The 60,948-nt window shown below is 39.7% G+C and overlaps 3 protein-coding genes across 3 annotated transcripts in view; 1 reads left to right on the top strand and 2 right to left on the bottom strand.

Moving 5' to 3' along the window:
• The first annotated feature begins 1,007 nt into the window (after positions 1-1,007).
• unm_sa1614 (un-named sa1614) lies at positions 1,008-22,459 on the top strand. The gene is made up of 28 exons (XM_084543762.1): positions 1,008-1,226; positions 6,119-6,191; positions 6,441-6,586; positions 7,281-7,355; positions 7,464-7,513; positions 7,679-7,808; positions 7,969-8,054; positions 8,167-8,242; positions 8,953-9,033; positions 9,112-9,209; positions 10,534-10,603; positions 11,186-11,273; positions 11,510-11,558; positions 12,026-12,198; positions 12,344-12,477; positions 13,220-13,311; positions 13,401-13,587; positions 14,096-14,181; positions 14,270-14,385; positions 14,587-14,654; positions 14,782-14,889; positions 15,153-15,435; positions 16,157-16,321; positions 16,420-16,483; positions 17,405-17,448; positions 18,577-18,731; positions 19,727-19,852; positions 20,063-22,459. Exons 1-28 carry the CDS (start codon positions 1,101-1,103, stop codon positions 20,135-20,137), a joined length of 3,024 nt encoding a protein of 1,007 aa, XP_084399888.1. The 5' UTR covers positions 1,008-1,100; the 3' UTR covers positions 20,138-22,459.
• A 3,175-nt stretch (positions 22,460-25,634) lies between these two features.
• Positions 25,635-44,050, bottom strand: st3gal8 (ST3 beta-galactoside alpha-2,3-sialyltransferase 8). Its single transcript, XM_084543763.1, has 9 exons — positions 43,937-44,050; positions 30,988-31,319; positions 30,479-30,653; positions 30,256-30,391; positions 28,617-28,810; positions 28,351-28,530; positions 28,221-28,266; positions 27,723-27,842; positions 25,635-27,453 (listed from the first exon to the last, which is right to left on the bottom strand). Exons 2-9 carry the CDS (start codon positions 31,118-31,120, stop codon positions 27,286-27,288), a joined length of 1,152 nt encoding a protein of 383 aa, XP_084399889.1. The 5' UTR covers positions 31,121-31,319; positions 43,937-44,050; the 3' UTR covers positions 25,635-27,285.
• A 4,959-nt stretch (positions 44,051-49,009) lies between these two features.
• LOC311487331 (protein SSUH2 homolog) overlaps positions 49,010-60,948 on the bottom strand; it is a 15,593-nt gene continuing 3,654 nt past the window's right edge. Inside the window, exons 3-12 of the mRNA XM_084543579.1 lie at positions 60,834-60,909; positions 60,610-60,739; positions 58,973-59,033; positions 57,786-57,907; positions 56,607-56,669; positions 56,443-56,522; positions 55,783-55,875; positions 55,085-55,190; positions 54,749-54,856; positions 49,010-53,586 (exon numbers count right to left, since the gene is read on the bottom strand). Coding sequence (XP_084399705.1) covers positions 53,449-53,586; positions 54,749-54,856; positions 55,085-55,190; positions 55,783-55,875; positions 56,443-56,522; positions 56,607-56,669; positions 57,786-57,907; positions 58,973-59,033; positions 60,610-60,739; positions 60,834-60,909 — 977 coding nt within the window. The 3' untranslated portion in view covers positions 49,010-53,448. The remainder of the gene's footprint in view (positions 53,587-54,748; positions 54,857-55,084; positions 55,191-55,782; positions 55,876-56,442; positions 56,523-56,606; positions 56,670-57,785; positions 57,908-58,972; positions 59,034-60,609; positions 60,740-60,833; positions 60,910-60,948) is intronic.

Below are 60,948 nucleotides of genomic sequence, written 5' to 3'. Positions count from 1 at the left end.
CAGTCTTTCAGGCTCCAACGTTGTATTTAAAGCTAAAATGTTAAACTTAATATGTTGAACACAAGAACACAGGTCTTTTAGCATGCCAGCATGTTGGTGTTAGCTTTTATCTGCTGTAGATTTTTTATTTCTTTCAATGGAAAAAAAAAAAACCCGTCTCAATTAAAGCATACGTAGGGCTATTCAGATTAAGGTGCTTATAGTGGCTCATTCTATTTCCATGTTTTTATTTTTCTTGTCTTTTTCTTGTTTATATATTAATAAAACCTGGTCTGGTCTTTTTTTCCCAACGTCAAACCTCTTAAACTCACTACAAATATATTTTTCAATTGAATCAAACTGATCCTGGTGCATTTGAGCGAGTCTCTGTCCTCGGTCAGCAGTGCGCGCCGCCGCGGCAGAGGGCTCCGCCGCTGTGCACCGTGAACGCGCCTTTCCATGCGGTTTGAATAAAGAACAGAAAAAAAAAAATCAGCTGGTGTTGAAAAGACATGCAGCCGTGGCCGGAGCGGAGAGCAGAGACAGGTTTTATTGTCTCGTCTGAGCCCGGTCCTGGTGTCCGCAGGCTCCGGTTCTCCTCTCTGCTGCTCCACTCTTTGTCAGCCGGTTCCCACACGGACGGAGACCCGGGTGGGTTTGTGGGTTTTCCCTGAATGAAGCAGCTCCACCGGAGGAAGAGGAGGAGGACTCGTTAGTTTTAAAACGCTAGCGAAGCTGCAGCGTTTTAATTGTAGTTTTTTTTATTATTATTATTGTGGAGTCAGCGCTGTTTGGTTTTTATTTCCTGCTGGACTGATTTAGCTTTTGTTTGGAGGAAAAAGGTTTGGACACTGACGGAGGAATCAGATCTTTAATTACCTCTTCATCAGCAGGTTAATGATAATTCTTCTGCATGGGACTGTGATTGGATTACTCCACCTCAACACAGCGGTTTTTTTTATATATATACATATATTACAATTAATTATTTATTATTTTATTGTTACTCTGCGTTGCGTCCTGCGTCCTCGGGTCTATTGTGTGGATTTGATCTTCCAGTGCCGGACTCTTTCTTAGACTGTCCCGGTCCGGTCCAGTGCTGTCCCGGGTTGAGCAGCACCATGCCAGAGTGTGTGTCGGCGTGTGAGTTCGTGCAGGAGGTTCAGGAGGACTGGAGCTCCCCGACCACCTCCTCATTCACCTCCAAGATGATGAGCTGCAGGAACACCGTCTACCTGCTAGAGGAGGTCAGTGCTGGCTGGTTGTGGTGATAGACTCAGAACACAGTTTATCCAGCTTATCTTCAACAGGACTCGTGTACCTGATGAATGAGACGAACCTACAAATGGTGAAGTCATTATTTAGGCTCGATGCACCAGGCATGGCCGAATGTAACTGCTGTGGGGCCCTGGGAAAATAAGCTGCTGTGGCCCCCATTCGCTCCGAATACCTGCCCCCCTCTATGCTGTTGTCAGTGTTTCTAACCCAGCCTCCTACAGATTACATTAACAGTAGGCCCAGTATTCTGCTACATTAAATGATTGGAGATCTCTTGCACCTGCCAGCATGGAGCAAATTGCTTTATTATTATCATTTTTATTGGGGCATTGAGTCCATGGATGTCACATAAAGGCCAGCTCACCTCTGCAAACCTGACACCACCTGTGTGGATGTGCAGAGGCTTTGATAAACATTAACAAAGACACAAAATGTCACTTCCAATTGAGAGCTGAGGTCGTGACGTCGTGTCCAAGGGAGCCTCTGTTCAGGGTAATCCCTCAGTTAGCATTTCTGTGCACTACTCTTCACTGCTGCTAAAACCATGCACCATGCGGACTAGTCCATCAGACACTGGTTCTTGCATTTTACTGTTCTTTATTTGCTCTTACGCATATGCACAAAAATGTCTTATCTTACAAACTGACATTCAATGCAGCAGTTAATCAGTGATAATTTTCTTGACAGACAACAGAGCAGAGTTTACACAAAGAAACTGCTACACACGAGGACTGAATGATTTGGGGAAAATGTCTGAAATTATTTTGTGACGGATCACGATTTGATTTGCCACAGGATTTTTAGGGTCAAGCATCTGTTTGATTAATTTTCGCTCTTTAATAGATTTAAAACCATCAAATATAAAGATAGGCTAAACATGCATCCTGTTTATCACACATTCTGCACGTTGTATTACGTTAGCATTGCAGAAGGAGTCGTGTGCTAAAGGTTGTCGTCTCTGAAGTCTGATAACTTCCACATTACCGATCTGAACGTCGATGTTGTCTGCTTGGGTCTCAGGTTGTGTACCCGAAAGACCTCTAGTGCAACATGTAGACTGATAATCTTAGAGATAAGATGATTTTAGATGAGAACATGGCATTGAAGTTGGTCTGGAGTCTCTCTGTTGGGAACTGATTACGCTCAGACAAAGATCTGCCAATCAGATTGCTTGGTCGGCTATATGTGGTGATGGACAGACGAGTAACAGCGACGTAGTCATATGTGTCATCTGAGTGCCCTGGAGTTGAATTAGTTTACAACTAAATGCCTCTGATTATCCAATTAATGCTGAAATATGTCTTTTTCCACTATGAAATACATATGAAGTGTTACCAGAATCATATTGTAAGGCTAGAAAACGTGTAGAAAACTACACCAATCACAAGTTTTTGCAATAAAGTATTAAATACTAGATGATACAAACTAAACTGGTAAGGGGAAAAGAGGTTCTTGAGGTTCTTCAGGCAGTCTGAGGCAGAGAAAAACACACTGCACTTCAAAACACTGATTGGTCCATTAAAAACTCACCACTGCTGTCTTCTAATGATTTTCAGTATTAAACATTTCTAGTAAGGGTTAAATTAGGAGCTTTACTTTTTTGTCAAAGTCGCACATGCAGTGTTTTTGTAGGCCATACTAAACCCTGAGACATTTTGACACGTGTGGCTTTGCGTTGCAGAAGGAGTTAGTATTAAAGGAGTGTGGTTCTACCACCTGAGGCTCAGGGGGGAACAAATGTCATCTCCGAAGCCCAATAACTTCCACATTGTTCCTTTGTCTATTTCCAGCTGTTACCTCAGACTCTTCAACTCATTCATGCACTTACTGTATCTCTTCTGTCAAGGCTTGACATTCAGCCTGAAAATGTTTGGGGGATTCTTTAAAGGCTGACGTGTTACTGACAACATCCACAACGACGATGGCGCTAAAAAGACTTTCCTGTCAACACTGAATTAATTTAGTAGAACAAGATGCCGCCAATTCTGTCTTTGTTCCTCTTTTTCAACACTTGTTTCTTATTTCTGTCTCTCCTGGAAACTCTCCACGTCTCCTGATGTTTACCCTGAGTGGGGCAAACATGTGCTGGTTATTAGGAGATCATATTTTCTTATTGAGCAGATATCACATTTTTACACCACCACTCTCAATCTGATTGATAATTCGTAAAAATGAGGCTACTGTGTATTTAGTCACAGAGGTGGATGTTAAACGGATTAAAATGAAATTAATTACGAAAAAGTTCTATATGTTTGAGTTCTGATTGTTAATGTAGAAGCTCTTTTACAACCCACACAAGGTCCATCACAGTATTAGATAATTTTTGCATAAAGTACAGTATATGTTTATATTATACCATATTAACTAACTCCTGCCTGTTTAAACATATATCTCTGCCTGAAGCTGCTGCAGCTTTTAACAGATTAAAGAGAAAGTTGATCAAATGCTTTAATTTTAGCCCCAAATTTTCTTGACTGTCAGAACTGTGGTCAGTAAGACTTTTTTTGTGTCGGGTCAAATTTCTTCTGAATCTGAATCGTATTTATTCCCGAGTATGTTCACACACACAAGGACTTCATAAGAACAACATAAAATATACAAAGAATATATAAACAGCTCTAATAAAAAAAAGTCTATTTAAATAAGGAAGTAACTTTTAAATAGAAAAAGAATTGTGCATTAACAAAGTGCGATCAATCAACCATTCATTTAACCTCTGTGTAGTCGTGAAGTGTCTCTGCTGCTGTGTGACGTCTGTGTGTTTGGACGCTTTGAACCCCCCCTCTGTGTAGTCACTGACCTGAAGACTGGCCTGAAAAACAGACTCAAACTGCCCCCCTGCCCACGCCGTGTACCCCCAACAGAGTCAGCATACGTTACCACGGCAACACATTAATCCTCATTACCGTCCGCTGCTATTGTTATTTAATGGTAATGAGGAGGAGCCTGAGAAGTTATGAATTAATCTGTGGCCTGCGCACTGGTGCTGCATTCAAGTGAGGATGTAAAGTGGTAAATTACAGCTTTTATGAGAAAATGTTTCGTGCATCAGACATCGTTGTTTGTGTTGCTTTGTGACTGAATGCAGTCAGACTGTGTGATCTGTGTTTCTGCCTTCATGATGAAGATTTGTTCAGTTCAAACTTCCTTTATCGATCAGTTGTGGGTAAAAACATAGCAATTAATCAACTGCTGTGTTTGTATCCACAGTGTCGTCAATACGGTTTTAAAAGTCATAATAATAAGTATCTGGATTCATGCATTCGGTCTCATTTCAGGTCTCATTTCATTTGTTGGTAATTTAGTTGTGAGTTGCCAGTTAAGGCCGTGCTATGACCTGGATCAAGGTCTGCAGCATAATGTGGAGACAGAACTGGAGGAATGTGAGTTGTGTGAATATAGTTAAGGCCGTGACAAACCAAGCCAACGGTCGACCTGTAACCACTGTCAGGCTGTCGGGGAGTGTCTGCGGCCCTAGTTTCTGCAGTGTCTGACTCATCGTTGGCTCTAATTGGACTTCTGTTGGCAGTTTTTCATCTCATCTGAATGTTCAAATTCATGAATACATCATCTAGACAAAAAAATAAACTGTAAACAGCTGATCAGCATGATTCAGCAGAGGTCAGCTCTGTACGACAGTTTGTCTCCCTAGCTTCCTAGCCTCCCAGCTAATAGCAGCTCTTCCTGTTTCCTCTTGTGAATGGTGAATACAGACTACTGCCACCTGCTGGTATGAAGAGTTATTTGCTTTTGTGCAGGTGCAGAATGTATGTACCAGCTGGTTGCTGGGCTGTAGTCTTTGTGTTGTGTTCAGAAGCAAATTTCTAATCACAGGCGACATGAGGTAATCTGATTTCGTAGTCCTTTGATGTCGGTTTGATGTGTCTTTTTAACTTTGAGTGATGTGATTAAATTCTCTTCTGTTCAGATCCATGTGAAAAGCTGTAAAGTTGTTTTGCTGTTTGTTTCCCTTTCACTCCATTTTATTATTTTTTTTAGGATGCAAACACAACAATTTATCAATTTACAATTATCTTTTCTGATGGTAAAAAACAACAACAAGGCATACAAGGATTGGAGGAATAACTTTTTCACAACAGACATTCATCATTCGATATAATGTTCATAATATGACACTCCTAATGTTTCTTATATCACTTATTGCTCTTCCTATTACGACAAGTCAGTTGGTCTGCTGTGAAAAAGGTCTATTGCCTTTAATTCATATTATCTAGATGATCTGATTCTCTCAGTTTAAGCAACATTAGCCTCAGTTAGGCCTCAGTTACAACTGGGAGAACTGGATTTGGGTGAAATCTGATAAATTTGATCTGATGTTAAAAAGTCTGGAAGAGCCAGCGAAACGTATTGTGGATGTTTCACATGAGCCAAAGTTTGCTTTAGAGGGAATTAATACTGAAATTGTTTTGATCTAGTTCTATTATTGAAGTCAGGGATTGTGATTTAAGAGACAAAAAAAAAATGTCGACTGTGGTTATACAAAAGAGATTACTTCATTGCCTTTTCTCCCACATGACATGAACTCAGCACACGTCCTGAGACACACAAATGATAAAGACGGAGACAGACAGAAAAATCTCTGAGGAAAGACAAATCTATATCTTCTCATCTTTCCAAACCCTGAGTCAGACTGAAGCTTCAGTTTGAGCTTGAGCTGCTTCCTGTGGAGATTTGGTCTGACGAGTTGATGGTTTACACACACAGGAATGTAGCTGTCTGTTGTCTGAACAAAGCTCGTCCTCCGTGTGTGTGTTGAGTCAGCAGGTGAAATACTGCTACACAAACCATACACACTGCAGACACACAGACTAATCAGCAATGTGTGTGTGTGTTCGTTTAGGCTCTGGACAGTGACAGGTTGGTGCTGCAGAAGATGAAGAAAGCTGCAAAAGCCAAATACACAGCAGGCCAAGGTACACACTTACACACACTTAAATTGATTCATATGCATTTCCTATCCCTGACTTAATTGTAACCTTTACCTTACAACCAGGACTTAAGAGGTTTTAACCTTCAAAAAGTTGTAGTGCCCAAAAACATGACCCCACAAGGACAATGTGCCCCCACAATGATAGTATTCTGCAAGAGTTTGGCCCCTACAACTTAAAAAAAACAAACAACACACAACGCTGCTCCCTGTACTGACACCTTTTCTCTTTCAGACCATGTGTCTTACCTGGAGCAGTACATTAACTCCATGGAGAAGCTGTCAGTCAACTGTCACTCAAACGGGGAGACGGAGGTTGGCTCCGCCTTCTGCCGCCTGGCCGACTTTTCCAAAGAACTCGTCTCTCCCATGAAGAACCTGGTGAGTGACGGCACGACATCACACAGGTCAAAGGTCACGACACCTGTGTCTTGGTCACTTTTTTTTTTTTTTACTGAGAAATCTGATTTACAATCCTGTAACCCTGCTTAAATGATCATACCATTAAAAAAATCCTTTTCCATTAGTGTGTATTCCAACCTCCACTGAGAAACACTATAACTATAAAACATTGGTCATTTAAAACTTCAGGTGGGAAAACGTTTAGTTTAATTTATCAATTTTGAAGTGTATATTAAAAAGTTAATTAAAAAGTTAAGTTAATGGATATACATCTGAGTTTTAAAGCTGAGTTCAAAACTTGAACAGGAAACCTTTTTATTTATGCTTAAACACTCCACTCCATCTCATAATCATATTATTAAAAGAGTTCATCATCCATTCCATACTCCATTGGGAAAACCTTGGATTTAAAGTCATCTGAGTCTTTGTGTCGTGGAAGATACCACACGTCAGACGTTATCCTTTTATTGTACCTTTATTTTTGTTGTTAGTGGAAGATATCTACAATCAGAAGTGCAACATTGTGTTAATAAAGATTGTATTTGTGATATTTGAATACAAGAAATCATCTCTCATCTCTTTTATTATTGCCTATTTTGAGCAATAATGATAATTGTATCATAATATCGGATAATTTTAACTGTGTCCTGTGCTTGTGTTTGTGTGTGTGCAGTTAAAGAGCATGCTCCACAACATCAACTTCTTCTTGGACTCTCTGGTTAAAGGAGACCTGAGGGAGGTGAAGGGGGTGAGGACTTTGTTTTTATTCACTATTGCCTCCACCAGTCATATAAACTGTGATGTGTGAGGTTATTAATCAGGTCAGTCAGGTTCTCAAAACTCTGTTCCTCCGCAGGATCTGAAAAAGCCTTTTGAAAGAACATGGAGGGATTACGAGAGCAGATTGTGAGTATTAATCACACTGAATGATCTGAAAATTGTTTACTTGCACTCTGGGATGTTATATTTTTATATATTATCTCGTCTGTGTCTTTATGCATTTAGATGTCAAATGACAGCTGCTTAAACGCTTTATCTTAGTAAATAAAGTATTTAAATGTGTGTGTGCAGTAAGCAGGTGGAGAAGGAGAAGAGGGAGTTGGCTCGTCAGTATGGGATGGTGAGGACCGAGGTGAGCGGAGGAGAGATCGCAGAGGAGCTTGAGAAGGAGAGACGCTCCTTCCAACTGAGCATGTGCGAGGTCAGTGACTCCACCTCCTCTTGCGCCGTCCTTCCTCCACGTATTCTTCCCTTTCACCTGTGTCTCCTCAGCTTCCCCTCCTCTTCCTCCTCCCCGCAAAAGCCTGCACTGACATAAATGGTCTTTCTTCTCTGTGTGCAAATGAAATCCTCTCTCCCAGTATCTGATCAAGGTCAACGAGATAAAGACGAAGAGAGGAGTCGACCTGCTGCAGAACCTCATCAAACACTACCACAGCCACAACAAGTAGGAACTAACAAGCACACACAGGGGCAAAGCTGCATAGACTGAACTGACTGTATTTATCGGTGCATGGCTGTATTTACCATGTGTGTTTTATGTGTGTGTTTGTGTGTAGTTTCCTGCAGGAGTGTGTCTCCACCACTCAGAGGCTGACACAATACATGGAGGAGTTGAATGGAGTCTTGACCACAGTAAGACAAGATCAATCTGCAGAATTTGACAGAGGTAGAATAGTTACAAATAAATTATAACAAAGTCTGAAGTGCTGAAGAGTGTTAAGAGTGACCAACACTCAGCGGGAGGAGTTATAAAGTCTGAAGAAATGACCTCCTGTGATGTTCTGTGGTGCATTTCAGTAGGATGAGTCTGTTAAAGGTACTCCTTAGACTGGCCAGTGTGTTGTGGAGTGAGTGAGATGAGTTGTCCAGGATGGTCTTCACTCTTGTCAAACATCCTCCTCCCTGACACTGTGTTCAAAGAGTCCATCTCCAACCCTACAACATCGCTGGCTTGCGGATCAGTTTGTTGAGTCTGTTAGCGTCCGCCACTCTCAGCCTGCAATTTGAACAAATTAGCTCCTAATAACCATGTAAACACTTGACTGGATGGTTTCTCTCTGGTTGGAATGAATCTTTTATTTCTGAGAATGTTTGCTCCACGTGGGGTAGACATCAGGTGATGATTTTCCAGGAGGGAAAGAAACATGGAGGTAGAAAAACAACCAGCTATTGAAACAAGTATTTGACAAGAATCCATGAAAAGAATCACATTAGAGTAGATCAGCCCCAAGTCTCTACACATGTTGCCTTAATTTCAAAATACAGTAAGAGCACGCTGCTATTAATTTAAAGATGAAGTAAAATGATTACAGCGTTCAGGCGAGTTGTTTGTGTGTCTGCAGGTGAAGCAGCGTCAGGAGGAGGAGAAGAGGCAGCTGTGTGCCCTCAGAGATCAGCTGAGACCGGTCGTCCACACAGAGCAGGTCAGAGACACAAGCCCTGACACCGCCCAGCATTACATTACTGTTCCACGGTTAATGAATGTGTTTGTTTGTGTGTAGGACTCTGTACCTAAGCAGGTGTACAGTATGCATCAGCTGCTGGGAGACAAACAGTACGGGACAGAGAGAACAGGATTCCTCTACAAGAAGAGTGACGGGTAAGCACAAACTAAACTAAACTACATGACTTGTTTGAGTTTACTCCGATACTCTACTCACTGTGTAAAGGTACTTGAGTATTTCCAGTTTGTCAGCTTTACAGCTTTTTGTCACACACCTGCAGTTTTTGACAGCTTTAGTTGCAATTGTCTCTATAGATGAAGTTTTAAATACAAACATAATGATGAGATGATAAAGGCGCACTATTATAGATTATTACCTTACCAAAAGAACATAAAATTGCCGAATATATCTCCACCATGACTTTCTGCAGCAGTGAAATGCATAAATTCATCAGCAGTAATATCCCTTTTGATGGATAACTTATCCTCGTTGTATATTATTTTTAAAAACATCCCGTTAGTACCATCTGAATCTGAATACTCCTTGCACCACTTATCAACAGTGCAAGGTTTCTTGCACTGGTTTCTTTCGCATCACCTTCTTTTGATGATTCGTCTTTGTTTAGCTCTCAGCAAGAATATCTGTTAGATCATTTGTTTCTTGCAGACAAAGTTTAAATTTAAATTGTACTTGTGTGAGCTATGAAGCTTATTGGTTTTGGAACAAGGAGAGGATATTTGTTCCTCGAGTTTGTCCTCAAGGCTGTGCTTCTCTCCTGGTTTGGTGCAGTGTTGCTAGTTCTTACTGTGTGTTGATGAAAAGGAGGTCAGTGTCGCCAGATCGGGCAGTTTACGGCCAGTTGAGCAGTTTTGAATTTTATTATCCAGATAAAAATAGAGTTGGGCAGGTGAACAAGAAGTTTGGGGTGGTTTAGTATCTTTTTGGCTTTTTTTTCAAATTACCTTTTAATGCTCATTTGACACAAAACCAAAGTGCTTTTACTTTTCCCAAGACAGTGTTTGAATGTAACTGTAACGTATGTGTATGACTTTATTTTGTCTAGATGTGAGGAGGTTTTGCAGACGCAGTTTGTTGTTCAACTACATTCTTTTTTTTCTTTTTTTTACAATAGGCTACACTAGTGTAAGCAATCTGGGTGCTTAAGGTACTCAACAAAATATCAATCTTATATTTTGAGCAGTTTTGTGTGTGTTTTGGCTGGAAACCCTCAGCTATATCTGACAGCACTGGAGGATGTGCTCCCTTAAAGTCTAAACTCAGGGAACAGAAAACTTCTGTTGACAGACTGTAAGAACACTGACTGAAGCTAACCTCCAAGATGTGCCAAACTGTCGTCTTCTGTAGTTCGAAGCTGAAATTTGTCCTCACAAAGATAGATATATAAGTCTGCACACACTAAAACACTCATCAATAACAGTCAGTGTAGTGTAACTAAAACTGTGTCTGTTTGTTTTTCAGGTTGAGGAAAATGTGGCAGAAGAGGAAATGTTCTGTCCATAACTGTTATCTGACCATCGCACACGCTACTGTGAGTGTGTTTGTGTGTGTGTGTGTGCGAGTAGCCGACCTCTAACCCTTAACATCAAAGTAGTAGTCCTTTAGATTTTCATAAAATCCACAACTCCAACTACATTCAAGATGCATGAAGAGAGGAAAAGGTCTAGAGAGTTTTTTTTAAAAAAATCCAGAAACACTCTAAAATGTTGTGACCGTAATGTTTTAAATTAGGTTTAATCTGTAATCTACATTGGGGACAAAAAGAAGTGTGCATCCATGGAGATTTTATGGATGAGACCTTTATTAAAAAATGTTCCTCATTAGTTTGAAATAGTTTTAGCATCTTATGAAGTGCTGTTAATCACAAGTGTCTTATAAGAACTCACAAAGCACCACTAATTGAAAAATGTTCAATAATGTCTCAGGTGTATAAACATTTTAGAAACGAAAACTTACTTGGCCTTAATCACATCTGCACTTAATAAAAATACAGACAAAGAGACAAAACATGTTTTTCTTTAATTTTCTTGTGATCTCTGGTTTATACTTTGGTTTGTACTCTTAAGCTACAAGGTGATGTGCATATAAAGACTTGATTAATTCTCTCTCTCAGCCTAATAAACCTCCAACCAGACTCAACCTGCTCACCTGTCAGGTCAAACCCAGCGTGGAGGACAAGAAATGCTTCGACCTCATCTCTCGTAATACACACACACACACACACACACACACACACACTCTCAAACTGATAACAAAATGGAAGCTAAACACTTTATACAATACGAATCAGCATAAATAAAATGTGTAAAAGAAATGTGAGTGCATTTTATTGCTATTCTAGATTAAAGTGACATATTTAAACTACAGTTACATTTAATAGAGCTTAATATGAAAACAGTTGATTCAAATAATGTATAACAGACACTTTCCCTTCCAGATAACCGGACTTATCACTTCCTGGCTGAGGACGAAGCTGAGTGTGTGGCGTGAGTCATAAATAAACTTTAACCGGACTGTTTGTTAAAGGGTCGCCCCACCATTTGCACATCTGAATCTGTTTGCGGCTCTTTGAGAGTGCTTGTGCATAATTAATAAAGTTTTACGAAGCATATTTTGTTTCTAGAGGTAACGATAATATGCGATAATATGAATGTCCTCAGCTGATGTCCTTTGAGTCTGTGTTGGTCTGATCTGGGGACTACAATATGTGTAGTGATTTTACTAATAGGATATAGGATATAGGATAACTCCTGAAAATGAGCTCTCAGTGGTTGTGTTGCATTGTGGTAAATGTAGGGACCTAGTTTTGATAAAGAAGAGGAAGATGGCTCCCGTTCTGCAATGCTAAATTAACAGAGTGTTATTTTTATATAGTCTGACATATGTATTGTGTTGTATATTGAAGTTATCATAAAATGAAAATGATGCATTAAAATGTGTTGTGTGTGTCCAGCTGGATCTCTGTGCTCAGTAACAGTAAACAGGAAGCTCTGAGCATGGCTTTGGATGGAGGACAGAGAGGAGGAGGTGGAGCTGAGAGCAGTGTGGAGGATCTGACCCGGGCCATCACTGATGACATCCGGCGGATGCCGGGAAACAACAACTGCTGTGACTGTGGAGCCCCAGGTAATGTCTATGAACACTAATACCATGTATATGATCCACTGTCTCTAATATACTGTGTATATCAAAGTGGTCAAAGGTCACAGTTTGTTTCTTGGAAAGCTTTTAATGTGCAGGAAATGTTCAGGTGAACTCTCTCTCTCTGTAGATCCTGGTTGGCTCTCAACAAACCTTGGTATCCTGACCTGTATCGAGTGTTCAGGGATCCACAGGGAGATGGGGGTCCACGTCTCCAGGATCCAGTCTCTGAGCCTCGACAGTCTGGGGACCTCAGACTTGCTGGTAGGATGGATTGCTTGCAAACCAATCCATCAAACAATCTATAAAATAGTCACCTGGTGGAATTATGTGTTTACAGAGATGTTGTCTATCACTGAAGAGAACAGTTACATCACCAGAAAGTTTAGGTTTACAAAGTTTAAGCTCCTCTATTCCATCAGTTAAGAGTTAGCACCTAGGTTCAGCTAACCTTGAATTAAGTGTCTAGGTCCAGTTAGCTCAGAGTTAGCTTCCAAGTCTTATTAGCTTATAGTTAGCATCAAGTCAGAGTTTGCATCAAGTTTCAACTAGCCTGCAGAGTTAATTTCCTAGAAAGTTAGCTTCCTGGTTTGGTTAACTTAAATTCAACTTATAGGTCCAGCTTAGAGTTAGCATGTAGGTTCAGCTAGCCTAGAGTTAAGTGTTTACTTCGAGTTATGCTCTAGGTCCAGTTAGCTTAGATGTAGCTTGTAGGTCCAGTTAACCGAGAGTTTGCATCAAATTTCAGCTAGCCACCAGAGTTAACTTCCTAGAGACCTTTGACCTTTCATCAAGGTTGAGTTAGCCTCTATACAGCCAGCTATAGGTCCAGTTAACTTAGAGTTGGGCTCTATGTCAAGTCTGCTTAGAGTTAACTTGTGATATCAGAGAACATTGAGTTAGCTAGTGCAAATAGTTCAGAGTTAGTTTCACAACTTTTTCACATGGCCATAATTTTGTTTCATATTTTGATTTTATAAAATGAAATCAATTCTTTATCCCTCAGTTGGCCAGGAATGTTGGCAACTCCGGTTTCAATGAAATACTGGAGGCGAACCTGCTAAGTCCGTCACTAAAGCCCTCCCAACACAGCCACATGTAAGACTCACGCTCACACCCAGTCTATTTTTATAGTATAAAATGTTTAAGCGTTAACCAATGCAATACTGTACACTGATGGCGTGCAGGGTGGAGCGTAAAGACTTCATCATGTCAAAGTATCAGGATGTTCATTTTGTGAGGCGGGGCCACAACTCTTCTGCAACGCTGCGAAGCAGTCTGCAGGAGGCGACCAAGAGCTGCGACATCTACAGTCTGATCCAGCTGTACGCTCAGAGGACAGAACTGAGTCAGCCACTACACTCACACATACAGGTATACAAACAAGATACACACACGTACAGGTGTACACACAGTGGTATATGCATACAGGTATACTCATACAGGTATACACATAAAGTGTGCATACACCTCAATGGTATACACGGATATACACACAGTTTTACACATAAGATATACACACATAGAGTTACTTGGTTTACATAAAGTACACATAAAGGTGTGCAAACGGGTACAAGCTCATACTCCCATATAGGTATATAAACACAAGTACTACATACAAGTACTCATTCAGATAAACACAGGTGCATACATACAGTCACATGTGTACATAACAGTTATATGTACACAGGTACTTACACATATACAGATATACAATTAAGTACACATATCTACAGCCACATACTGGTGTATGCACAGGTGCACACATAAAGTGTACTACATGTATACTCACATACAGGTACTTATACACTATATAGATACACACAATATAAACCAATAAAGCCAATAAATATACACACTGACTATGTTTCCATGCCAACAGGAGAAAGGGGAGACAGCGCTCCATTTAGCCGTCCTGTTGGCCGACAGGACGTCTCTGCACATTTTGGACTTCCTGGCTCAGAACTGGTCAGTCTGCTGTGGTGATGTTATTGAGTTGTGACTTCATGTCTACACCTGTGCATTTACCACACGTCTGTTTTTATTGTATTTTTAGTTCCAATGTGGATGCGCAAACATCAGCAGGGAACACGGCGCTGCATTACAGCTGTCTGCACAACAAGAGTGACTGTGTGAAACTGCTGCTGAGGGCCCGAGCCAACACACACATTAGTAAGACACGGGCACACAAATGTTTGTACCCTCACTGATAGCAGCTTCAGGAGAAATGCTTGCAAAGTGAAGTAATGACATTAAGTTAACATCAGCAATTTTGCAAATAACGGGCAAAAAACACTTCTAGAGAGAAAGTTCATGTGGACGGCAGAAGACGTCTTTATGGTTTTAATATCGTAACTGTTTTGTGTGTTTCAGAGAACGAGTTGGGTGAAACTGCCCTGGACATGAGCCGCAGGTTGAAGCACAGCCACTGTGAGGAGCTGGTGAGGCCATCCCTCTGATTATAAATCTACTTTTTATGTAACACTTTATGTCCCCTCTCATACATGTAGAGGACTGACAAAATGTTCAAATGTAAAAAGAAAAATAATTTCAACTGTGCGTCTGCAGCTGCAGCAGGCCCAGTCAAACCAGTTTGACCATCACGTCCACGTTGAGTACGAGTGGAGGCTTCGTCATGACGATATGTACGACAGCGATGACGACTTTGATGACAAGGTAACCATGGCGACTCACAGTCTGCTGATGTGAAGTGCTTCTTTGTTGAAGAACAAAACCACCAAGGTCGACTGTCACACCACATCTCTGTTCTAATATTAAATATTGTCTCGTTTTGAGTGAAGGTTATTATTCAATCTGTTTCCAGTGTGTTTGGTTGGGGTCAAGTCCAGAGGAATTATTGGCTGAATGTACAGATAGTTTCGTTTTGTGACTTTTCTAACTCGTAACTAACGTCACCTGTCTCTTCTGCGTTGTTTCAGAATGGTCCAGTGAAGAAGGAGCGCTCATCTTCCTCCTCCTCCTCCTCCTTCACCCCTTCCTTCTCCTTCTCCTCCCGTCCCTTCAGCTTCAGTCAGTCCATCCCCACCTCAAACAACATGTCCTCCTCCGGAGCACCGGGAGGAGGCGGTGGAGGTCTTCTGAGTGTGGGCAGGAGGCTGGCCATGGCCATGGAGCTCCACAGCCGCCCCTCTGGCTCCGTCCCCAGCCCTCCTCCTCCTCCTCCATCCTCCCCTGCACCCCCGCTGCCGCCCAGGGTCAAAGGTGAGCTCGGGTTGTTGTGTGTTTTCATTTTTTACAACTGGCTGGACACCTTTCTTTTCTTTCACCTGCTGCCTGAAAACTACACAACATTATTTTGCTCTCCAAAAAAAAAAAAACAAGCTGAAACAAAATTCAGAAATTAAATGCTTCTATTCACATAATGGCATGAAGAACATATACACCTAACTCGCTCTCTGTGTTCTCTCTCAAAGTCCCTCTTGGTAAATTCAATATAATTTTAATTTCCATGACATTATTAAACTCGTTAAAATCAGTCTCGGTTGTAGTTTGGAAATAGCTTTTATCCGAAAGCGTTGCATTCAGCTCTCACCAACACTGTTCAGTCTCTCCAAAGCCACTAATGGGAATAAAAGCATAACCTGAAAATCATCATATAATAACATCTTTAACCTCTGATTAAATGTCTGTACCACTCGTCAACAGACAACGATTTGATGAGATTTTAATGAAATGAACAGTTTCAGTGACACTGAAAAAACAGCAAAGATGAACTGTTTGAAAAGGGAAATTGAGCACAGCACAGAGGTGAGAGTGATATTATAATTAATACATTACTGCTGTGGAAATGGAAGTCAAGCTGAGTTCAACAAGACAAAAAGTGAAGTGTTGAATTTGTTCCAGCGGGACAACAGGGAAGCTCTTTAGTAAAATATTCTAAAATTCATTCTTCCCTTTGTGTATGCTCCTGTTTGGCCTCCAGCTCCCACTGTTCCTCCTCCCCCTCCTCCTTCTGGAGGGGATGGAGTGGGTGAGGAAGAGGAGGACGAAGGGGAGGTCTTCTTCTCTTTGACAGGAAATAGAAAGACGACTCCCCCTCCCATCGCTGTCCGACACAAGAGGAGCTGCTCCGAGTCCAGCAAGCATGGTAACATCAGAGAGACACACTGCAATTAATGTGTCACCACGGTACTGTGTTATTAGCTCTGTGTGTGTGCGTGTGTGTGTGTGTGCGTGTGTGTGTAGATTACGGGTTGCCAACCAGTCCCAGGATCTACAGCGGCCCAGACTCCTCCTTCAAGAAGTGTGTGTGAGTATCTGAGTGACAGTCGATCTGAATTGGAACACAAACTCACAACATCGCTGCAATAAAACACGTCCCCTCACACGGTGCAGACTGAATGTTGAGATCTGCCCATGATCCTATCACTGATTCACCACTTTTCCATCCATGGATCACTTTTGATAAAAACAGAGCACAGCGGACTAGCAACACCCACACAAGAGACTCAGTCCTCTAGCCATCACAGTCTGGTCCTTGTCAAAGTCAAATCCTTTCATTTGCCCATTTTCACTTCTTCCAACACATCAATCTTGAGGACAAAATGTACACTTGCTGCCCAGTATAGCCCCCACCCTCTTTAATATTTACTCTATCCATACTGACATGAATATCTGGTGCAATGAAGTAGAAACACTTATCACATCTTTCAGAGAGGAGCCTCTTAAGGGCCGATATGATCAAGAGGAGCAGCTTTAAATGTCCATTTAATTAGTGCTTTAAGACAAATATGACAAATGTCTAACCTGTCCTTTAAATCAGACACAGATGAAGAGACGTCAGCTGATTTCAAACTGTTGGTGAAACTGATCGTAAATAGATAATTTTATTGTCAAAAGAAAATATTACAAAAGATATTGTAAAACCTTCTGGATTTGACAGGAACCTCTGTTGGCCTTTACACACACACATGTTGTCGCTTAATCTTTAGTTAAACCCATGAAACGTTAGTTTAAACATAAGGGAAATAAATAAATACATTTTAAGGAGATTCTAAAATGACAAAAGCAGGCAGCAGATGAGTTGAATATTTATTTTCATCAAATGAAAAGATGCAGCTGAACACATCCTAATGTGGATACTACACTGACCTCTAGTGGACAGAAACTGAACTGTAGATTATAGAACTGATTCCTTCTCCTTCCTCTATGTTTGTCTTTGTCTCTCCAGTCCTTCTTCTCCCCTCAGCTCGCTGACTGAACGACCAGACAGAGGTACTTCCTGTCCTCTCAGATCCACATCTGTTTTATCTGCCTGCAGTCTGTGGATACAATCACATCCAGCTGTGATAAATGTTCACTGACGGTTTGAGTGCACAGTCTTTAACCAGGGAGCAGTGTAGGACACACAGTCTGGTTATGAATTTTAGTTTTTTAATCCAGTATTTTAAACAGATTTGTTTGGTTCAAGCTTTATTTTATGTACAAGTACACGTCAAGGAGTTTTTGGACTGTTGGCCAGACAAAAAATATTAAGATTAATAAGGTAATCTGTATATTTATTGATAACGGAAATCATTTAATTGCATTTCCATCTGCCTATAAGGCATTATATCCTTTTGTTCAAGTTTTAAGATGAAAAACATTTGGAGACACCTAATCAGTCAAGAGGTCTTGCTTATTTTTATTAGTTACGCAACTGTGTAGCAAACAAAGCAAACTGTGTTTCAGATTTCCGAAGCTTTAAAGCAGCTACTGTTTCCACATGTGTTATTTACTGCTCCGCGTTCCCAAAAAATAGTAAAAACATTTTCCAAGAGAGTATTTCCAAGATGGCTGAGCAGATGTGACCCAAACCTTAGACTGGAGCTGTAGAAATAAAAGGTTTCAAAGTATTAGACTTCGATAAGAGATAAGATAAGATACTTTATTGATCCCCGAGGGAAAATGTACAGCGGCAGGGCTAGCTGCAAAAAGTAACTGTTAGATAAAAAGTAGAAATAAAATAAAATAAATATAATATGAAACAGAATATTTTAAGGGTACAAAAATAAAAGGGATAATCTGTTAAAATAATTCTTTACTTAAAAATGTTAAATTCAGTTAAATGTTACACGCTGGATTTATTGCATTTCTTAGACATTTCTGTACTTTTATTGTGTAAATCAAATTCATTCATTAATTTTTCAGTCGTATAATTCTGTATATTTTTCTCTCCATTGCTAAAATAGGGTCTTTAATAGGATTATTTGTAAATATATTTATTATTTTTAGGCTAGGTTTTTTTTGTTAGAACTTCTACTACTGTTTGATTTAAACAATAGAACAAAACTGTAAAATATATTTTTATATGTTATTATTCATTTTAGCTACAGATAACATTTCATATTATCTTTCTTGTAGGTTTTCGGAGGGCGGAAAGTGACGGTAGCTCCTCCCACTTCATGTATCCTGCCAGTAAAGCTCCGCCCAACGGGTCCCCCACCAATCCACGCTCTCAGAGCTTTGAATATGAGAGCAGAGGCCCCGCCCCTCAGCCGCTCCCTCGTAGATCGTTGGTGAGATTTAAAAAAAAAAAAAATTTAAAATGTCTTTTTGTTTTCATGTGTTAGACCCGAGCTTCTGATACCTGACACATCTTCTCCACATATCAACCTCCCTTTGGTGGGTTATCAGGACCAGGCAATTATTTATTATAAAAAAGAATTAAGTTGTGTTTTCAGGTAATCAGTTGCTGGAATAGTAGTAAAGTCTGGTGTAAAATGGCAAAGGAACTGAACCGATGTAGGAAAAAAAAGAGCCACAGGGTGTGCATTATTACATCGAATTGATCAAATTAATTATTTTTTCTAAATGTCGTCTCCTTAAAAAATTTCAAATTATGTGCATTTATTTATAGTTCGACAGCCCAGCTGCAAAAGACAGATTTTTGACAGCAGAAAGCATGTAGTGAGAGCACCTGGTGAAAAAAGTACTGAGGAGAAAATAAAAATTACATAAACTTTTTATTCTAGAAAAAAAGATACAAACATGTAAGTGGAAACATAAAAAGCTAAAAATCTAAATTAGAAATTAAAACTGAGATACAAAGTAAAAGGTAAGTGCAAAAACTATATGAGAAACTCAAATAAAAAAAGTAATGTTATAAATGTGTTTAAATATTATTGTGTGTCAGTGCAAAATAATTAACCAGTAGTATAATAAAATATATATCGTTTTATATGGAAGTGAACTACACTATGATATAATAACTATAAATATAAGAAATACACAAACATGATTTCACTTTATTCTGTGTCTATATATTTATCTAATTTTGCCTCATATCTCTTTTATCTTTTTCATCTTTTTTTATTCTACTTTATTTTATTTATTGTATTTTGCTTTTGTGAAGTCGAGTGGGCCCCATGCTCCAAGTATTTCAGTACTGGTAATGATGCTGCATTGTTACGGAGTATTTCACAATAAAGAATCTTGAATCTTGAATAGAAAGGTTGGTGAAGGTTCTCTGTAAATATGAACATTTTCCACATTATCTGTTTCTGTCCGTCAGCCACGGGGGACGGCCAGCCGGCGGGTTCAGGCTCTGTACGATTGCCAGGCTGACCACCATGACGAGCTGAGCTTCTCAGAGGGTCAGGTCCTGGTGGTCCTGGGACAGGAGGACAGTGATTGGTGGGTAGGTATCACCATCCTGCGCTTTGATTGGTGTTCTCAACGGAGAAGATATTGACTGCACTAGAGCTGTGACATTTATTTAATCACAATTATTTTAATAACTTAATTACTAAGTAATTAAATGTATTAAAGAAGCGGATTTACTAAGTTACTGTGATTTTATATAAACATCTGTGTGTGTGTGTGTGTGTGTGTGTGGGTGTGTGTGCAGCACGGTTACATCGAGGATGAACCGGACCAGAGAGGTTTGTTTCCGTCCTCCTTCGTCCAGCTGCTCTCAGACTGACGCTGAACCTGGACCAGAGCGGGAACCAGGACCAGGGGTCAGGACATCAGCCACATCCAGATCACATCAGAACCTGGAGAACCAGAACCTGGAACGCAGGGGAACCAAGCCTACTCTGCTACACGCCTCCCAGACCAGAATGAGGCGGAGCACGTCCGGCCTCCTGCGAGTTCTCATGATTGTCACAGCAACCGGTGTTCCTCATGCCTTGTTACCATGGAAACATTACAGGATGACCTTTCAGTAAATGGACCGTTTTATTTTTATGTGCGTCAGGTCGGGATAACGTTGCCTCACACTGACTGCCAAGAGTCGACTCAAGGCTTACCAACACTTTTATTAATTTATTTAAAATGAAAAATAATATTTTATTAAGCACACAGAACAACAGCAGGTCTTGGCTTTTATTTTGAAGTTAATCTGAACTGCAGTTTTCCGGTTTATTTATTAATTTAATTTATTTAATGTTATTGATTCTGTGGCGAAACCACGTGAGCCACTGATGCAGCATTTCAGGGTTTTCTTGTAGTGCAATGGACCAGGGTTTCATAAAAGCACAAAGGATTCTGGGATACCGCAGACCAGACCAACGCTCTAGATGAAGGTAAAGATCAGTGTGTGAAGACAGAAAACTGGACTTCAGATGTTTACAGGACTATAATTGTGGACTTCTTGAAATGAGACACGTGATGTTTCCTGCTGCCTTCGATGTCCCAAGAGATCACGACACCTCAGTGAGTACTGCAGGGTTTTGCTGCCACTATTACAATCATGAGTCTACTCTGTACTTCTTTTCACACCATAACAAGATATTTTTATAAGTTTTAACAAGAAACGTGTGCTGGAAAATTGAACTCAAGTAAAAGTACTTAAAAGAAATGTCACATTATTTATTTATTTTGTTATTATTTCAGCAAACGTAGTCCGTTGTAATCTGTGTAAAAGTTACTGCTTTGTATGTTTTTAAAAAGCTGGTGGCAGGTGATAGATATTAAATTAAACAGTGAAGATGTACTTATTGGCTGATCAGATCCAGTGCACGAGAAGAGAAACGGATGTCAAGAAAGGGAACAAAATTTGGCCTGTAGGATGAATTTGCAAGGTGCAAAAATTACATGGAAGACTTCAACTAGAATTTTTCAATGAAAGTAACTGCTAATCCTAATTTGTCCACGAGGGGTCGCACTGTTTTAGCCACAGTTGCAGACATAACAACACCCAGAGCCTGAACTAAACAGGAGATGGCCACAATGTGCGGAAATATATATATATATTTTGTTGTTGTTTCCCCTTAAACAATGACTACAGACTACTGCCACCTGCTGACATGAAGAGTTATTTCCTCTGGTGCAGAACACTTGTTCCAGCTGCTTTGTTGGCTGTAGTCTTTGTGGTGTGTTCAAGTGCAACTTTTTGGTCCAGACACTAGCAACCTCACAGTTAGCTGCCCAGTAGTTCTTTGATGTCAGTTTGATAAATCCGTAACTTAATGTCCAAACCACAATAAATTTGTTCTCTGTAAACGCCTGCATCCTAATTATAAATTAATAATTACCAAACAGCTTCAGTTTAGTAGAGTTAAATACAAATGACCAACAGAAAGCCGCTGTGGCCTCTACGTCCAAGTTTCCACAGATTAATTTGGACTCTACAGTCCCAACAGTGAATGTCAAACAAACATTAGAACAACTGTTCTTACCTGAATGAAGGTAGACGTTATTAAGTAGAAGCAGAAGTGGGAAGAGCCACCATGAGCAGTTTAGAGTTTAACATTTAGTCAGACTCAGCTGCTTTATCTGGGACACTTTGTGTGCTGATGTGTTAACTAGTGATTGTTTTTGCAGTAGATGTATGCGAAGGTATCAATGATCTTAAACAAAGCTCTCAAATCAAAATAAATGCTTAATTTTATTGCATTGTTTTTTGGGTTTTTTTGTATCGTTCACAAGCTTCTAGTCCTTCAAAACTTCCTTCTCGCCAACAGTCAGTAAATGCATCTTTTAGAGAAAATCAGCCGATTGCAGAGAAGCACCACGCCGACATTAAGGCATGAAAACACAACCATAGCAGCAGTTTATAAGTAACCTGATTAATGCTGGTACACTGACTTGTTTGTTTCTTGAGAAAAAAATTGGTATAAACTTGAAAAATATCTTGTTACAATGAGCTGATGTATTTTTATTTATTTATGTTTTTGTCACGACAGCAGAAATTCACTGCCGCAAGTAGGACCGTTTTGTCATCTGGGTTTGACTGTTTCATCTTCTCCCTTTTGTTACAAAACAAACAAATACAAAACTCTTGAAGTCAGTTTCAGATTTTTTATTTCATTCAAAGTGACAGCAGTGGGTTTATGTCGATTTCAGTTGAATGTTACAGTCTGTCTGTCTGTCTGTCTGTCTGAAAGATGATCAACAGGTTAAATGAGACTGACACCGTGACTCCTTATTTATTTGATTGGAGTCACAGTTTAAAACACGATGAGCTGAATTAAAGCTGTGGTTACTGAACATACATCACACTCACATCTGGTTTGTCCAGCGGCTCTCGCTCTGCTCCAGCCTAGGAACCAGACAAATCTGAGAGGAGATGTTGTTTCATTTGCTCTGATATGAAGCAATCACACAGGAACGATGCTCTTGTTCAACGTTATCATTTTGCCGCCATCTTACACAGAAGATACATGAAAAAGATTTATTTTTAACATGGGCTTTTGTATATTAGCTAGGACTATTTTTCAGAGGTACTTAAGCAGACGACTCACTAAATATATGTTGTATTAATGTGATATTACATTTAAATATGTTTAAATGCTAAGTTTGTCATTGGCCTACAGTCTTTGTCTTTATTTAACTTCAGCCTGTACAACCGTACAACATATTATATTGCTTTTATTATTTTTTTATTTAATCTCAGTTTAGCTTTTAAATTTGTGTAGTTGTGTAGTATTTGAATCTATGAATATATCCTGAGCTTAGTTAATATATATATTAAAAAATCAGCTTTTAGTTATTATTTTGCACACTAATAAATTATTTTTTGTATGCTCAATACATTTGAATATATTTTCAGAGGATTTGGACTGTCTTATTACATCTAGTGTAAAAATCTGATAAAATGTGTTGGACACTATTTAAGTTCTGTCAAAACTGTGGATATTCAGCCTCGAGGTTTCTTTACACATCATTTTCAACCATTGCCGAGCGTAGTCATCCCTGAGTAAGATGGCGGCCACTTCTTCTCGTTTTTTGCATCTATTTCCACCTGGTCTTATCTTTTTCGGGCCAGTCGCAACTGTTAAGCTGATACGGGGTGCAGCTGGGGTGTACAAAGGAGCGGCGTTGAGGCACTTTCATAAACAACCAAATGATTAAACTTTAAAGTTCCTGATAGACATTAGAGTCCATGCTATACTCTGTGTCAAACTACGTCACATTGAAGATGCAGGAGTTTAACCTCATTTTAGAACAAGCTTTCTACTTCCTAGCTTTCTACTGCACTACTTCACTGTGCAGATATTCTAGTTGAACATGGGAGGTGTTGGACCTCCCATGGGACCTCCCCAAGATCTTGATAACAGTCTGACAGAAGCTTCTTCATTTGCTTATTCCACCTCCCATTTTCTAGAAAGTGGTAATTTCTTTTGTTCGTGTTTCAGAAGTTTGTGGATTTAACTTTTGATTTTTGACGTTTCTTGTAAAATATCTTCGAGTTAAGACTAAAAAAAGGTGCATTTTCAAATTTCTATTGCAAAAGTGGCAACACTCATTCAGATATGTATGCTACACCGTCCCAGTTTCGCTCGGCACACTTCAATGTTTACATTTTTCCATAGCTCAGTGCTACATTACCCTTCACTCGTCTGATTGGTTCTAGTTCTACCCAGATGCATCCTGAGGCATTTTGGTGTGCGCCCATTGATGAGTCAAAAATAAACAGAGGTGCCAGACTAATTGCATTTGTCTGGTACTTACTAGGCTAGCTGTGATTTAAATCTACAAATTATACTTGTACAATTATTATTATTATACAAAGAAATAGCTGATTGGTTGGATAAAGCAGGGAGCTGCAGGGAAGGACTTGGGATTTAAAGTCACAACAAACACATTTGTAAAGTGGCAACAATCTGTATACAACAACTTGGCGGGCGAGTCCTAAAACCTTGCATCCAGATGTGAAATCCAGCTCAGGACTCAGGTTTATGGCACGTTCAAACGCTCACTGTGAACATGTGAACTGGATAATTCCCTAGTTTACTGGCAGGACGTTTCCTGGACAAGGCAGCAAACCTTTAAATCTCAGCAGTGAATGAAAACATGTAAAACAGGCAGCAGATGGTTCATATTAAACCGTGGCGTCAGGCAACTCATCGGCTGAATTTAAGAGACCACTTGACTGCTTTCACAAGAACAAGCTCAGAAAACCCTTAACAGCACTAGCAGCATTAACTACAGATCAACAGCCTCCAGATGATAATTTAGCATTTAGGATCATGCTTAAGTCCCCATTCTGCTATGTCTCCGAGAACTGATTCTGGCAATAATAATAAAAAAAACTCCCACTGATTATACACAGTGATCGTCCAGGTACTACGTCTGTCATTTATGGTGTCAAGACATGCAGAATGATGGTCTGAGTCCGGAAACAACACCAAAACTGTAATATTTAACACTCAATAGACATGCTACACCTGAATCAGCCTTAAAGTGGTCCTCTCAGCTCAGCATGTTCAATCAAATGCACTGTAATCCAGCAGGAAAAGTTCACATTTGTGGAATTTTAAGAATGACCAATGCTGAGACAGGAAACCCTCCTGCTGCCACGCAAAACAATCAAAAGCAGAACTGGGGTATTGGGGCCGATCCAGGCATTTCTAAAATCATCGGATCGGGCTTCAGCCACGTCCGATCTTTTGTAGTTATTTGTTTTAGGTCTGCCATAAACCAAAACCACATCCCTGTTCGCCTTCTGTTTTAGTATTAGCCGTTTGCTAGCGTCAAAGCTGCCAAGAATAGAAGAAGAAGCACAATCACCTGATTAAACATGTCTGTGTGGAGGAACTTTACTCTGGAAAATGAAGTCAGTCACACATACATTTGTAAAGTGTGCTCTGTGGATGTTTTGTGAGGTGGTAGTAGATGATCATTCAATACAACCAACTTGATTCAGCACCTACAAAAAGTCACAAAACTGAACAAACTCAATTAACTGAACTCAGGCAAAGGCTGCATCGAATGAACACCAACAAACACTGAACGCTGTGTTTAGGAGAAGCGAAAAGTTTCCTGGGGACAGCGTCAAGGAGAAAAACATTCCAGAGAGGGTTACTGAGTTTATGATGTTGGATGACCAGAACATTTCTGGAGTAGAGAACACAGGTTTTCTGGAGCCATGCTACGGGCCACCCTCTCCACACTACATTAACTCTGACAGAAATATTTATTGGACAGCTGCATCTAGGAGAATACAAGGAAGAGAAGAAAAGCCTTTATGAATCTCCAGGGGAGGAAATTTAATTCATTTAAGATCGGGACTCGGATCAGCCGACAACTTCAATCTGTATCGATCTGATTATTAAAAATAATAAAAAAAACTGGATCGGGACATCCCTAATTCTTACCTTTTTTATCATCAATGACAGAATCCTGTAACAAAAATATCTGATGATTAAACAATTAAAACCACAACAAGATAACAAATAAATAAAATTGTGAAATCTGGACGAATGAACTACTTGTTCAATGGCACATTAAAAAGTCTAATTTGTAGTATCATTATGTCATTTGCTCATGATGGTACACGCTAACCATGTGCAGCATAAAATACATTAGCACTTAGCACTATATAGTATATGCCATCAGTGTTTTTTTTTTGTTTATGCACATATCAACAGTTTAAACCCGGTATATATCAGCGCTCAAGATGGACGGCAGGTTCTGACTCAAACACACGCCTCACAGTGAAAACAAAGCCGCTGCGATTGTGACAGAGGATCAGCTCCAGTTTGTGGACATCCACAGAACAGATGTGACAGAACATCTGCAGTTACTACATCTCCTGGCCGACTGACTCCTCAGTGTCTCTCCATTCACATGCTGATTTTTGGTTGGACTTTTAGGAAAAAAATTGCACTACACCTTCCACTCATGTGACGTCAACTGACTTTAAATTAAGTTCAATAAATCTTTAAAGTCTCAGTCTCCTTCATCTTTGTCACTCCCATCAGGCCATCGGTTCATCCATCTGCAACTTTACTCACTGATCAGTTATCCGTTTGGCTTCACGGCTTACCATCACTAGTGTAGCAAAAAAAAAAATACAAAAAAACAACAGCAATAATAAAATTACTTATCACTGATTCTTTTAAAACAAAAACCTGTAGACCAATAAACACTCAAACACAAGCTCCTCCCACTCTCTGTCTCCATGTCCACATTCGGTCAAGAGAGGCCTGCAGCTTGGCTTCCAAAGAAAAGGACACGTGGCCATAAAATCTAAAAAACGCTTAAGTTGTTATTAGGTTTCCGGACACTCGTGATCTTCTAGAGCAGGACGGTTTGCATTAAAATAAATGGATGATTCATCAACTATATAAAATACCTTCTAACGTGATAAGAAAGCAAAGCAACCATCCTTACTTCTGGACAAAGTGCGTTTTTTTTTTTTTTTTTTTAAAGAGGTTTTCCCTGTATAATGTCTATAAAATCCAATAAAAAATATATATATAAAAAGTCTGTGGTTGTTTTCCCGCTCAGAGCAAAGCTTGTTGTGGTCAATCCCAGCAGTCGCCAACGGCAGGACGGTCGAGGGTCCAGAAAAACCATTTGAGGTGGGTGGAGAGGGTACGTTTTATGGCACCCAGCCACCACAGATGGGTCCACAGGAAATCACGGTACCCAAGAATGTCTTTGCCCAGCAGCATCCTCAGTCCAGTATGCCTGGATGTCTGACTTAAGGCAGGCGTGGTGATTAATATAAAAAAAATAAAAAATGTATAAGAGTTGGCTCAGTGTTGGCTGTTCAGTGCCACAGGACAGATGTGTTAATCACCCAGGCTCAACTGGAAGTCAGCCTCATCAGTCCGTTTTACTTACAGACATACCAACAATTAGTCCTACAGAGCAGTAGTCAGCAGCCAAGTGGTTGCGTCACAGGTGGAGACTGATCTTGCCTTCCTTGGCGAGCTGGTCGATAACATGCATCTCAAAGTCGGCGCTGTGGACGCCCGTCTTCCTGAAGGCTCCGGCGTAGCGATTCTCCTCCCAGTAATGATGCCAGTTTCCTTGTTGGTCGGCACCATAACCGAACACCGACACCTGAAGGCAGACAGGAAGTGATACTTCATACATACAACTGACAGAAAAATGATTCTCATGTTTCTGTCAGTTACTTCCTCCAGGTGCAATGGTGCGTAATAGCAGAGACGTGCTTGTTTTCTTTCCAGTGATGCATTCAGGAACACTGACAACAATTGAAATTTAAAAGAAGTGTTCATGAATGTACCAACAAAACAAGTTTTGTTAACATTTCATTTGACGAAAAAATAAATTAAGTTGACACACGGACTCCGCCCCCTTTCTCCTACCTGGTCACAGGTGTGCAGAGCAAAGATGACAGCCAACATGCCAGTGGACGGGTAGCGACCGTGATGCTCAGTCCAGCGATCATGGACGTATTTGAAGAACACAGGGTTCACCACCAGAACCTGCATGTGTGTAAAAACACACACAGAGTTACCATGGTATCATGTTTAACTGGACAAAAGAGTTGTCTGAAGACTTTAAGGAGAGTCAGATCCACCTGTGGAAAAACTGTGAACTAACATGACATTAAAAGGTTGTAGAGTCATCTCAGGTCTTTGATGCTTTAAAAGCACTAAATATTAATTTGTTAAGTTAATTTGGCAGAAATAATAAACATCTGTCAGTAAGCAGATGCAGACAAATTAAACTGAGAGCTGAAAAAAGATAAAGCTAAAAGTTGACCGAAACAAAGACAAGAAAAGAGAAGTGAAATCTGAGTTTGACAGCTGGAACAACAACAGGCAGCAAAGTGGAGAGAAGATGATCATAAGTTTATGTACCTTGTCTTTATCGGCGTTCACTCGCTCTCTAACCCTCATGTAGGTCCTGAAAACACACACTCTTTGAATTAGTAGTTTCACATGAATCTGGTAGGTCTTTCTTGACTGTATTTGTATATTTATATCGTACATTTTGACCTGTCCAGTGGACAGTGCGCTGGTAAGCCACTCCAGGTCTCTCAGTTTGAACGGGAGCAGGACGAGGCTCACACCACGGCCAATGTCCACTGCGCTCTCTGGGTACAGGAAGTGATGTGTCGTCCGATTCCCGACGTCTTTCTCAAATCCTTTAGTCACTGCCTTATTCATTCTGAGAAGGAGGAAGATGAGTAAGAGGGTGAAACCTGGGTGTTTTTTGTGTGTGTGTGCTTTTGTTTGTGTGGGGGACATACGAACCGGATCACAGAGTCATGAGAGTTGATCAGGTTGCCATGTCCAGCCTGCAGCAGATTGCCAGAGTTGCCGACCACTGCGCAACGACGGCAGCGGGAGGGGTGGGGCCTGAAGTCCACAGTAGGTGGGGAAATGACCTGGAACATCTCTAATATCACCTCCTCTAAGGTCTTGTCATCACCAGACCGCTGAAGACCCTGAGGAGAGGCAAAGCACGGCCAAGTTATTTTATGTCAGTTTTTGGTTTTGCAAATTTCCCCACTGTGGGTTAAATAAAGGATTATATTATCTCATTAAACTATTCACAGTATATTCCTAAGTTGCTGAATCAGACTGATGATGTTAGGTCCATCACTTCGTCCCCTCCTTTTAATCTACCAATGGTTTCTGCAGCAGGACTTAATCCACAAAAGTAGGAAATAAACTCAATCACATTCGCTTCCTCGTGCAGACTGCTGACAGCTTCCACAAGGCCAAAACTGAGACGATGTCGATTTTCTACTATTTTCATTACGGGCCCTGACTATTTACCGAAACATCATGTAAGCTTTTACACATTCACCTTCTAATAAAAAACTAATTGTTCTGTGATTCAGCTGATTTGCTGATTGTCAGCGTTCAATGCAGAGCTGTCAAAGTTCCTCCAGTGTGCAGCCTGCAATGATTTCCCATAAATTGACTCCAACACTGCTCTGGACTTTAAACCAGTCAATTACAAATAACTGAAGACAGCAATTTCTTTAAAGAATACTGTTAAACTGAAGTTGTTAAAATATCTATATTAACATCATGATTATTTATTTTATCCCTGTTTGTGGTATAAAATAACAAATATAACAGGATTTCTAAATTTGATTTAATCCAACAATCTGAGTTGCTTTTTAGTACAGCAGTACAAGTACTGTGTATAATGAAATCTCACTCATATTTTACTTTACTCATTTTGTTGAGATTAATATTTTTAAATCTATCTAAATTTTTTATGTGGATTTGAAATCCCAGACTCAAACGAAGACACAAAGACACAAACATACAAAGACTACAGCCAACACCCAGCCAGAACATACAGCATGTTCTGCATCTGTGTATGAGCATACCAGCAGGTGGCAGAAGTCAGTATTGATCATTTAAAGGGGGAAACAGGAAGAGCTGCTATTAGCTGGTAGGCTAGGAAGCTAGGAAGAGCTACAAACCATTGTACAGAGCTGACCTCTCCTGAACCGTAGTGATCAGTTGGTCTACATTTTATTCATTCTAGATCATCATGTAGAGAAATTATTTGTGTATTTGAATATTCAGATGAGATAAAGATGAAAAGCCTTCTGTTGGAACAAAACAGAAAACAAGTTCAAAGAGACGTTTCTTTTCTCATTGGTTTGTTAAGCTCAAAAGCCAGTCAGAGTTATATCTCTCACTAAACACTGAAAATGTATGTGATAATGTTAATCTCACTTCAGAAGCCTATAACATTACCTCTGATAATGCACAAGACTTTTTATAATTAGATTGTAGTGGATTCAGCCTGGTATAGGTGTAATAGCCTATTTCTGTAAACATGTGTTTCAGTATGACTGGCTTAGGATGGTCTACTCCGATTTAATTTTTTCTATGCACACCCACACTGGGGTATTCTGCTGCTTACCAGCCACCAATCGAGGGCAGCTAGGTCAAATTTGTTGGTCTCTCGGAGGACAGGTTGCTGTTTGGGGTCGTAGCGTTCGCTGAACCAGGTCCGCTGATGCAGGTAAGAGATACAGGACCCAGAACAACCACACGGCCTGAAATAAGACGGCACAGAGGAGTCAGGGACAGAACATTGAATTGTGGGATAGACAAGCTCCAGTAATGTTTATCTTAGGCCGTACTTGTAGTCTTCTTTAAGCTCATTCTCCTCCACCTCCTCCAACCCCTCTTCCTCCTCTTCTTCCTCATCGTCTTCTTCTTCCTCCTCCTCCTCCTCCTCCTCCTCCTGGGTGTTACTGGGAGAAGGTGGGATCAGTTGACGGGGCAGTTTAGCAGGAGGCGCTGTGGGCTCAACCACTGCAAACACAAACAGACCGAGAATCAGGCAACATTAGTACAGGCAATGTGGTTATACCAATACAGCTACTAACTCTGTTAGCATCTCTAATCTACGGGCACATGTTATAGAGTAGTTTATAAACTATATTTCCCACCTCTATTGCAGCTAATATGACTAATATTATACCTTAGCTTGAGTTCAAGTTGAAGGTAATAAATGTAGAACAGCAGATTTTGATTGCTCGTTACTTCTAGCAGTGGTAATAGTAGCTTCAGTGGTAAAATAAAATCCTTTTGTATTCTGTAGCACCCTTTAAAGAATATCCTACTATTTGTCACATCATCTCCTCACCTGTCTCCGTCCTGGTGGGCGCGACCCTGTTGGTGAGAGGGGAGTGTCTCCTCTGGATGCTCTGGCTAGCAATCATGAGGAAGAGGATGGCGGCAATCACCGCGGCAACCCACACTTTCCTCCTCAACAACATGGCTGGACGGATGACGGGTGGGCGGCGGCAGGAGGGAGGACGTGCTGTTGAGCTGTCAATCTACCGGCTATGGCAGCATAGTTGGACTCTGTCATCTGCCGTCATCTGGGCATTTTCTTCTGTTCTGTCCTCTCTCTGCTCAGTTTTATCTTCATGAAGCCTGAATCTGAGGCTGCTTTCCAACTGGTGGTGTCTGGATCTGTGGTTGCAGGTAGAAAGACACAGGGACAGTAGCATCATTAGAAATAGACTTAATTATGTGAAAAGTACATTTTTCTTGTGAATGTAAAAACTCTAGCAATATCTAAGATTTCTCTGTGTGCTGTTGGACATATGAACTAATGTTTGGCTGCTTGCTCTGTGCAGCTGTTGGACTGCAGCAGTAGCTGATCATTATAGATCATTATAGAGACATTTACTGGGGCTAGCTGGATAACTGAACAGACTTGTTTTATTTATTCCCATTTACATATTCATTCCATCATGTTACTGAGATTTTTTTTTTTGTTTTAAACCAAAAAACAAAAACAAAAACAACCCCAGTTGGCAAAAGTGCTGTACACAGACATGAGAATATACACTGCCTGGCCAAAAAAAGGTCACATACTCTAATATTTCGCCTTTAGCTTTGATTACAGCACACATTCTCTGTGGCATGGTTTCGATAAGCTTCTGCAATGTCACCAGATTTATTTCCATCCAGTGCTGCATTCTTTTTTCACCAAGATCTTGTATTGATGATGGGAGAGTCTGACCACTGCGCAAAGCCTTCTCCAGCACATCCCAAAGATTCTCAATGGGCTTAAGGTCTGGACTCTGTGGTGGCCAATCCATGTGTGAAAATTATGTCTCATGTTCCCTGAACCACTCTTTCACAATTTGAACCCAATGAATCTTGACATTGTCATCTTGGAATATGCCCGTGCTATTAGGGAAGAAAATATCCATTGATGGAATAACCTGGTCATTCAGTATATTCAGGTAGTCAGCTGACCTCATTCTCTGGACACATAATGTTGCTGAACCTAGACCTGACCAACTGCAGCAACCCCAGATCATAGCACTGCCCCCACAGGCTTGTACAGTAGACACTAGGCATGATGGGTGCATCCCTTCATCTGCCTCTCTTCTTACCCTGATGCACCCATCACTCTGGAACAGGGTAAATCTGGACTCATCAGACCACATGACCTTCTTCCATTGCTCCAGAGTCCAATCTTTATGCTCTCTAGCAAACTGAAGCCTTTTTTCCCGGTTAGCCTCACTGATTAGTGGTTTTCTTAAGGCTACACAGCAGTTCAGTCCCAATCCCTTCAGTTCCCTTCACATTGTACGTGTGGAAATGTTCTTACTTTCACTATTAAACATAGCCCTGAGTTCTACTGTTGTTTTTCTTCGATTTGATTTCACCAAACATTAAAGTGATCACCGATCACGATCAATCAGGATTTTTTTCCGACCACATTTCATCCTTGAAGACAATGGTTCCCCACTATCCTTCCAGTTTTAATAATGCATTGGACAGTTCTTAACCCAGTTTTAGTAGTTTCTACAATCTCCTTAGATGTTTTCTCTGCTTGATGCATGCCAATGATTTGACCACTATAGACTAACGTCTTTTCCACGACGACGGGATGTGTCTTTTGACATGGTTGTTTAAGAAATGAGAAGCTACTCATTGCATCAGTTGGGGTTAAATAACTTGTTGCCAGTTGAAAGATAGTCGCCCATGTAACAATATAACAACTGGTTGATAGATTTACTGTCTGAAACAAAGTAATCATCAATGACCTTTAACAATCGATCAACTGTCAATTGATCCAATAGGAGGCTCGTACCTGTTTGGTTAGTTAAATCCAAGTGGCAATTTTTTTTTTGGCCAGGCAGTGAATAAAAGACATAGTGGAATTAGAAACAAGTTTTAAATCATAATAAACAAACAATCATAATAAACAATAAGAACCAACATCTCAAACTGAGTTAAAAGCCAAAGAGAAAAAATGTGTTTTAAGAGAGGATTTAAAAAGAAGACGTGTGTCGGCCTGCCTGATGTGCTAAGGCAGGTCGTTCCACAGTTTGTGGCCAGGAAGTGTTACATCTCAGCTTCCTCTTTGTTTTAAGGGCAAACAACAATTACAGATCTGCCAAGCTGAGAGAGTGTAAGGAAGTGTACGTGAGAGAGGAAGGCCATGAACACATTTAAAAACAAATAAAATAATTTTAAAATGAATCTGGAAACAAACTGGGAGCCAATGAATTGCCACTAAAATTGTTAGTTAAAAGTTGAGCAGCAGCATTTTGAACAAGCTGCAGTCAAGGATGTGACGTGTGGCTATGCCCAACATAAATTGCATTGCAATAATCTAAATGAGTTGTGATAAAAGCATGGCTGAAAAGTGATGCAGAGAAAGAATAGTTTCACTTTGGCCAGTTGTCTCAGTTGAAAAAAATTGGACTTAACCACTGATTTAATCTGTGCATCAAACTTGAGATCGTTGTCAAGTCTTACACCAAGGTTAGTTGCTGTCTGTGTCAAAAAGCAAAGCTATATTTAAGATGAGTCAAAATATTGTGGAAATACCACAAACATCTGGAGCCATTTGAACAAATGTCACCCAGAAACACTCTTTGGATCACCAAAAATGTCCAAGACCATTTAAACACTGGGTAAGTTCTTTGCAGCGAAGGTTCTGTCATATTCTTGATATGTTAAAAAAAAAAACTGAAGCTGCAACGTTGTTCATATATTGGTACAGTGAAAATGACTTGTCATTGTACTGGAATCATGCTACGGGTTACCTCCTTGCATATGAGTGGAGTGGGTATACTGAGCATGTACACACCAGTAAAATATGGCACACACTGCAACTTTTCTTAAGTTGGAAGTGGGCTAATGTTTTTTTTAATAATACACCTGGTCAGAGATCCATTCTTTTACAATCTGCATACTTTTGTGAAATTCTCTTTTGTCTAAGCAAAATCGACTCAACTTGAATCGAACCAGGACCATGTAAATCAGAATTTACAGAAGTGATTCAGGAAATCAGTAATGATAGCCAGCCCTACTAATTACAGTACAATTTGTTATTTCCATAATGGCAAACAATCTATAACATTTAAGGATTTTCTGTAACAATATAACAATTGGTTGATAGATTTACTGTCTGAAACAAAGTAATCATCAATGACCTTTAACAATCGATCAATTTTTCAATTTAATATGTATTATGGTCTGACTGTGGATGAGATTGCTTGTGCGTACATGTTGTAGAGTATTTTTTAAATGTATGTTTGTATTTTATTCTTTTTTTTAAAAGCACCACTGTGATGGGTATTTTGCAATTTTGTTACAATAAAGGCTTTTCTATTCCTATAATTACCTAGTAGTGTTAATATGAAACAAAAACACGACACAGATGTTCTCCAACGGTCCTCTTCCCAGTGAGAAAACAACAGACAGGTTCAGGAAATGAAAGTAATGCGGTTGACATTAGAAAACATGATGGTTGCAGTTGATAATGTTGTCACCATTATTAATGATGGTGGAGATAAATGATGGCATCAATCCTGCGCTCTACCTTAAGAAAATCACTACAAAAGAACAAGAGAGGCACACCTCTTTATTTCTGCTAAGGAGTGGAGTCACCCACTTCATTCAACTCCCACCTCCCCTCTGCTCCTTCAGGAATGTCTCCCTGCAAACAGCCCTGGTCTCTGAATACCAATCAGATCTGGATTTGGTTCAGCGTCTCCTGTTTCAGCTCTTGCTCCCCTACTGTCCGCTTAATGTCCCTCTCTCTTTGTGTGGGTGTGTGTGTGCAGTATGACCTGTCAGCTGGACGTGTGTGTGGCTTTACTAGAACTGTGTAACTGACATCGACGACAGTTTATGGCAAAATATTTGGTCCAACTGGTTCAATGCACAGAAAGTAATACTTGAATCACTTCAGAGGATATTGCATTGAATCCTTTTTTGGAGACACACTCTATCCACAAAATTGTTTTCCAGCTCAAAAAAAGGGAAGTGAGTCAGTGCTAATAGTTTCCTTTCCTCTTGCACCACTAATACTCCTTTAAATCTTCACTGTGTCACATAAATGCCAGTCAGGCAAGTATTTTAGTTTTTCTCTTTGACAGGTAGTTACTAGCTCCTTTTAAGATTATTACATAGAAGACATTGATGAGCTTCTAAACTGAAAGGAAGGAAAGTTTAAACATGTGGTTTTTAACCTATTTGGCTTCTGACCTTTACAAAATAGCAGTGCCAGGTCAGGGTCTATGAACCATTGGGATTTCTACTAGGGAAGAAGAAGAAGAAGAAGAATCACATGACTAAACATGTCAGCTATGTGAAAGATCTTTACTCTGGAAAATCAGTCAGACAGTAATTAGTAAATTGTGCAATGTGGATGTTTCTTATGGTGGTAGTAGGAGATTGTCATTCAGTGCTTCAAACTTGATTCAACACCTACACAAAGAAAATCAAAAAAGTACACAGGGGTAAACGCTGTACAGAAACAACATCAACAACAAACACTTCCAGGGGAGGAAGTCTGGTTAATTTAAGATTGGATCAGGACTCGGATTGGGGGGTAAAAAAAAAACTTGATTAACAGTGAGGACACAGCAACATGGATCACAGTGTATTGAACAGGATGAATAACTAATCTGTCATGTCTAAGAAAATTTAAACCCATCATAGATATTTAATCTCACTGCATGGAGTTTATTCTACATTTCTGACTGGCTTTCTTGCCAAGATCAGTGTCATTCATACATGTCTATAATAGCGCCTCTTAAGATAGAGGAACAGAGAAACACATGTTATCTTTTTATTCATCTATATCCTGGCATGAATCACAGTCCTCCTGACAATGTAATGTCATGCAACTATTCAAAAAGGCTGCAAGGAATACACATAAGAGATAAACAACTACAACTATCAGTATAAAATCATAATCAGTTCGATCAGCGATACACAACGTTTTACTTTTATTTATTTGTTTAGGATGTTCTCCTCGGGTTACATCAAAAGCACAACTAAATACAAACTTCACTTCAACTGCCTCAGTCACAGTGATCAAAACAAGGTCATGTCCGGACAAGTACTGGTTGCCACATCAACCCACACACATATATATATATATATATATATATAAAAGGGATCCTCCCCATGGGAAATGGGAGAACGCTAAGCTCCTGGATTAGCATCTGTATTAGCATGCTAGCACAGAGGTTGATAGTGCTCTGGTACAAAGGGCTTTAACACTGTAAAGCAGCTCAGACCGAACTGATCAGCTGGATATTTGGTCTGGATCAGCAAGACTTAAAGTTCACATAGAAACCAGGTTTTCATCGATCAATATGCCTGTTAAAAATTAAGTGAGAATGAAGCAGTCCATAACAATCTCAACTAAAAGTGATGAGTTGCTTCATGTGTACAAAGAAGAATAAAAGTTCTTCTGGTTGTCATACACAAAATAAAAATAGAAACTATTACAAAATATCTAGTACTTTGATAACAGTCAAGCAGGATTAAATTATGTGAACACTGCAAATTATTTAAACAGGTCTACTTCGAAGATGGATTACGTACACACGTGTCTTTAAAAAGTAAAAATTGAAATTAATCATTACAAAGGAGAACGTGATATTTACTTTAAGAGATAATGCTCTGTCCTTGTTTGACCCTCAACCTTCAAAACATCCAATCAGACAGCTTCTATGTTGAAAGTGTGCTGTGTTGAAACATTTGACAGTTCACTTTTTGATTATGGACAGATTCAGGAACCAAGTAATTCTGAGTTCTGGGAGCTGTGTGTGTTGCCTCTCTTGGGCCTCTAAGCACCACCCATCCCTCAGACAGCACGTGTTTCTATAAGAGAAAGCGTAGGCACACCAGGCACCATGGGGTCAATTAAAGAACTGGTGAACTCTCCAGCTTGTTGACTTCTTTCCTCGAGAATACTGGGAGACATGTCAAACTGTTTAAGTGATCAAAGACGCAGCTTACCGTTTCCTTGTTGTGTCTCTATAAAGTCTTTTTTAAGATAGTGGTGTAATAGTGGTGTCCTAATACCAGATGTTAATTCAAAAGCTGTTGACTCAACTGTGGATTTCATGGACAACACAAGTATTTTAGAAAAGAAGCAGGTAACTGGTTTTGCAGTGATATGAAAGTCGTGTGGTGGTTGTGTCCTCATCTGTGGCTTTACCAGGCAAGAACTCAACAAAGACTCTCTGGGGCAGACTAGTTTGGGACTTTCAACATGTAGGCAGTTTTGTTTTTCTGCATATAGACCTACTATATTAAACAACTTTGAAAGAATAAGAAGAACCAAAATCTCATGACTATACATGTGTGGAAAGTACTTCACTCTGGAAAATGAAGTCAGTCATTTAGAAAGTGTGCAATGTGGATGTTTTTTAAGATGGTAGTAGGAGATTGTCCTTCAGTACTACCAACTGGAATCAACACCACACATTTCAGGAGTATAGAACACAAGGAGCAAGCTAGCATCTCCACACTACATTAACTTAATACAGTCACACACAATACACAGGTGACCGAAGAGAGCCAAGTAAGATAAGAAAAACCTTAATTTTGTTTAAGATTGGATCGCACTTTGATCGAGGGGCAAAAAAACCTGACTGGGACATCCCTAACATCCCTAACATGTTTACACAATAAGGTCTACACTGCAGCAACCAAACTTTTTTTTGAATAGTATAACTTGAACAAAGTTAAAAACTGAAATAGTTTTTTCATTCATAGATTTTAAAATGTGTTACAAAAAAATGTTTCACAGTTGAAGTTTAATAGTACAAAGTTATGTTTTTTATTTAGTGCTAGTTAAGCAAAGGATTAATCGACTATTCGGAAAATAATATAGAGATTAAAAGAAGTTTCAATAATGTTTTTGTCTATTTGTCTATTCTATGTTGTCTTGACAGGTTTGTGTTAGATCTTTTATAACTAAAATACAATTGTACTCTCTTCTTTCAACTGTCTGTTCTCCTCTTCCCTTTTACATCTTTAAAAAGCTGATTAGAAAGCTATTTACCCTCATTCACAACAGAGAAACTGCCTATTTAAGCGCCTGTAAAAGCACCGCCATAGACACACACTTGAAAGGAAAGAGGAGGGTTAATGACTACCAGCTGAGCCACAGGCTGTATGTTATTTTAGAGTTTGCATGGTCGAGGATGATGGGCGCACAAGGTTAAAGCTCACATGGTTTCCTGTGCTGAGAAAACTTTGTGACAGCTCTGCTTCCTGCCTCGCTCTCTCTCTTTCTATGTGACTCCTGACGTCTGAGTTGACACCAGGATAGAAAGCAGCTGCTCTGACTGATAGAGTACAGCAATGAGCTGGAAACTAGCGCCACCACAGAAGAAGATGAGTGCCAGTTCTCACGTAGACTGATACAGTCATGAAGACGAAACTCGTGAGGGGATTGATTGAAGTTTAATCATTTCAGGATTAATGGTCTAAAAAATTATGATGGTACTCTTCCTTCATGCGATAAATCCTCAATGAAACTGAGGATTTCAAATGCTCTTAAATGTTTAATAAAAATATTTGAAGGGTCAATTAAACTAAAGTACCAAAAACATGCTCTCAGTGTGACTGTAAAGTCAGCTTTGCTTTCACTTATCACAGTTTAGAGATATAAAGATATCGGTAGCCATGTGTCCACAAAGCGCTTAACAAAATAACAAAAAAATAATATAATGAAATAAAACACACAAAATTACATCCAACAAAGGTTCAAAAAAGGCAAGTGGACCTGTAGAGTTTTTTTTGAGAAGACGTTTCACCACTCATCCGAGTAGCTTCTTCAGTTCAACTGAACTGGAACTTTGTTGGATATACCATGACCTGGATGACTGAGAACCTTCACAGACACAAAATTACAGTTAACACTAATTAAAATCTCAATAAAAACCAGGAAATCTTCCCTGATACAAGTATGCTTTAAGTAGCGATTTAAAGCAATCAGCTGATCTGATTTCCTGGGGCAGATCATTCCATAGTTGTGGGGCCCTAACTATTTACAACATACCGATAACATAAATACAGCGCTGAGTTCTGTTTACCTCAGCATCAACTGAACCAATTCACTTCACTGAAGCCGAGCAATCAGTGAAGGAGCCACATAAATCTGTGCCACTTACTTACATGTTTAAATTTGCTTCACTTTGTAAGAAAACTTCAAGCTGCTGGCCAACTGCTAGACACTGATCGTTGATGGAAGGGAGAGCCAGAGAGAGGCCAAAATGGAAGAAGCCATTAGCTAATTAGTTGAGCAGCACCACCTAGTTTCGTTTCCTGTGTCAGCATACTAACTTACAAAAAACAAAATATTGACTCACTTGAGCTTTTAGAAAGCAGAACGATTACATCAGAAAAATGCCAGTACAGTAGAGTTAATGTCTGAGTGTGCTGTTCATGCACACTCTTGTTCCACAATGTAGTGTTTGAGTTTCCATGAAGACAGACAGCAGTAACATGACATTGTTATTTCTGGGTTGAAACTGTTTCAAGCTCTGAATGATTTAAGAAGGAAACATTAAATCATAATAATTCAACTCTTAACCTTCATCAAATTCTACCCAAACCCTGTAGTAAACTTTAAACCAACTAAATCTGAATCCTCAATAATCCTTAGAAGATACAAGTATCGCCTGAGATACAGAAATACAGAAATGTCAGTTGAACAGTTCAAAACCACAAACCACACGACTGTACTCACTGCAATCCTTTGCTCCGCCCCTTAAACATAATTCAAACTGTAACCATAAAACCCTTTCTTAACATTCAAACATTCCTACAGAGATCAGGACTCTTCAAAATGTCCAAATTCCCAGGGTCACAGACTCACATTGGTCACTCACTTGACTTGTACTTTTAAGCATGCACACCCCCGTCATCCGCCAACCCACACACTCTCACTCACACTGTGGAGTAGCTTTAAATAGTGAGTTCAGCAACAGCTCAGGCAGAAAAACACTGCTCGCTCACTTTCTGCTACAGTGCCGACTCATTTCCGTACTCTTTCGAACTCTTTCTGGTGAGGTTTTATTTTGTTGTTTGTGGCTCATATTTCACAATTTCCTGAGTCTTATTTGTGCCTTTAAACGACAGGAATAAAAATTACTTGAGGCAGACAGACTGCGAGTCTAACCATCTGCTCCTGTAGTTCAGACTTAACCCAGGCCTCTTTAATTAAATCTGCCCCGATACTGACTACACCAGGCCACACAACCCGCCTCTCCTTCTATAATTATGTTAAGTGTTAGTGTCCTGTTTCAGTTTTCATATAATATCATAACACACAGTCACACACACACACACACACACACACACACACACACACACATCAAACTTTATAGAGAAATCCTCCAAGAATATCACAAACTTCATTTTAACATTTCAACATAAAAGAAAAGTGATCATAAAATGGCACCATAGGGCAAATGTGAATATTATAAAGACAAACATGTTGATAAAGTACAATAAAATGAATATTTACTTTACAAATATCCATGCCAATGTCTAGGAGAGCACCAGAAGTACTAAGGAAACTATAAATAGTGACAGCTGAGATAAGGCTACGGTCACTGCTGACCCTCGGGATGTGTAGAGAGATAATGGATTAATAATTATACATTAGAGGACTTTAAATATACCAACTAGAGGAACAGATGCATTGTAGAAATATAACAGAAGTAATAACTCAACTCCCATTAATGGAGCAGTGTGATATATTGAATTAAGTTGATACATTTGTTTTTTTGTTGTTGCAATGCACAATACAAAAAATTATGGAACTGTGATTATTTCTTCCTTCAGTTAGTCATGGTGTTTCCTTAGAGTCAAGTTCACAACAAGCAGCTGCTAGAAGCCAACAAATTAACAACAAACCAAATAAAGGTAGCCACGTTACTTCTATGATCTGGAAATGGTAATGGAAATGTCCGACATGGAACGGACCGCTGTGCTGTATAAAGTTTGTAAAAGGTTCATCAAAACTAAACACCTGAAACAACAGCATGCAGTGAACGGGTGTCTTTACAATATTTGGATGCTAGCTCCTAACACAACTCCAAAACCACAACTAAAAAAAAATCTGCAAACTTTAGCTGCCTCATTTTTAGGGCTGGGTTAAAAAAAAAATGGAATGTAATCCAACTTGATTTGAAAGATCCAGTATCAGTTCATGAAATATTTGTATCGATTTGTTTTAAATGCTTGCAACTTACTGCATCATCTCATTAAAAACCTTGGTTTCACATGGCGGGTTTCACACAAGGAATCTCATGAGATCTTGAAACAAGAATAATCCACACGTGAGAGAGATCCACAAAGTGACAGGAGCTCCAACTCTCAGAGCACTGTCGGGCCTGAAAGATGACAGGATTTAAAAAATCTAATGACAAAGAAGAGCTGCACAAAAGCAAAACCTTATGCAGGAATACCGCACATGTCTGAAACCAATGATCGATAGTCAGCAATAGTTTAGAGACAATCTCTTTCATAACTTGACAAAGTTGAAAATAAAATATCTCTAGATGAATTGACACTGAACAGAAACAAATCAGGACATAGAAAACAGAATATAATCGATTCAGGAAATCAGTAACAATACCCAGCCCTCCTCAGACAGATCAAGGAAAATACAGCGTTAGCACTTCATAATGAGAAAGATAAGGTACTTATTTACACAGACGAAGATGACGATGCAGACAGTGAGTGTTATTTCACTCAACCAGGACATCAGATCTCTGGACCAGCAGAACCAGCCTGACATGAGCCTGACTGATGATTTAACCGTCTGTAACTGATGCTGTAATCAGGTTGTTTTTCTGCGCCAATTTAATAAAGAAGAAGAATGCCCACTTTAACTGGTGCATGGCTACATAAATAAACATTGTAGTGAAATAGAGCAACGGTCGAGACCTTTTGATGAACAAAAATTCTAAATTCAACTTGTTTTTGTTGTGACTGTTTCCCTACCCATCTAGCAGCTTGGCCATGTCTAGCAGTGGCACTTGATTTTATTTTAAAATATTTTTAGTTTGATTCTAAATTGGCCGTAGGTGTGCATGTGAGTGTGAATGGTTGTCTGTCTCTGTGTTGGCCCTGCGATAGACTGGAGACCTGTCCAGGGTGTACCTCGCCTCTCGCCCGATGACAGCTCGGATAGGCTCCACCCTTTAAGTCGTTGTACTTGATAATAAATATTATTTATGCCATAAAGTTTAATACCATACAACAGTGTTTTCATCTCTGAGGCTGTGGTTTGCAGCACTATGAAGTGTACCATCTTTCTGATGCCGTTTCAACATAAACATAAACACAAACATTAACATTAACATAATCATTTTTTGCAGGACGGTTATATTAGAATGCAATGCAACAGTCATAGCCTGCTCCCTACTATTGGGTACATTTTGCACTTTTTGCTATTTGCACTTTTGGTTAGATACCAAACTGCATTTCGTTGTGTATTCAATTCAATTCAATTCAATTTTATTTATATAGCGTCAATAACAATACAAATCGTCTCAAGACGCTTTACAAAAACCCGGCCTGAAACCCCCAGAGCAAGCCTGAAGGCAACGGTGGCAAGGAAAAACTCCCTTTTAACAGGAAGAAACCTCGAGCAGAACCCAGCTCATATGGAGGGACCCATCTGCCTAAGGCCAGCCGGGTACAGACAGAAGAAAGAGAGAAGAGAACAGCAAAGAGAGAAGAGAAGAGAACAGCAAGATAAACATACATCTGTCATAGATACACATATCTGACTAAAGTGTACATGTGGAATCTTATGATACAAACTGATAATGTTACATGACAGTTTGAAAATGTAAGAGGAATCATAGGCAGGTAGTACACACATACATACGTGTATGTGTGTACTATATGCAATGACAATAAAGTTGAATCTAATCTAATCTAATTAGGTTTCATTAGTGTACCCAATGTTTTTTGGCAAATGAGTGTAAGTTCATTCTTCAATATAGCTGTGATTGGTACTCAGAGGTTTCTGAAGCAGGTAGTTATAGGCGCTTTTTAAGTTTGTGGTCTGAAGGTGAGTCAATCCCCATAGACCTTAATTAGTAACTTAATATTATAACTAGCAAACTAAAAGCACAATTGGCTACTGAGCTGGTGTAATACACAATAATGCACTGACCGCCTGTGGAATATCATGCAATGGATACTATATTTTTTATGATTCATGGAGTTAAAACATACTTCGACAACAAGCTGTAATAAGTTATAAACTGTGAGAGACAGCTAACGGATATTTGAAGGATTGTGTTCAAGACACACACGACAGACGTTTGATTTGAGAACTGTACAGTAAATGTTGAATACTACAGGGGAAATGTGCACAATAAGGGAAGAGAATATTATTTTAAAGGAGAACTACATAAATGTGTGAGTCAAAGTAGAGACAAAAAGGCTGAAGGTAGTTTGTCCCCATTCGGCCCCACGCCTACTTTATCTTCTTCTTCTTCTTCTTCTTCTTTTAACAGTTTTAAGTATTTTTGTTTTCTCTCAGAACTACAAACAACTACACGAAGAAGAAGGGAGGACAACCTTCGATAAAATCTGTAAAAATTCCCATGAAGTTTGGCGGAAACTTTGCGAAGTTTCAAGCCCTAGTTTTCACCACGCTGCCACATACACACACGCAGCACACACATACGTGGGGGTCCACCCATTCAGATAAACGTTGGGGCGTTAAACAGTCGGTAAAACGGTACAAAGCTCCGGTACAAAACAAACTGAGGAGGACTTACATGAAGCGGCGGTGGCAGTAAAGTCGGCCGGATGGATTTTCCTTTTCTCTTCTTTTGTTTTGTGAGGCTGCTGCTGCCTTCTCTCAGGGCATGATGATGCAGAACAGAAGAACGAGGCCCCGCCCATCCCTAGCGGAAAGGGGCGTGGCGAAGGAGCGGATTTTTTTTGTTTTTGTTTTTTCCAGTCAGTACGATTTTGGGTGAGTACAGTGTTGCACAACTGCATGACTGTACATAAATCCACATTACAATGTTGATAAGACTGTGGGGAAGCACCTCCCTTTCAGAGACAAAAAGTCCAAATAACATGGAGGTATGTTTAAATGAAGGTTAGGTTTGAGATGTTAGGTTTAGATAACATTAGATCTATAAGTCACTGTTATGTTTAGATAAGGTTAGTTTTGAGGCACTGGAGACTTTAATCATGTCAACTTAAAGAAAGTACTTCCAAGGTTTGTGCAATACGTGAAATGCCCAGGGAGAACACAATGGACTGTGTGCATTCTAATATTCCTAAAGGCTACATAGCCTTTCCTCTTCACCCCCTTGGACAGACCACCAGTCACTGGTGGTACTAATCCCATCCTACATCCCCATCAGCAGGAAGGAGAACCCCACAACCAGAATTATTAAAACTTGGTCAGAGGATGCAACCTTACAACTGCAGGACTGCTTCCAGAGTATAGACTGGAGTCTGTTTTACAACCAGGACCTAGAAGAGTACACAGCAGTAGTACTCTTTTACATCAGATGCTGTGTGGAGGTTGTCACCATCAACAAGGGCATCCATGTTTTTCCAAATAGGAAAGCTTGGATGACTAAGGAGGTTCAGAGTCTTCTCAAGCAGTGGGATCTGGCAACAAAGAATTGTACAGTGCTACAAGACATAACCTTAAACAGGGTATCAAATCAGCTAAAAGGTCCTACAAGGAGAGGATCGACGACCATTTCACCTCCAGGGATGCACGCATGAGGCAGGGAATCCAGCATTTGACAAACTTCAGGGGCAGCAGGGATCCAGCAACGGCAGCTAACAGATCGCTAGCAGAGGAGCTTAACCACTTCTTTGTCTGATTCGAGAGAGGACTGGACAAAAAACAAAAGAGCTGAAAAAATAATTTCACCTTAGGTTTGGCTGACCACCTGAGGCGTGTGGCTCCTATAAGTTACCAAATGATCTATTTACTTTATCACTCAGCACCAACACATTACAGTCATTAAAACCAGCCCTAACTTTTACTGTTGTTGTTATTGTTAAGTAGGAATTTGCTAGCTGATGTTTTTTTCTCTCTCTGGTAAGCTAATAGTGCAGGTTGTCAATCAACCACTGTCCACAGGTTATATTAAGCTTTTGGTTTGTGCATATGTGTTGATGTTAAAGCCAAGGTGTAAGACTAGTACTGCCTATCTAACAAATGTAAAGGGGTGGGGCTTTGGTACCTTTCTCTTTCCCATTAAGGAAACTGTCATCCATCAGTTATATGAAATCTTAAAAATAAAAACTTATTTAAAAAAAATATGTTTTCAGCATTCTAATTACCTTACAAAGATTGGGGAATAAAAAAAAAAGTGATTGGATAATATTTTTTTCCCTATTAGTCAGGAGGTTCGACGGGGTTGCTTTTTTGACCTTTATTGACCTTAAGTTTGTTTTGCACTTATTGTTCCTACCTCATCTTCTCATTTAAATGCAATTTATTTTCTTTATTTTTTTAAACCAAATTATAGTTTGACATTAAAGGAAGATGTGTTCTCTCATTTATTGTTGTCTTTCTAGTCTTAGAGCATTAGGGGTGCTGAGCACCCCCCACCAAAGACCCTAGAATCGCCCCTGTAGTATACATACACCATGGATAAGAAAGACCAAGAGAAATAGCACTATTATAACAGAAGAGACACTGAGATGGAGAATTATATTGTGTTGTTGGCAAATGTAATGCTATCTCTGGTAATGTTACCTGGAGGGTAAACCCACGAAACCAGAAGAACTAGCAAAGGAGAGAGCTGCTAAACTAATCAAATTACAGGAAAAACAAAAAAATCACTATTTGGAGAACATCATGTTGCCACAGTTAAATTGAATTTCGTCACTAACATTTTACTCTGTTTGACATTTGTGTGAAATTTGGTTGTAATTGGAGTATTATTTGTTGAGTTGAGACCCAAAATGAGTTTTGTGAGATCAGTGACCATTTAAATCAGAATCTAATCCCTTAATACCTGAGCTAGCGTCAGCGTTGATTTGAGTAAATTTCCTTAAAGTTTCCTGAGTTCCTTCTAATCATAGGGATGGATGTGAAGGAGATAAATGGGAACAAAGGACAGACAGTCTGGAAACATGTTATTTCTGGTGTGGAGGCAGGAATAAAAAAAATGTCAAAACAGGTCAGTTACATTCAAGTGAATTTCTATCAAAAAATATATGTGATCATTACATCAGTGGACTTCCTCAGGACACGTCTCTCATGTTTGACTTCCTGTGAGACGCCTGATGGGTTAAAATGGTAACCTGACATATCTGAACACAACAACATCATTGAAACCACAAGAGACTCATCGTCTTTCTCTGAGAAAAAGTGAGACAGCCTCCAAAACAGGTTATTGTACGTGTTGTTGCTGTGGCTGCTCTGCTGCAGTGCATTCTGGGACTGATTCCAGGCAGAAAGGGCATCTCATAGTTGATCTGTAAGTGACGTCTACACAGAGAGACATGACTGGTGGAGTCAGTCTAAATGAGATAATGTAATCGACAGTAGCAGAGACACAGGTCAGCTTTCAGCTGTTTGCTCCACCAGAGGTACTGTCACAAGCTTTGCTTAGATCTAATATACAAGATAAAAATACATTTCTGTGATGTCACTCCTTCAAACCTTGACTTTTCCAACAGGTTGCATAAAATACTTGATATAATACTTCATTAGGCACTTTTACCAGATGTAGGATTAAATTAATGAACACTTTAATTAATTAATCATTATTATTATTTACGCTGGATAAGTACTTTGGACCAAAACTTTGTACTTCCTCCACCTCTGCTGGTAAAGAATCTTTTTGTGTTCGTGACCCAGGTGTGTGAGATTGTGTGACTGGAGGTGAAAAAAATGTATCCATCAGTGAGGGATATAATTCCTGAATGATGTTGAAGGATGGAGATTAAAGTGAAAGGAAAGCGATACCAGGGAATGGGCTATAAACCAGTCTGGTTGAAAGCAAACCATGAAACTCCACATTGTCTCCTGGCAAACGTTTTCCATGTGGGTCACCAAGGAGTGAAAACAGGCACTTTGTTGTGTGTCCCAGAAGGCAGTTTTCTTTTTCTGTTTGGATGAAACACAATGAGCAATTTTCTGTGGGAACTGCAGGTATTATGTAAGATTTTACATTAGTGCAAAAGTGTGTTTTAGTGTTTGAGTGAGAAAACATTTGGAAAGTGTTGAACACATTTTGTGTCAAAGCAATAAATATTGGCCACAGTCCACACTGACCTCTGAATGTGCAGGAAAGTTTGACACAAGTCTACTCAGCACTGAGAAATGTTTGTTACTGACTGTAAAATGTATGAATCCTGAAGGTTGTCGTTTGAGACCTAATGATTTGCTGTTTTTTGCTACAAGGATCTGTATTAAGTGCTCCTGTCTTGTCCAACTCAAAGTCCAAAATCTTAAGATACACAATTCTGGCTTCACAGGTTGTGACCAAAGACTTTAAAATAAAAAGAAGGCATGTCTCCATTTCCTCCCATTGGTCGAACTGAGGTAGAACTACAGACCCCGATCCGGCATTCATACTTCTTCAAGACTCACTCATGTTTGCATCTGGTTAATACTGTGCTGTGCTCTACCTCCGTCAGTTACAAAGAAATGTTGGATTTTGCACTGCACTTATTTATTTTAAAGCATGAAGCGTGAATGTTACAGACCAGCTGCTGACTTTTTTCCCCACAGAGCCTATGTTGTTTTAGTTAGCTAGTTATTTAGGCTACGTTAACTGACTTACAATCAGACAAAACAAAAATTTTACTTAACTGAAAAACTACAAACATCCCTCAGATCCAGGCTAGTTAGTACAGTTTCATTTTGTAGGTTCAAACAGACTAACAGTTATTTTGCCGAAAAGGTGGGCACAAGTACATTCGGGATCACTTCATGGCGCAATTGTCAATTGCAAGTGTCTATCACAGCTGTCTATCATGATGCCACATCCTGTTTTTTCCTTTTTATAGCATCAAATAACTGAATAACTAAAATTAAACTTCTCAGAAAAACAGATTCTTAAACATATATCGGCATTATATTAACTGCCTTAACTGACAGAAACCATCGGAAAACATTTATTTAACGTGTACTGGTACTTTTAGTTTGGCCCAAGTCCCGTCCACTAATATGGAGGAGGTGGAGGTTATGACATATTCTGCAGTCAGCCACCAGGGGGAGCACTATACACTTTGGCTTCACTCAGGAGCTGTCATGGTGTCCACTTTTCTTGCAGTCTACATTTGTGTTTGCTGATGTTTGCAGAAATGTAGGAGTTAGATGGTAAGTTAAGTTATAATATGGTTAATTAGAGTTTTGTTTGCAACTATCATGTCTGAGAAAAACAGTCATATTACCAGCGGCCTCACCTCCTTTAATATCTTTGCATTTCTTAAGTTTCCTGGTCGTTAGCCCGTTAAATTGTTAGCCTCTGTGGATAGTTCAACTGTCAAAGGCGGAATTATTAAATTAAATTTCTTAATTTTCTTCAAAATCAATCAGTTGTTGAAGCTCCAAACTTGATAGTCTTCACAATGTACGTATTTCTAATACGTCATTATTGCATTTTAGGTTTTTCCACACAAATTATCTTGGTAAATAAGCCTTACTTGGGAGCCTTGAAGCTTTTGCTAATATGCTCTAAATTGGGTCATACATAATAAAATAATATATTAAGGTTGAAGTTAAACAATCTGTAATGATCTAAATATAACCCTTAATATTTATTATATTAAACTTTAAATCACATTTATTAATGCCTTATGGTGGATCAGCACCTCAAAATATTATTTTTCCTGAAGGAGTTCTGTGGCTGTAAGAAGATCCGACAGAAGCAGATGAGTCTCAGAGTTTATTTTTGAATGGTAACATATGATTAACAATCGACTATTAGACAATACTACTGTTAACAACATGAATATGTCCATCTGATTGGCAGCAGAAATGCGTGTTAGTCACAGTAGTACTTTAAAGCTCATCACATTCCAGCAGCTTCACGTCAGTTATAGATGTTTAATGCATATAAATGAATGATATGTTCAAGAATGATATGACATCTGTGAAGTAGGTGCAAACAATTACAAAACAGACACTGAATGCTGAAAAGAAAATGGGAACATTAGTTTGGTTATGTGTTCCACTGAAAAGGCCACCGATCAGAAGCAAACTGTAAAAACAGAAATGAACAGTATATGTCATATATAGTAAATCCAGCATTAAAAAAACAAGGTTAAGAGTAAAGGTTATAAAAGTGGCTTCATCCTGAGTGTTACAAATAAACAAGTTGTAATAAAAGCCTGAGCTGAGAAACAGATCGACCTCTACAGGAGCTCTGCTGTACTGCAGGAAGGCAGGTTAAAGGGGAACTCCGGCGCAAAATGAACCTGAGGTTAATAACACATGTGTACCGAGTTCGACCGTTCTCTGGTATTTGTTTTCATGTATTTGTTTTGTTAGTCAAATGTGACCAGTTTTCTTGCAAACCGCTATTTAGCGTATAACGCTAGCCTTCGGGGCACACCGACACATAAAAAGAAATCGCTATTTCTATACCACTAACAAGGCTCACAATATCACCACACTTACACGGTAGCATAACTAGGGTCTCTACATGTAAACCGAAGCATTGAGAACTTTGCAAGTATACAGGCAGTTTATTAAAAAAGGAATACAGTACCGTTCGCGTCGGGCTCGCATATCCAGGCGGGCGCCATCTTGGGGAAACTGAACTCTCTTTCCTATGCTCTCAGTGCTTTCTTCCGGCAACAGACAGTTCAGTTTCCCCAAGATGGCGCCCGCCTGGATATGCGAGCCCGACGCGAACGGTACTGTGTTCCTTTTTTAATAAACTGCCTGTATACTTGCAAAGTTCTCAATGCTTCGGTTTACATGTAGAGACCCTAGTTATGCTACCGTGTAAGTGTGGTGATATTGTGAGTCTTGTTAGTGGTATAGAAATAGCGATTTCTTTTTATGTGTCGGTGTGCCCTGAAGGCTAGCGTTATACGCTAAATAGCGGTTTGCAAGAAAACTGGTCACATTTGACTAACAAAACAAATACATGAAAACAAATACCAGAGAACGGTCGAACTCGGTACACGTGTTATTAACCCCAGGTTCATTTTGCGCCGGAGTTCCCCTTTAAGGTACAAACATCTGACATCAAAACACAAAGCCAAAGAGATTATTAGCTGGGCAGTTAGGAAGCTAGGAAAAGCTACAAACGACTGTAGAGGGCTGACATCTCCTAAATCATAATGATCATTTGGTCTAGAGATTTTTCTTTCGAGATGACCATGTTGTTGTGAAAATATTTTGAATTTGTATGTTCAGATGAGACAAAAATAAAATAAAATAAATGAGAACCTTTTGAACTTTTGTCATTTTGTTTAATTTCATCACTTTCATTTCTATTCATGTGCACTGGTTCTCCAAAATGAGTAATCTGCCAATCTGCATCTCTGCTGACATTTGTTCAATCAGTGACAAAAACTAGGTCCAACACCGGCAAATGGCCGACTGTCGGATCACTGCGTCACAGCACCCCACACTGGGAATAGTTGATGACTAAAAACTATACAATAAAAAGTACCATCATCTGCATAGTGATAAAAACACCCTACTGTGAATTTTGAGCGAGTCTCATCTTTCAACTCTTTTGACAACTAATTAATACATTTGTAGCAATTAATGTCTTTTGTATGCAAAAATTACTTTGGCAAACATTTAGTAAACATTTAGTTTCTGTGTGGATGTGTGTGCCCCTTAAACTTTGGCATTTTGCTAACTTTCATTTCTCTTCTCGTGCACTAGTTCTCTAAGTTGAACAGCCAATCTACCTAAATAGCTCATTCCAGTGCCCAGTCAACATGCTGAATCGACTGAAATGCTGCCAACGGGGTAGGGCTAGCACTAACGTTGCGGGACACACAGCCAAAACTAGGACTCTCAAAGACAATACCAGCAAACGGACGACCACTGGCTTTGAGTTTCATGAACTTTAAACAGACAGACTCCATATATTTGTCCTGACGTGAAATGTTAATATGAAGCTGTGAGACAAACTTAGCGGCAGTAGATCTGAGCTCCTTTGCAAACATGACTCAATCTGTATAGTAAATCTTTGCTAGTGGAGTGAAAGTCAGTCTGTAAAAGTTTTCAAGATACAGCAACACCACTCGCTGCTCGTTGCTAACCGTCCCACTCGTAATCCTGCACAACAACAAACATTTTCCCTATAGTATCAGCATAATAGAAAAACCTGTAAAACTGTGGACAGAACTGTAAACTATAAGTAAAACATAACACAGAAGAAATATAAGGATGCAATATATAGTTTTTAGCTAATGCACTAAAGTCAATTAACTGAATAGTTATGTCTAGCACCAGGATCCTCAGAAAACAGACGCCTATACATCTAACCAAAAAATACTGTATTAGCCCTTAAACTGTTAGAAAACCCACAACCTGTCCTGTACCTGAACCTCAGCATCCAACCACATTAATAAAACCGTACATTCTACTTATTTCTCAAGTATCAAATAGTTGGAAAAGGAACATAAAGCCTTGGCAGCCAGTGTTCAGTTTCTGGTTACGGAGGGATTTTCCAGCAGAATGAACTTTCTAATCATCGTCTGTCACCAACAGCCTCTAGGCCACAACAATTATCCCTCTTTTTCTTCCTTTCTTCTACCCAGAATGCCTTTCGGTGCCTGGCAGTTAAAGCAAAGAAGAAAGCTGACAGAGAGGCTTTACTGGAGCTCAGGAAAAATGAAATGGCATTTATCATACTGCTATAATCACAATGTAGTTTCTGTATGAAATAATCAGAGGTATGAAAGACTGTAAAACTGTAAAGATTTCAGGGGACACACTCAAGTCTTGTGAGCTGAAGAAGTCACTGGGATGATTGATGAAACGTCTTCAAGAAAAACTCAAACAAATCCAGTTTTGCATTTGATTTAGAAAAAAAAAAACTACAAACTTTCAGTAAAAAACATCAGGTAAAGTATTCAACAGGCACTGTGACAAATGTTTCTGTAGCGAAAATGTTAACTTCAATGTATGTAAACATAAAGAATATAAATTGTGAAACGCCTGTGGCAAAAATGAAACGATTTCACTGGATTTACCACAAATAGTGATTCACTCGCAGAAAAAGGCTGACGAAAATCAAAATTTGACAAGTGTGACAGTGGTTATAGTGGTTACAATGAGGATACATTGAAGCTAAGGGTGCGAAATGTAATAAGTACTTTATTAGCTATGTGTCCCTATGTGGTTTTAGTAAACATGTTTTGCTGTCAGAGTATAAACTGCTCTACAGACCTTGTGTGTAGGCAGTAAGCTGACAGCACATTGATGGACATAAGGCAAACTACCTAGCATGCTAACTCTGCTAACTCTGAGAGCAGTCCCGTTTAATACATTCTCATTTAATTAAATGATGCACAGTGTAGAAAAGTTTGGCCTCGCACAGTTGACCAGTTTACTATACGACTACAGAGCATCTAAGGATAGAAGATTTTGTTAAACCCAAACAGAAACCAGTCAGGCCGGAATTAGTGTGTTTCCCACCCTCAGGAAATATTTCATGTTTTTAGTGATCACAGTTTATCTATTTGTTCTCATGGAAAGGTGTGGGCTGCAAAATACGAGGTCAGATGTGAGGAATAACTGCACCAACAGCAACAATATTTCAGATATGTGAGGATTCTGCATGTAATACTGACGTGGCGTATTTTGTATCAGAAAAACACCTTTGTGAAATGGCACAAGTATTCACAGAGAGACGATAATGGACTCAACAGCAGGTTGATATAATCTTAAAAGGATAAAATTTTCATTTGGCTAATCAACTATTCAGCCATTCATGCCAAGGATCGCAACCGCAATTAATGTCCATTATCTTCTCTCATTTGCTCACTAGCTGAATCATAATAGCATCCTAAAAGGAGGTAGAGTTTGACAATCAGAACTAAAGGACAAACACTAAAATAAAGTGTTTGTTTGCTTTTTCAGGAAAGTACAGCTAAAGTTTAAGCGTTGTTTTTAGTAAAGATAAAATTCAAAATGGATACTTTGAAAGGAGATTGCAGCAAACCATGTGAACATGTTTTTACTAACTAATTCAATGTTTGACTTGAACTCCAAACGGTGAGTCTGAACAAATTTGAACTAAAAACTAAAATGCTGCTGATTGGCCAGTTATACATCTAAATGGACCTTTTGTGTGGGGTAAATGTGAGACTGGTGTTGCGTCTACAGGATGACGCAGCAGCAGGTTGCAGGGTAGTCAGCGCTGACTTCGTGCTCTTTGCCGTAAACATAGAAGAAGTGAGAGCCGCTTTTCCACTTGTAGTTCACCTTGGTGATGGGAATCAACTCAACCGTCTGCCTCTGAGGAAGACACAGAGAGAGTAATCTTAAATATTTGGAAAGACCAACACAGCATCAGCTAGCGTAAGGAGAGCTGAGCTTAGCATAAAGACTGGAAGCACTACCAAAGCTCAGCCTAAAATGACACCTCAGCACGTTTCAGGGCTTCAACTAAGTCTCTGTTCAGACGTTGCATCAACGTCCTTCCTGGGGAACCTGATCTCAAGTGACCAGCATAAAATACAGGTGTAAACATACCCAGGATGCATTGAGGATGCATTTGAGAGATCAGATCTCATTTGACCACATCCTGGGGGACGTTAAAAACCTTCTACTCAACAGGGTGCTCTTACGTCAGTTTTGCCTCATTCATTCAGAAAAACAAAATAAAACAAACAACCACTTCCGTAAATGATCTCTTCATTAGTAATGAGAGCCTTTTAAAATAGTCTGTCCTTGTAATTGTTAACTATCTAAATAAGACATGAATCTAAACAAGAATGAACAAATTAAAGTATTTAATATGAGTACACTGTGTGTGATTCTGTCATTAAATAATATACTGTCATTAAATAATACACCGTTATGTGGTTAAACATTGATGCAGTCATGCTGATGTAAATGGAGCCGAGGTGGAGTTAAGTCAGTATGTCCTTAACCACCTGAGTTTTTATTTATCTTTATTACTGGAGATTACGATAAGTATGGAAGCTTTCAGGGATCAGTTGCAATTCCAGTTAAGAAGAAGAAGCAGGTTCTCTAAACAACTAACGTCAGTAAGGCTATCAATAAATTACAACGAAACGTGTGTTCCCAACTCATGAAGCACAAACAAAACACTGCATTGTTCATGGTTCTGAAACTGCGGTAGGTAGAGAGCCATTACAGACAGCTGCTGTTAAAATATTCTACTGTGCCCCAAATGATGTCTGAACTGGGACTTATACTGACCTTTTAAACCATGACTGTGCATCAAATTTAATTAACACTTTAACTCCTTTTAGACAGCAAATCCAACATTTTAAGTTTTCATGTGTCAGCAAAATTAAAACTTCTTTAGAAGACATAGCCTTTTCTACTGTTCAACAAGAGTAAGTCTATTAGTTTTATCTTTCGCTGTAACCAAGATGACAGTTTCCCCTTCTTACAGACTCTAGAGAAGATGTATTGGTCAGCTTTGTACCTGCTGCAGGATCCTGGAGGTCTGGGCATATTTGGACTGGTGCTCCCTGATGAGACGCTCTGATGCCTCAGAAATGGCCGGGTTAGGGAACCCAAGCAGCGGGTAGAGCTGAGAGGAGACAGACATAGAGTCTAGCACACAGAGACAGTACAGCAGCAAACTCCAGCAGAGTCTTTCAATTAACCCCATAACATTTTACTTCCACTACACCTGTCTGAAAAGCTCTTGCATCAATCAGCATCGTTATGATGTTAATTCCACATTTAAACTCCCAAATACAAACTATAACAGGCTTAATAAGATTAAAGGAACAAAACAAAAAGAGTATAAGTGTACCAGGTACTGGTTGTTCTTGAACAACTCCTTCCCGGTGACTGAACGCAGCTCTTCAGCCTTCAGACCAGAGTTCTGCTCCACCACGTGGTCCTCCACATTATTAGTCCTAAACACAGAAACACACATTTGACGTATGTGGCGCTGGCGCAGCGAAGTGTTCTAAGTGAGTTGCCTAAATAATGGCATTCATTCCGCTATATGAGATACGCGTCTACGATGTCATAGTATTAGCTGTAGCTCAACCAAGGAACCCTGGAGTATCCTATAGGACTCAAAGATCCTTAGAACCTGAACCCACAACCCCCGGGAACTAGATCTACAATATGTGCTGGAACATGAAGGGTCTTCAAGGCCCTCTTAAATTTCTCAGGAACTTCACAGAACATATTCAATTCCCACTGGAAACACAAACGATCCTCAGAAGTTTTTTAAGGTGCAACAGAAATCCCTCAAAGACCTTTGGAGCTTTCCCAGTGATTTCTAGAAACCCTTCTAGAGCTCATGGAAATAAGACAATAAAGACCATCCTCAAAGATAATATTAACCTCACCAATGACAGTAGCATCTCCTAGGACCACAGAGAACTTTTATAATCTCCTAAAAGACCCATGGACACTCTAACTCATCATCAAGCACCCAGGTAGATCCCCTGAAATCTCCTTAAGAAAACCTTGAACAACATTTGTGTTGGTACTCACCACTCCACTTTGAGCTCAATGTAGCTCAGCAGTTGTCGTTTTCCTTTACAGGTCTCACACTGCTTTGTTCCTTGAGCATCACACACTGTGCACCTACACACACACACACACACACACACACAGTCAGACATGACAAACATTTCTCACATTTTTTTGGAACAGCAAACATCACATCCTGGATTTTGTCAAACTTGGGATGACTCACGTCAATGTAAACACAGTAAGATTTTGAATGAGGTTTTTTTCTTACTCATTGCTCCATTCACTATATCACTCGCAGATATGAACAGACTTAAATCAACAACATCTCATTCTTGGTGCTCTGTCAATGGGCACCAGTCTATTATTCAATTAATTAGTCCCAAATTGCCTTTGACATTTCACTTTCAATAGTCTCTGGCGTGTCTCAAGAATCAAGATGTTGGACACAAAGTAAAGAACAGCAACCAAGAGATACATCATTATTTATTTGTGTCATCAAATCATGTGATCAAATCATGCATTGGGCAAAATGTAACACAAGTTAAATATACTGTATATTAACAGCCATGGCCTTCATGATCCATTTGATTTACAGTTGCTAGAAACAATGTAGAGTCAGTAACTCACTGCATAGTTTGGCAGGTTTAAAGACTCGACTCCCCAACTTCTCTGTAGTACCTGTCTTTGCCCGTAGCATTACAGCGAGTGCAGTCCCCGGTGTCCTTTGTCCCAGAGCCGTTACACACCCAGCAGTCCTTCTACAGACACAATATAAACAAAGGTTGATCTACTACAGCTTTCACAGAATTTTTTATTACTAAGGTTAATTATCATTGACTTACGTATCCATTTCCATGGCACTCGTCACATGGCATTGTCCCTGTGGCGTGGCAGCTGTGGCAGTCCTACAAACACACACACACACAGAAACATAGAACAGTTAACAATAACATCTACTGTCTGTTGAAGTTACACTGACACTCTTGCTGTATAAGTGGCTGTCAGCTGTGTGTTAAAAGTCAAACACAGATGATGCTCGAGCTCATTAAACAGCAGGTAACCATGGTGATAGAACAGACCCTGCATGCTATGGTAGCAGGCAAAAAGACTTCAGTGTAGCTCAAGGACAAAATAAGTTTCTGACACTTGCTCAAAAGCAACTTCAGTTCCCCATTTATACCTTAAACGTTAAGGGATTCCCGGAGGCTTTCAAATTCCCAAGGAATTTGAAAGTGCCTCAAGGACCATTTGTACACCTTTAATGAACTGTTCAATCTTCTCAACAACCAACAGAACCTCTGGAAACCTGCTTAATTACCACACATAGTCTTATGTGGGCCTACAGAAACTGGTTAAACCGTCTTGTGGATCTCACTAAGATGCCACACAATCCCCAACTGGACTTCAGGAACCTCTTCATAGACCCCTTGGAAATCTTCTTGGATTTCTGGAATGTTTTTAAGAACCTCTAGAAAGGACAATTACACCCTCTTCTCAGGACCAGGAATATTTTGTGAGGCTATTGTAAATCTGGAAGATCTTCAAGAAATGTCCTCCAGGATCACTTGAACATCCAAACCATCCTTGAGTAGCTTGACTAACACTGGACCCTCTTCAGAACCTTCATGGACAGACAGGGTAAAAAGAGGACCCTTAAATCAAGAAATTATGAGACCCATCTAGGAGCACTCAAATCTCCTCCTGAAGCTTTTCAGTGGTATTTGGAAGTTCCTTCTCAAAGACAAATCATAGACCACTATATTCTCTTCTAAGATTATTGAGGATTTTACTTTGGCTTGTTACAGGGCCTGTAGAACAACCTCAGTGTCCTCTTGGACCTCCTTATAGATCACTAGAAATTTCTCTTAGACCTTTCCAATCTCCTCAAGTTCTATGAGAATATTCAAGCTCACCAAACACTAACGCTTAACTGGCTGTATAGTTCCTATTAAAAGCCACGTCAGAGCTAAAGGGACACCAAGTAACCATAGCAACAAGGTCAGCCGCCGCTGTCCGGTCACCTTGATGGAGGATGTGTAGGGCACACGGATCTTTTCGACGTGATTAGTGAAGAGTTGAGGGGCCGTGGCCTGAATCTCCCAGGGCCGGGGGGCAGTCTGGGTGTAGAAGTCAGCCGGTTCACCTGTCAATCACACAACAGATCACAGCGAGCTGTCAGTCAAAAACGTGCTGCCGTGGTGATAAAATTGTGATGTAATCATGCTGGACAAAACAGGAAAGCTGGGATACAAACGCAGTAGAGAGGCTCTAATATAAGACACTATACAGTTGCATTATGGGAAATGTAGGACCCAGCGTTTCTGGAGTTTGATCCACAACTGGATATTTCACACTGTGAAGTAGCTCTTCATACAATTATTTAACTTGGTAAATTTATTCAGTTAACTCTGCACTATAAGATACAAGGTAAAGGTAAAGTGCTTTATTTGTTATTATACAATTGTACAACGAAATTACATGGTCAGATGGAGGGTTAGTCCTGAGCCGCTGTGACCGAGCGCGCCGCCACTGTGGGCCAACCTGACCCGGTGCCTAGCACCCATGTTTTTTGATGATGATGGGAGGAAACTAGAGTGCCCAGAGGAAACTCACGCAAACACGGGGAGAACATGTAAACTCCACACAGAAAGGGCAGATATGAAGCTATTATAAGATTGATCTGCAGTAAAATATCTCCTGTATTTATATATTTTGAGAACTATTTTGAGAATCGTACATGCGCAGCAGTGTGCCACCTTCCTCTTTTAATACATTCACTCTCCCACCTGCACAAATAACCAAATGAACAAGTAAGCGCATGCCTCAGTAGTGGGTGGTTATTAATGAGGGATTTATATACATAGTCTGGAACATCCGCACTATTCAGGCTCCTTTTATTACATACTACAGATACTGCAAGGTGTTTTACGAAAATATGCCTGTCTGTTCTTCTCATTAAACTCTGGGTAGAAGACAAAGATGGAAAAGATTGCTGTATTAGTCTATTTCACTTAAGTCATATTTTAATTGGCAAAATTAAGACATATTAATTCCGTTTTGTCTGCTTTTCACAGACAAAGCTAAATGTTTTGAGGCTCAAACTTGGTTTTAAGTTTCCATTAAACTGGAAGTTTCTTCAGCTGGAATCTCAAAATGCACCAGTGTGTGACCAAAAGGCCCAACCAGTAAACTTAAAGTGTGTGTTTACCTTCATGAGGTTTGTGGGCCCAGTCAGTTGACCTGGACTCAGTGAACGTCTCCAGGCGGTACTAGAGGTCAGAAAACACACTTTAACAAGAGATACTGCATGGGCTGATAACATTATTGTGTTAATCTGATTTTAGGTGACAGAGACATAGTAGAAGTGAACCGTTAGTTGTTGTGCAGACAGCAGGACCCATTAAAGTAAAAGCAAAAGCATTTTGAGTCAGACATGTGACAGAGACGACCAGAGAGTCATATGCCATTATTGTTTGCTCGCATGTTAATGTCACATGGTCTCTGAGGTCACATGCCAGCCAAGCGAGAATCACATGTTTATAAACTGGTGTCAAACTATCTTCAAAGACATGTAAGGCCTTTTTAGACTTTGCATCAAAATCCGTCCTGGGTAATCTAATTAGAAGTGGCCGGCGTAAAGTATAGGTGTGAATATCCCAGGAGGCATTGAGGACGCATTTGAGAGATCCGATCTCAGATCACATTTCGAGGTGGTCTGGGTCGCATGTGTCTGCATTCATTTGGTAGTGTGAATGCACAGTGTGTCCCGAGTCACATTAAAGACCACCTACTCAACAGGGATGCCCATGCGTATTTAAATGCAAGGTCTGAACACAGGTACTAAAAGTTGTCTACTTGTGATCAGATTGCACAGGTCAGATGTTAATGCAAGGTCTAAACTGGGCCTAAGACTGTCCTCTGTGTGGACATGTCCCATCCTTAACATACTGAGCGAGTAAGGACAGGAGTGTCAGTTACATCTGTGGGTGGTGCCTGCCTCAAACTTTCAAGACTAGGGTCTAATAGTGACACAACAGTCCACTTCAATTAGAAGATGCTCATATAAACCTGGGTGGTATCTTCTTTTTCATGATTAGTAATTCTCCAACAATCCATAAATGTTCTCCAGACATATTCAGAATAATGAGGATTAAAATATTCACATCATGGTCACATTTTTGTCCATGATGTGGTAAATTAAAACAAGATGTTACGTCGACGCATACGCATTCCCTGGCACAAGAAGGAAGAAGGAATTTATACTGGACTCCAAAAGTTGAAATAAGTCCATACAGGATAAAACAAATCCAGGCTGGGCTGTCAGGTTCAAACAATTTAAAGATACTTGGACCAAACGCAATCTATTCTGTGTATTGCACCACTGTGTATTTCTAGGGTGGTGTCATGATGTGAGCGGGATATTCTCTGCTGCAAGAGTCCTCATGACTAAGTCACTAAACTGACGTTGGTCTCAGATTTTCTGTTGCTGCAGAGTAACGACAGAACTTTCACAAAATCTGCAACCAGCAATTAATTTGGTCATTTTTCCATCCACAATAAAGAACCTGAAATACTTCAAGACACTGCGCCTTAAATGCTCCACAATTATTATTTAATAAGCATTATTTTGCTCTCTCTTTCCCGTTTTTATTTGTCAGCTCCGTTTATTGATCAACGGGGCAGCAACAATTGAAAAGAAAAACAAGCAAATGTTGAATTCCGACTGGTCCATACAGTTTAATTGTTAATGTTTGAATTTTGAATGCCATTTCCTGCTCACAGGTTAATACCAGATGAACATGACCAGTCCTCAATATGTCATAAAAAGTGTGAACAAATAATCACCCTGTATGTGTTGTACGGCTCCATGCTAGTGATGACCCCATCGTTGGCTGGATCTGAACTGTAGCAGCAATGCGACGATGCAAAGCTCTTGAACGCCTCACGGGCCACATCCTCTGTCAGAGAGGGGATGCTACAACAGACACACACATCATACGTTAAATCAGAATATATATATCATAGCACAGCAATCCGTTGGTTGTGATGCAGGTGATGTGGGGTCTTACTTCCAGTCATCAGGTACAGGTCCGGGCTGGGGTGGGGCTACAGGCTCCAAGGGCATGGGAGGGGGCAGGTAACCTCCTGTAGTAACAGCGACAGATTCATCAGTCGCTGCTGGAA

The sequence above is a fragment of the Chelon labrosus genome (genome assembly GCF_963514085.1).
Source record: "Chelon labrosus genome assembly, chromosome: 4".
Classification (NCBI taxonomy): Eukaryota; Metazoa; Chordata; class Actinopteri; order Mugiliformes; family Mugilidae; genus Chelon; species Chelon labrosus.
The sequence above is the reverse complement of the archived record's forward strand: the minus strand, read 5'-3'. Positions and strand labels throughout refer to the sequence as shown.

Coding starts and splice junctions, on each gene's coding strand:
- unm_sa1614 (XM_084543762.1), top strand. CDS start 1,101: ATGCCAGAGTGTGTGTCGGCGTGTGAGTTCGTGCAGGAGGTTCAGGAG. Junction 6,587..7,280: donor TCTCTCCCATGAAGAACCTG/GTGAGTGACGGC, acceptor GTGTGTGTGCAG/TTAAAGAGCATGCTCCACAA. Junction 9,210..10,533: donor CTCTACAAGAAGAGTGACGG/GTAAGCACAAAC, acceptor TTTGTTTTTCAG/GTTGAGGAAAATGTGGCAGA.
- st3gal8 (XM_084543763.1), bottom strand. CDS start 31,120: ATGTTGTTGAGGAGGAAAGTGTGGGTTGCCGCGGTGATTGCCGCCATC. Junction 30,392..30,478: donor GAGCTTAAAGAAGACTACAA/GTACGGCCTAAG, acceptor GTCTTATTTCAG/GCCGTGTGGTTGTTCTGGGT. Junction 28,267..28,350: donor TCCACTGGACAGGTCAAAAT/GTACGATATAAA, acceptor GTGTGTTTTCAG/GACCTACATGAGGGTTAGAG.